Genomic DNA, 72,089 nt, shown 5'->3' with positions numbered 1-72,089 from the left:
GAGGTATACCTGAGCCTTCTATTTGCTTCTGCCTTTTCCCTAAAATGCAGTCTTATATGTTCTTGCTTGTCGCTTAGTATTTTGATTTTAAACCTGAGGGTCTGCTTAGAACTTCCTTAATAGGATATAAGTCCTAAACTCCTCCGGGACCGATAAGAAGAGACGGGTAACAGCATGCAATAGCAGTCGAGACCAACCCTCACTTTAATTACCTCTACGGGGCGGGAAAGTTAGATATGGATATGATGATCGGTGCACTAATACCACGTGTAGCCCCTCTTCGAGGAGTGTCATACCGGGTATTGCATTGATGTGATCCATATTACAAACAAACCTAGGACGTCCCTTTATATTCAAGCATGCTTAGTTTGTAACTCTTTTCAAAAGTCTTGTTTTTCATTAATCGTTTTCAAACACTTGTGTATTTAAACCTAAATCCCCTACTATGCGAGCCTTACTTGTCTACTTACTAATTGCGCAAGTTCACAAAAACTGTCTGGCCGGGAACCACACTAGTGAATCCTGAGGGGTGCCTAACACCTTCCCCTTAGGATAATTTCTAGCCCTTACCCTATCTCCGGTTACCAAAACGTAGCTGCAAATGAACCCTATAGGTGACCTAACGCACCTTAAAAATTGTTAGGTGGCGACTCTCCAAAATTGCAAGAAAACCTTCCCAAAAGGAAAGAGTTGTCCCAACCAAAATGTCATGAACCCGATTCTACGAGGAAAAGGGGGCACGACATCGGGTCTCTTCATAATTTGAAGAGATACCGATGGAATGAACCAAGATAGCAAAAAGTACAGATTCATTAACCTTCAATTAATGAGCATGAATAATTGGAAACGTTACAGAATCTTCATGGGATAGTTACGATTGACAATTGTAACATTTCATTAATACCATTAATTTCTCATTATGACTCGATTATAAGAGGGAAAAAATGTTGTACTTAGAAAGGGCTATAAAAGGGAGAGAAATAATATTTGTATGGACATACTGATTATTATTGGAATATACTTATTTACATTGCTTTACATTGATTACTCTGCTACTTCTCATTCTAATTTTCCTTTCTCATTGCAGAAATATTTTTTTATTTGATTATCAGTAGCCTGAGTTCTTCTAAAATAAGCTTTGACCGAAATTCCTATTTTCTAGTTAAACAACCTCCACTTAGCTTTTAACAAGCTCATAATTTGATTCAAGTGCTCAAGAGGTGTGAAAGGTTCAAACTGATAGTCAATTCAAACAAAGGGGTCAGACTTGTAGTGTGGTTGCCAAAGAATTAGGATTACAAGCTCAAAGGGCTAACTAGGATACACACAATTAGGCAGGTCACAGACATATAATTGGCTCAACAAAGAGATGTCTATATCACTTTCTAGACTGAACAAGACTATCATTTCGCTTTGCAAAACACAAGGCAAGTTTTAGACATCAAATGTCATGCACAGAATATCAATAGAATCTCACACAAACCATGGCACATAACTCATTTAGGACCGGATCTATCCTGACTTTTTAATCAAAGCAGTTAAGCAACATTAAAATCAAATAATTTAAGGCAATTATCCAAGAGTCAGGAACTGAGTCTAGGCGTCACGACTATGGCAATCACTACTCTCAAGGCACAATAAAGTTAAGAGCAGTTATTTCCATTTAACACCAGAGCACAAGATTCTTTATTCCTACAAAAAAAAACTAACTACACTCAGTTCAAGCAAAACCCTTAGAAAAGAACCATGGCATAAAGAAAAATTAACGAGGAATTACTACACTACCTAAGAAAGTAAAACAAAGATGAAAGACAATTTTTTTTTCTTCGATTTGATCCCTCAAGAAGACAGTCGAGAAAATCCATTGTTGGGACAAGTCAATTTTTTTTTCAAATAGAGGAACCTCTCTATTCTCTTATATATTTACCACGATGAAGTACACAAGGAACATAAATTTATCCACCTGAACCAGCACATCTTTCACGTTCCTTCAGGTATGATTGTGGTCTGATGCGCCAGCTGCAAAGACAAAGGTATAGATCTGATTTCTCCAATATCTCCCTCCAATTTCCTGAAAATAGACATAGCCATAAGATTAATAGAAACACCTGAATCATACACAAAATTTTCAAAGTTAGTACTTCCTAAAGAGCAAGGTGTAGTAAAACTCCCTAGATCTCCACACTTTTGATGGAGTTTATTTTGCAGAATAGCACTACAATGCTCTGTAAGCTTGACTATCGATGTCTCTTCCACTTTACACTTGTTGGACAATATCTCCTTCATAAACTTAGCATATGCCGGCAGTTGTGAGAGTACCTTTGTGAAAGGTAGTTTAACATTCACCTGCTTGAGCACTTCTAGAAAATGCCCAAATTTTTTGTCCAGCTTCTCTCTTCTTTGCTTCTGGGGAAAAGGTAAAGCATGCATGTATTTGCTTTCCTCAGTCTCCTCATTCATTGAATTCTCATCCTTCTTCTTCTTCTGAGCTCTAGTCCTCCCCTTCTTCTTCAGAACATCATCTAGATCTACCATCACTTCATCTTCTTGATTGTCGTTATTTTTTTGATCCTCCATAATCTCCACTTGTCTTTCAATCAACTCACCCTTTTGTTTGCTATGGGGTCCTTCAATAATTGCCCACTTCTCAAGGACACCGCATTTATTATTTCTTTTGGATTCTTTTCGGTATCAGCATGGAGAGTTCCTAGAACCCTCCTGGATAATAAATTAGAAAGTTGGCCCACTTATTTTTTCAAGTTTCAAATGGTTGTGCCCTGTTCTCGGATATATGTTCCATGAGTTTCAAGCCTCTCATATGTCTTAATAATAAATTCCTTCATCATATCTTTTATGCTAGACTGATTGGACTGTGGAGGTTGGTATTGTTGCCTCTGTTGATTTTGAAATCTTGGAACTCCTTGTCCCTAGGGTCTCGAATTATTTTGCTGTCATGAGTTCAGACTACCACATGATGAACTCCAAGAAAAACTTGGGTGCCTCTGTCCCATGGAGTTTAAATTATTGCCATTTGTGTAGTTGCCTCTGTCAAGGCTTCCCATAGCATTAACCACTTTATCTATAGTTGAGGACTGATACTCATGCGTTGGATGACTATTCCACAAAAGTCACAAATCGATGATTGCTGGCTCTAGACCTTGGCTAAGGTCAACCTTCTTATCTCTTTGGCCATGGTGTCTAGCTGGGCTTGCATTGATACATTAGAGTCTACCTGGTGAACCCCAACTGAGTTTCTTCTATTATTACTCTCAGCAGGCCATTGGTTAGCATCTTCAGAGAGCTCATCAAGAACTGCAACTATATCCTCATGAGTCTTCTTTTTGTTAAAGGACCTCCAACTGCAGTACTCAGTGTTCGTCGTGAGGAAGGTATCAGTCCATCCCAAAAGTCCTGAAGTTGCATCTACAACTTGATTCCATTATGTTGACACTTTCTCACTATCTCCTTGAATCTTTCCCAAGCCTCGACCATTTCAATGTCCTTCTGGAAGAAGTTGTGGATTTCCCTTATGAATTTTATTGTTTTTGCAGTTGAGAAGTACTTGTCAAGGAACTTTTTAGTCATATCTTCCCATGTTTTGATCAAACCAGTAAGTAAGCTTCGAGGCCAGTGTTTTGTGTCATCTTTTAGTGAAAAGGGAATATCCTTAAGTGAGTGTTAGGGTCTTTATACGCCTTCTCCCTAAAGACACAATTATTCCGAATGGTTTGAAGCAAACCTTGCTTCAACTCAAAACTATTTGCTGCTATAGGTGGAGGTCTGACACTTGACATTCCCTGATTGTAGACTGGTATAGCATAATCACCTAATGTTCTTCCATGCATGGGAATCATATTTTCGAACTGGTCTTCGACCAGGGGTCGATTTAGATTTAATATTTGTTAGTCTCATCAGTAGCTCTAAGGGTTACTTCAGCTACTAACCCTGTGGCTTGTTCTCTAGGTTATGCTGCCTCTCTAGCAGCTAAATCTACCCCATCATCACCGTTCTTGGCCACGTATTTTTGGGTTGAAGGTTGCCCCAAGAATTTTCCGGTGATTTCTTTCTCTTTCCTCAATTGTTGCATATGCTTTTACACCTATGGATCGTATGGAATCACTTATTTTGACAAAGATCGAGTCAAGCACCAGAAAAGTTAAATATATTTCCCTGTACACAAGAGAAAATTCGTGAAGAATAAAATAAAATTGGTTCCTGAATTAGCACCAAGAATTAATTTGATTGTCAATCCCCAGCAACGACGCCAAAATTTGACGAGCGCAAAACACAACACGAAATTAATGATCACTAGCTAAAGATAGTATAATTTAATTACCGTCTCCACGGGGATTATATTTAAACAATGTTCAAGTAATTTCCAGCTTAACACTATTCAAGATGATTAAAACTTTGTTTGGGATGATTAATTACCAAAGTTAACTATGAACTAAAATAATTAACAATTGATCACAAAAAGACAAGAGTCGAGCAACACCGAAATATCAATGGGAGAAACAAGGGTCGTGACTAGATAGGTGTAAGATAGTTATTTGGGATCCAATTCTAGTTCAATTCACTCTAATGTTCTAATGATTCTCACAATTTCACTTGATGATTAGTTCAAACGTGTAGTCAAGACTCCTCTCTCGATTAAATCTTAACTCTACGAGGTGAACTAATATAAGCACTGTGAAAATATGCAAGCATGCGTTAATGGTTTAGTCTTCAGGAGAACGTCTCTCGAATATTCTCCTAACTTGATTTAATCAACAATTCAACAAGTTCATTCGACTACTTAAAAGAATCATTGAATTAAATCAAATAAAATAATGCAAAGATAATCGCGAAACTATTCCTCTTTCAATTAAATAAACTGATGAAAAAAGTTGCAAACAATTCAAAGCTCCATATATGAATTCAAGCAAAGAAATAGAGTTAAAATCTACAAATATCAATCAAAATATTTCTGTCAAACTCTAAGGTAAACTACTATAAAATCATGGAGAAAATCATTACAAATAAAGTTGAATAATAAGAAAACATGAATTCAATCCAAACTCAGGTGTTGAGTTGAGGAAAGAATGATGAATCCTTGCGCTTTGAGTCTCCAATGCTCTTCCAATCTTCCGTAGGTCAAAAGTCCTCTAAAAATCATATTTTTGATGTATTTATACCATGTAAGAATGGACCCAGACGAAGCTATCCTTTCCTAACCGAAGTGGGACAACACTAAGAAAATTATACAAGCGTGATGCGCCTCGCGCCGCCCCACGCATCACGCCAGTAGGAAAGTTCAGAGAGCAAGGTTTTTTTCACTCGGCAGAAAATTTGCACTAGCACCTTTTGCACCGCGGCGCGCCCCGTGGTGCGGTAGTGTATTTTTTCCAAAGTAATTTTTTTCTCAATTTTTAACACCTAGACATGGTCCTCGAGCCCGAACACGTTCCCGACTTAATTCTTTTGGCTTCTACTCGAACTTCATAGCTCCAAATCATCCATTTTAGCTTCAAACTTGTTTCTTCACTCGAAATCACATCCTACACAACATAAAATACGTAACAAGTATAAAATACTAACAATTAAGCTCAAATACAATCAAAGTGTAGTAACTAGAGTGTAAAATGTAGCTAAAACACGAGTTCCTAGCCTACCATCAAATCATGATATTTTCATTGGGTAAACATCAACATCATTGGACTGAGCTAAAAGAAAATGGATATTGAAATGCATTACTAGGTTGATTAATTATCGTTTTTTGATAATCCACACTGATCATTCAAAGAAATTTGTACGTTATTTATTTAATGATTCGCTTAAATAATAGTATTAGATTTTTATACAAAATCGTATATTACATGACTTGTGATACAAAACCGAGAGACTAGTATATATTAAAACCCGAAAAAACAAAAGAAATGCCAAATTTTTATAACTCCGATAAAGTGATTTCAGAGAGGAATTTAGTCGAACACAAAAATTACAGCTTTCAATTTTTGACATTTGTTTTCTACAATGGAGATTGTGATGGATATATTATCGCAAATATTTAGCGGTCGGTAAGGAGTGTAATAGTAAGAAAAACTTACATGGGAGATGAGAGAGCAAATCGGCAGGCAGACTGGGTGAGCACCTCTAACCTCTTAAACTGAAGACGGTTCCACTTCAATGCTAAAATGTGAAGTCCATCTGAACGACTCATATTTTACCTTTATTTCCTTCTCTAAACCTACTCTCATCTATTTTGCTTAACTTGGGTGAAAAGCTAGGATTCTCCCTTTACTTTTAATAATATCTTGAAATTAGCCTTTGTTGTACTTGAGAAAGATGTAAAACTCAAACAAATACTATTATTTTTTACAAGTGATAATAGCAATTTTGATTTCTCACTTAGTGAAAAATTCTACTTTGGATTTTGTGATATATGACTAAGCATATTTAGCCTTTAATTTATTAAAATGCGTGTTTCTGTTCCCTTTTGTATAAAATATATATTGTGAGCACGTGATTTTTGCCTCATACGAATTACTCCAAAATAATTTCCAAAATTAGGTCTTTTCATTAATTATGTGTTATTTTTAGAAAATATTGTGCGATTTTCCTGTTGTTTGCATAGATCTGTGTGCATGTTTAATTTTATTAATGCATTAAAAATACAAAAAATATAGCATTTGCATTTAGAATTGGATTTTTATATTTTTGGAATTAATTAATAATTAGTTATTTTACAAAAATGAAAATTCACAAAAATAACATATTATTTGTATTTTGGTCAAATTGTGTGATTTTCTTTTAATTTAGTGTTTAAATATTTTGTGATCGTATTATTTAAAGTTAATTACTATTTTTAAGCTAATTTAGGTCCTTTGTTTTTAATTAGGATTTGTATTTCAAATTTTGAAAAAAGGAAGAAAAGAAAAGGGAAAAGAATTCTTGGACCAATCTAATCTAATCCTCAAGCCCAAATCAAACACACCTAATACCCAAACAAAATCGGCCCAAACCCATGCCACACCCGGTCCAAACCTTCAGGTCTCACAGGATGATGAAACGACGTAGTATAGGAGCCAAACTACGTCGTTTTGTGGACAATCAATCTTAGTCATTCAATCCACATCGATCCAATGGCTCAAAACACACCCCTATATCCATTGATTTAACCCGACCCATTTCCCAACCCGGTCTCACCCGTTATTTCACCCAAAAGACACTGTTTCCTTCAACAGAATTAATCCGAGTCGTTGATCTCATCAGATCAAACGGCCAGGTTTTAATCTCATCCCTGGTATATATTCCTAAACCTTACCCCGCCCCCCTATAGCCAAACCCACCTCATCGTCCCCAAACTCAGAAGCGGACACCCCCTCCCAAACCCTAGCTGCCCTGAAACCCCCTCGCTTGAAAGCTGGCGGCAACAATGCCGGTGACCACCAAAATAACACCTTATACCCCCTTAACCACCCTCTCCACAAATCCCTTGACTGTATTGCTCGAATCAAACTCCAGCTTCTCGAATCTTCAATCGAAGATTCGAGCAAACTTGAAACCCACCCCAACCAGTCCCAAACTCACACCAAGGCACCCCCGACCCCCCTCGTTATGGATCTGTTGACCGTTGTCCTCGAATCATCCCCGACTTCTTCGAATCTTCGATCGAAGCTCAGGACTCAAAACCCTAGTTCATCTAATAAACCCCAAACTCACACCAGCTATCCACCTGACCTCCCTCGTGCCTAAAACACCGTTGGTTTGGTTCGAATCTGGCTAAAAATATTCGAACCCCAAATCGAAGCAAACAGAACCGTAGAAAAACCAAAACTGGTTTCCGTCCGAATTATTAGAGGTTTTGGGTGTTTAACTGACCTTAGTCGAAGTGTTCTCAGTAGAGAACACTCGATTAAGTTCCGTTTGACCTCAAAAGAAGTTCAAATTCGAGTCGATTCAAGTCCGTCTATAAGGTATTATTCCTTTTTCTTTATTTCTATTTTTTCTAATGTTTTAAGTGTCTGTTTATGTGTTTAGTATTGTTAAACTAATTTTTTCAGTTTTATCGATTATTCTTCCCTTCTCTATCAGACCTTTTATTTGGTCGAGTTTGTTTCTGTTCTTTTTTGTGAATAATTATAGGATGTGTAATTGATTCGGATAAGTTCGTCGATTAGTTGTTAAAACCTTTGTTCTTGTCAATGCCGATTGAAATTGCCTGATTATTTATTTTTAGACTGATTGTTGACAATTGTTGTAGGTAATCAGTTAATTAGTACTCGTCAATTAAATCGTTCTTGTTTGTAAATCAATAAGTTCGTCAAATGGATGTTGTGTATGTTGATCTCTAGGCAATTAGTTTCAGGGCATTGTCAATATGCTAACAATGCTCCTGCATTCATGTTGATTTTAGTTCGATTTTCAATTTCAGTTTAAATGGTTCTGCTGAGTTCTGTGTGTGTTAATATGGTTTTTTATTCAAGTTCAGTCTGTTAGTTCCAGTTTGAATTCAGCCTTTGTCAGTTAGTTATCAGAAATTTGGTATGCTGGATCGATCATAGCTATTGTAGTTCCCTGTTTGGCACAATCTGTGCGGATAGAATGGTTGTTTGATTTATCTTAGGAATTGGTTGTTAGCTGTTAGGCAGATTAGTTTAGATAATTGTTAAGTTTGGGCAGTTTGGTCTAGGGCAGTAATATTAAGGGATTTTCAGGGGTGATTTGGGAATAAAACAGTTAGGATGATACTTTATTGTTAGTGCTTTGTCAATGGGGTATTAATTAATGAACTAATGGGGAACAAAGGGAATTGGGAGTGCTGATAATTAAAAAAAAGATGGCCTTAGTGGGATTAAAAGTTGAAAAATCATATTTTTAGTGCAAAAATCTGTTTTTAAATATAATGAGGGGGGCCGGGCAGTAAGGGAAAAGGAGGAAGTCAATTTGTATAAAAGGGGGTGTTAGGAACAGAAAGATAAAAGAAAAGAAGAGGGAGGAGATTCTGGAAAAAAAAAAAGAAAAAAAAACAGATTTTAGAGAGAGAGGAGAGGACTGAAGATTGGAAAAATTGAGAAATTGAAAAAATATAACTACTGTTTTGACTGCTTGGTTAAGATCTGAAATAGCTAGAATTTTCTTCCTTTTTCCTTCTGCTATATACTTGGAGAAGTATAAAACTGCTGGTTATTTTTTTGCTGCACTACTGTCGTAACTTCTGAAGGTTGTTGCTGCTGTTGGTTACTGCTGAACCCTCATTTTTCTGCTTCCTTCTTTTATTTCCAGGTACACTTTATTCCACCCACTGTAAAACCTTCTGTGATATGAGAATCTGAAGCATGTTGGCCATTTAATATCATTAGAAGAATTTAATTCTGTCTTTATTTCAAGTTTTAGTTTGAACAGTTTGTGTTTGAATGTTGGCCAGTGATAATGCTTCTAGAGGCAGAGTTTGGTTTAAAATAGATATGGGATTTGATTTTGGTCGAATATTCTGTAATCTAAAACCAGTGTTGTGTGAATGAACATGGTCATAATGTTGAAATCTGTTTTAAAAGTCAGGACAACATGTTTGCTTAATTAAGACAGTAATGGAGTTCTGTATATAATTTTTGGTAATCATTTGCTCAATTAGATATTGAATGATCAAATATCACTAGATATGGTAGTTTCTGCATAGGAACAGCGTGATTAGTTGTGTTGTTGCGAAATTAAAATGGCTAAATTCCATTCCCTTTTGTTAATCATTGAAATTGGAGTATAATCCCGCTTTCATAATCAAACCATTATTAGGTTTGATTCGTTTGGCTTTTAAGTTTGAATGGAAATCTGAAGTATGTTGAATTACGATCCTCCAGTTCTACTGCAATGGGTTTATCGTAATTTCGAAATTTGGTTGAAATATGTTTGTTTAAGCTACTTCGATGGCTATTCTCTTTAAGGGTTTTAGATATAAACTAGTAATCATTTTAAGCCAGCAATAATCGACGGATTTGGATTGTTCTCTTTGTACGTAAGAATTGAATACATACAATTTGCCTCCTCTGTATTTATTTAATCATCTATTGATATTCATAATTTTTTCTACAATACCATGTAGCGTCTATCTTTAGTTAAAAAAAGTTGTTTGAAAAATGTGAATTTCGTTAAATTGAATCCCTTTGCTTTACTAATCGATGGGTTGCTTGGTTAACGTTTACTTTGGTTAGGTCATTTGTTATCTTAGGAAGATACAAAATTGGTTTGAGATTAAAACAAATATGATCTATTGGTTCGAGCCATTTCGTATAGGCATTGGTAAGGCAATCAAGTCATAAAGCTAGCATGTTTTTCCCATTTAGCAAAAATAATCACTCATGAACATCCTTAGTTCGTTTTGGCTGAGTAAAACAACTCGAGGTGTCATGTTGGATAATATCGCAAAAACTCATGGCCCCCCATTTAATTAGTTTTAACTCTTTAGAAATTGAGATTTGCTATTTTGTTGAAATAATCTATGGCCCTCAGATAACTAATACTAACTCTTTTATAATCGTGATACGCCGCGCCAAATAAAAATGACAAATGTGTGGCTCTCATATATACATTTCTCTAAAAAATACTTAAAATTTGAAGCGTGTCATTTAGCTAATTTTCAGGGCTCTCGCAAGGTTAATAACGCGTTAGTTGCTTTAGGCACGTTTAATATACCGTCATGGTTGTGGACACGTTTGCGTGACATGATTACATTTCTAAAGACAATTCAGAGTATGTTGTAAGCACGTGATTTTTGCCCTATATGATAATTACTCCCAAAAAATTCAAAAATAAAATGATTTTTCTTTGGTGTGCAATTTTGTGATATTTTGTGATATTTTGAATAATTATTTGTATTTGTTTGTGCGTGTTTATTTGCTAAATTAATAAAAAAATACAAAATATGTCGCATTTTGCATGTAGGATTTAATTCTACAATTGTTAGTAATTAAATTTGTTTTACAAAAATTAAAAATTACAAAAATAGGCATCGTTTGCATTTTTAGCATTTAATGTCCAAATATACAATTTTATGCTTAATTAATACTTAATTGTGCGTTAATTGTTATTGGGAGTTAATTTGCGCTTTTATAACTTAATTTAGTTCTTAATAATAGTTTAAGTATTTTTATAATTTAGTTTTAGAAAAATAAAAGAAGAAAAGAGAGCAAAAATATAAAGAAAGTCGGAATTGGGCCTCTTCTTCTTCGATTTCAAGCCACAGGCCCAAAAAATGGTCCAATCTTCCCTACGACCCAGTCCATTTCGAACTGGGTCGACCCAGTCCATAACCCAAAAGACCCAAACCCCTTTGTCTTACATTTTACAAAACAAAACAAAACAAAAAGAAGATAAAAACCCTAAAAAATTTCTAAGCAATCCGCCACCCCCCCTCATATCATCTTCTTCTTCTCCAAGCTTCACTTAGCTCTAACCATGGCTGCCCAACGTCGACCACCAGCCTTCACCTCACGACCAGCTCCTCCGCCGCTGCTTCGTCTTCTTCTCCGCCGGAAAACCCTCGACCAACGGAGGAGAAAACCCATCGCGGCTTGCTTCATATTTTTCCTCGACGAACTGCTGCTCACGCAGCTGCTATGGTTTCAGTTTTCTTCGTCGCCTCCAGCTGTTGTTTCTTCGTTGTTCAACTTCAAGTCCCCGAGCTGCTGCGTTCCATCTTCTTCTGCCTTCTACTACGTCCAACCATGGACGAGCTTCGACGTCGACCATGTCGTCGTCCATTGTTGTCCACGACGTGCTGCTGCTCGCTGCTCCGGCTTGCTTCTGCTTCTCGTCGTGTTCAGTTGCCCCCGACGCTACCGCTGCTCCTCCTTCCTCCGCCGCTGCTTCTGCTTCTCGACGTCGTGCTGCTGCTCGTCGCGGCAATAGCTGCAAGCTTTGGTCGAGGCTCGGATAGATTTGTTTACAATCAAAGTTCGTCGTTGATTCATCTCCGGTACACAACTGAAAAGCTGGTTATTGTAATCCGAAATATGAAGCATGAATACATATGAAGAATGAAAATTTGAAGTTTTAATTTCGTTTTTTTTTTGTTCCTTTTGTTGATTGTATTTAAGTTATTTCATGAATTACTAAATAATAACTGGAATAAGAAAATAATATCATAAGTTAGTCTGCAATAAATCAGTTCGGCAAAACAGGTTAATTCACTAGTTATGAAGGTTTCAAGATTATAGATTGATCATGAACAAGTAGCTAAATTTATCTAAGACACGAATTTAAATTAAACATCGTAAATTAGGCATTAAGGCATGACTTAAGCTTAAGCAAGATTAGAAGAACGTTTAAGTCTAATAAACTTTCTAATAAGCTTTATTAAATATGGTTAAATCTAGTTTCAAATGATTGTGAATAATTAATCTCAATAATATTTTTTTAAAATAACAATGCTGAGTTTTAATCTAGCTATATTTGTTTATCTTGAATATTAGTTGTTGAACTTTTATTTTATTTATAATTTTCAAAATTAAGAATAAAATTCCTTTTTCATCAATATTTGTATTAATCAAGCAATTAGCGTGTCATGTTTTCTTAATAATAATAATAAAACGTAATTAATTAGGATTTTCTTTCTTTATTTTAGAGACTAATTTTTATAGAAAAATGTAGTCGCTTTAAGATTTGTCCATTTAAAATAAATGAGATGAGCCTCGCTTAATGAAATGTATAGATTGCGGGGCCCTCAATAAATGTACAGTTAATTGCTTAGAATTAGGGTGGAGCCGTTTTAGCAAATTTCACGGCCCTACCCAAAATAATGACACGCTAGTCGCTCTAGGCGCGTATTTAATAATGTTATTTCCTTAAATACGGGTGTGCATTTATGTAACCCAAATCTAAATCTCAACGGAGTCGAAATGTGTCGATAACCACGGGTGCATTGATTGCGACGTGATTTGAAATACGTTTTCACAATGTTGCAATTTTTCATAAAATAATAACAATAAATAAAAAGAGTAATAAAAGCGGCTAAAGGATAAAATTTGCACATAAGTTTATAATACGTATTATATCAGATAATCAAGCCGAATATAACAGTTAAGCGACCGTGCTAGAACCACGGAACTCAGGAATGCCTAACACCTTCTCCCGGGTTAATAGAATTCCTTATCCGGATTTCTGGTGCACAGACTGTAATACAGAGTCATTCTTTTCCTCGATTCGGGATTAAAATTGGTGACTTGGGACACCCTAAATCTCCCAAGTGGCGACTCTGAAATAAATAAATAAATCTCGTTTCGACTGTCCTTTAATTGGAAAAAACTCCCTACGCTCCCTCGCGGGCGCGGAAAAAGGAGGTGCGACAGCTCTGGCGACTCTGCTGGGGATTTTGTATTAACCCAGAACCACTGGTTCAGGGTTCAAGAATTCGAGCTTAAAATAACTGTTATAGTTGGCTTTATTTATTATCTGATATATGCCTAATGTGCTAAATGATGCTTTTACCGCTTTAATATTATTTGAATTGTGTATATAAAACTGCTAGAAACCCTTCTTCTTTCTGAGTCTTCTGAATTTATGGTGTACACGTGCGCGTGGCTCACCTTTCTGTTAGAAGTCATACCAAATAAGACGAAGTTGGGACAAGTAACTAGGCCGGGCAGACTTTCGTGCTCCCGGTACGTTGCCCCCATTTCGGCTCAAGCTGTCCACTTGGGTAAGCCAGGGCTAGAACAATATGCCTCTGGTTTTTTCACTTAGAATAACTCAGCTTCATGCCGGATCCCTAGTAGGAACGTTTGTTTGCATCACGTGCATTTGACTTTGGAGGCTCAACACAGGGGTTGGGTCTGTCTAGGACAAGTGTACCAAAAATGAAAATGACCATCCTGATGCATCTTACTTGCTCCTACTTGCGCATTTATTTGATTCGGACTTGTGTGTTGACTGACTTTTGAATATCAAGAACAATATTTTGAAATGAAAAAAAAATAAGTGGTTAGGGAATTGATTGTTTATTTTGAAAATAAAAACCCAATGCTCGAATACCGTCAAAACTCTTGCAGAAAATTTGAGAAAATGAAAAAAAAATATTTTATTAGTTTGTTTTACTAAAAAGCAAAGGGAATAAAAAAATAAAAAAAAAAGGGTCGTTATTCTGTCTTTTTTTTTTTTTAAAGAAAAAGTATATAAAAAATATATATATATAAAAAGGAAAATAGTTTGTCTTCCCCTGAAAAATGACAATGAAAAAAGAGCCTTACTTTTAAAATAGTTTTTTATGTGTTTATGAAAATGCTAAAATGAAAATGAAAAAGAAAAGTCGTGCTTTGAAAGTGGTTTTGTTATTCATTACAGAAAAAAAAATTCTGTTTTAAAATAGTTCGGTTAATTTGCCCGAACTACGCGGGTTTGATTCTCACCGGATGTGAGATACTTAGGCAACCCTCATCGGGTCCAACCCCACCTTTTGCTAAAATAGCCAAAAACAAAAAAAAAACATGTCAAGATTTTTAATTTTGTCATAAATAAGTCGGGTGATGTTCAACCTCCCATTTTGCAAAAAAAAAAAAGCAAATTATATATATATACATATATGCATGTGTGTGTAAAATTTATTTTCATCATAAAGAAGTGGGGTGATGTTGTTTTTGCCAAGACATAGCCGAATGTTCCCGAAAGGGACGCCGGAAGGCTGACTTTGCATAAACAGCCACTTTTTGGGTCATGTTTAAGATTTGGTCCAGTTGACCCACACAGCTTTAAAAATCTTCGTCCCCGAGACGTTGAAAGGCCGTGTTTGCAATGTTGAGTTTTCTATTTTTGAAAAATGATAAAAAGAGTCATAAATAAGTCAGGGTGGTGCTGTTTTTGTCAAAAATAGCCGAATGTTCCCGAAAGGGACGCTGGAAGGCTGACTTCGCATAAACAGCCACTTTTTGGGTCATGTGTAGAATTTTGGTCCAGTCGACCCACACGGCCTTAAAAATCTTCATCCCCGAGGCGCTGAAGGGCCGTGTTTGCAACACCAGGTTTTTATTGTAATTTGAAAAAAAAAACAAAGAGTCAGCGGTCAGGTGAATACCGTTTGAGCTTTTGGTCAAAATAAGCCGAGCTAGCTTCGACAGTGTCTTAAACCGTTCTTGCCGAAATAGCCTTAGAGTATCTTTCAGTTGTTTAAAGGCTATTTTCGTAAAAGAATTGACAAGTTTGTAAAGTGTCATAAAATAATCCTCTCCGGCCTCAAAATTTGGAAGGGGCCACATTTGCAAAAAATAACCGTTCGGTTGCATTTGTCAAACGGAGAAAGGAAGCTGGCCGTTTGTTTTTGGAGTTTGTAAATCTTTTAATTAGAATATGTGGGTTGTTTGATTTTCGAGTTTGTAGGTCATCTTCAAACCTTTGAAACCCAGTTTATTTTAATATGAAAATTGAAAAAAAAATGATTAGTATTGTTTATCTTTTATTGGTCCGAACTACGCATGGTCTGATTCATACGGGGTCATGATACGTAGGCAATCTCCATAAGATTCGACCACAACAAAAAATGAAAACAAAAATCGAAAAAATCAAAAAAATGAAAAAAATGTTGTTAATAATGAGGACCGACTGAGTCCATTCTAACCTGTTTGTTTCGCAAAGAAAGTTAAGGTGGTTGGTTTGTGGTAAGCTGGACAATGACACCCGGAATCCTTTACTTGCACCTCATGATACACACTCTGCGGGGAACAGGCCTGATAACAGAAGCACTTGAATCCTATTGGGAATTTGTTGACGGAGGTTGATGATATTAAAGCTGGCAATGGTCTGGACAATACTGATGCGAAGCTCAGTGGCTAAGATGCCAATTTTGATAAAGTGGGAGGACGCTCCGTTCCTTGGTTAACAAGAATGAAGCATTTGGTGGCTTATTTTGTTGTCATTTCTGTTGTCCGGATTATTAAGGTTGTAATTTGGATTTTGTCCTGTGTCAAACCTTCTTATCTTTCCATTTTTGTCATAGCAGTTTGTTTAAATTTTGTCCAGTTTGTGTTAGGATTTTATTCTGGTTGTTTTGTTTGTTTTATTATTCAAACCATTTCGTCGGTAGTCTAATACAAAGCCGGTCTTTTATTAGTTCCAGTCGTCTTTTTGTTTAGTCCTTTTATCATTTCGTTCAGTGCCGATTCTAGGGACATGACATGCGCACCCAGTTTGGGCCTAATCTTAAAAGTTAATCATAAAACCCCGGAAAGGCGATCAGACCATTTAAAGAAAATAAGGACGGTTTGAGATTATTCAGAGCTCGAGTCATGTGGAACTGGGGCAAGTTAAACACAAAGAAAACCGTTAAAAGCAAGATTCGCCAAATTGGCATGATGATGAGAGTGTCGCCCAACGGTGCTTTAGAAATGACAAAGGAAAAATAAAATGTTTAATAGAATTGTCAAGTCCAGCACCATCGGAAGAGACTATAAATCTATTGTATAATTGTGTTGTTTGCACTTGGCATGTTTTGAAGACTGGAATGACGAAGACATTTTGTTCTGCTACCCAAACACTTTATCCTTTGTTAGCCCTTTGAGCCTTGTTTGTTTTCTTTCATACCCCTCGTTTGGAATCAGTAGCAACGACTAGAAGATGCGAACATGGAAGATAAAAAAAAAGAGAATAGCAAAAAAAACAAAAAAAAAACGAGAAAAAAAAGAAAAGAAAAGAAAAGAAAAGAAAAATGATAACAAAAAGAAAAAAAAGGAAAGTCAAATGAAAAAAGAGGAATTGGGAACTACGTTTGACCTGATTCCTCAAAGAGGATACGTAGGCGCTTCACGGCTCGGTCATAGGGTGCGTAGTGCGCATAATGTGCGTAATATGCATAGTGTAACAAAAAAAAATTAAAAAATATATATAATAAATAAATAATCCCCAAGCAAGAAACTGGGGCAAGGGTTGCGCTTGTTGTAAACAAATATGATTTCGAAGGTTGTAATTTTGAACCCCAAATTTATTTTGTTTTTTGAGCCTTTAATACCCTTTATTTCTAGCCTATCCAAAACCCACCTTACGGTCCAAAGAAAGACCTTCTGACCAGTCTGCAAAAGATGCCAAGTCAGACAAATGAGAGTCTTACCGGCGAACATAACATTCTGTTCCACAGCAGAAAGGACTCTAATCTCCAGCAGAGAGAGTCATACCGGCAACACTCCAAATCCCCAGCTGGAAAGTGATACAAATGAGAGAGTCTTATCGGTGAAAATCTTTACGGACACCATAAGGCGACGCAAGCTAAGAGAAAAACCAAAATGAGAGATGCTTGATAGTGAAAACCCTTCGGGCACTACAAGTCGAATAAGATTGGGAATCAGATGGGGGATAGTCAAGGGAAGATCTCGAAAGACGATTGATGACGAAGGATAGGCCACATATGCATGTCATGACCATTAGAGTCTGTGTTTTCGTTTGATAGGTTTTTATTTATAGTTTCTTTTGTTAAAGATTCATTTTTTCCTTTGTCTTTTATTCTGTTCCCTTTTATCTTTTCCTTTCATAGAAATTTTCCCAGTAGAGTCTGTTTGGTCAGAACCAGTGGGAAATGACTTCAAAATAGGCCATCAGCTTTCCAAGATAAAATCTGACTAGTACATACAAATGGTATAGTCAGCAAGGAACAAGCGCAAGGCCAGTGTAAAAAAAAGATATCTCCAGCAAAAGGAGATTGACAAAAGGATTGACGAGTGTCAAGAGGGATATCCTTACCGAAATCAAAGGTTATCAAAACCTCAAGGCCAAGGCCCGTGGACAAATAAGGAGAGCAATAAGCATGATTTGGGAAATTCATGCGAGACTAAAAGGTTGGGAAAATACAAGTTTCCGAGCCATGACACGAAAGAAGAGGGATATCCCCAGCAGAAAAGGATTATCCCCAGCAAATAATATCATCCCCAACAAGTTTTGGAACACAGAGCAAGGAAGGAGAAAAGGAAAAGGCCATCCCAGAAGGAGTATCACAACCAACCACCGCATTTCAAACTAACAAATTTTGTTTTGAAACAGGTAAAAGAAATGGCATTGATGACAGAAATGCATGCCATAAGGGAGACTGTAAAACTGGGGCAGAAAATTTTCCTTTCATTTGGAAAATTTTCTGGAAGTCAGGTACCCATTTGAGGAAGAATAAAAAATAACACCAGTCTCAAGGGAAGTGGTCTTTGAACCAGTGTTGCCCCATTATAATAAGTTTCCAATGGAGGAAATTGATCCCCAGCAGACAGAACAAAGGGATGACATTTGTGCTCAGAAAAACAAAAGCCATTATCATCCCTAGGAGCTTCCAGAAGAATGAAGCATCGATTTGAAGGGATAAAATTCCCCAGCAACGTTATCCTCAACGACGTTATCCCAAGAAGATAACACTTTTATCCCCAGCATTGTTGAGAGAAAATAAATTCTGAAAAAAAAAGAGAAAAAAAATTGAATTTGAAGGAGGGGAAGAAAGAAAACTACCGCAGTGGTATTATCCCCAGCAAGCAAGAACAAAGCAGCACGAAGGAAGGAGAAAAGAAAAGAAGGAATTACGAAGGTAAGTTTCTCAAATCATTGATCTTTACATTTTTCTCCTAGGATAAAAAGTCCTAGTCTGATGAATTTCCCTCCCAATACAATCTTGGTCCGATGAAATTTTCTCCCAAGATAAGATATCAAATCTTAGTCGGATGAATCTTTCTCCTAAGATCACAACAAAATGGACCTAGTCTGACGATTTATCTCCTAGAGTCAAAATCTTGGTCTGATGAAATTTTTCTCCCAAGATAAAATCTTAGTCGGATGAATCTTTCTCCTAAGATCACAACAAAATGGACCTAGTCTGACGATTTATCTCCTAGAGTCAAAATCTTGGTCTGATGAAATTTTTCTCCCAAGATAAAATCTTAGTCGGATGAATCTTTCTCCTAAGATCACAACAAAATGGACCTAGTCTGACGATTTATCTCCTAGAGTCAAAATCTTGGTCTGATGAAATTTTTCTCCCAAGATAAAATCTTAGTCGGATGAATCTTTCTCCTAAGATCACAACAAATGGACCTAGTCTGACGATTTATCTCCTAGAGTCAAAATCTTGGTCTGATGAAATTGTTCTCCCAAGATAAAATCTTAGTCGGATGAATCTTTCTCCTAAGATCACAACAAAATGGACCTAGTCTGACGATTTATCTCCTAGAGTCACAATCTTGGTCCGATGAAATTTTTCTCCCAAGATAAGATATCAAATCTTAGTCCGATGAATCTTTCTCCTAAGATAAGATATCAAATCCTAGTCTGATGAATTTTCTCCTAGGATAATTTAAAAAAAAAAAGAAGTTTGAATTGAAAAAAAAATGGTTGAAATCAGGAGCCCCCCTGAAGAATAGAATGACGATTTATCGGTTGAAGTCAGGAGCCCGCCTGAAGAGAGGAATGGATATATATTTTCAAAGTTGTTGTTGAAGTCAGGAGCCCGCCTGAAGAGAGGAAAGGCGTTTTTAAAAGTTGTTGAAATCTTGCCAACCTAAAGAAAGGAATGGCGATGTATTGGTTGAAGTCAGGAGCCCGCCTGAAGAGAGGAATGGCGATTATTTTCAAAGTTGTTGTTGAAGTCAGGAGCCCGCTTGAAGAGAGGAAAGGCGTTTTTAAAAGTTGTTGAAATCTTGCCAACCTAAAGAAAGGAATGGCGATGTATTGGTTGAAGTCAGGAGCCCGCCTGAAGAGAGGAATGGCGATTATTTTCAAAGTTGTTGTTGAAGTCAGGAGCCCGCCTGAAGAGAGGAAAGGCGTTTTTTTTAAAAGTTGTTGAAATATTTGTCAACCTAAAGAAAGGAATGGCGATGTATTGGTTGAAGTCAGGAGCCCGCCTGAAGAGAGGAATGGCGATTATATTCAAAGTTGTTGTTGAAGTCAGGAGCCCGCCTGAAGAGAGGAATGGCGTTTATTTCTAAAGTTGTTATTGATGTTGGGAGCCCGCCCAGATAACAGAGGCATACATATCAGTCTTTACATTTCAGTTGTTGAAGTTGGGAGCCCGCCCATAGAACAGAGGCATATATTTCAGTATTTATATTTCAAGCGTCAAAGTTGGGAGCCCGCCCAGAAGAGAGGAATGGCGTTTATTTCTAAAGTTGTTATTGATATTGGGAGCCCGCCCAGATAACAGAGGCATACATTTCAGTCTTTATATTTCAAGCGTCGAAGTTGGGAGCCCGCCCAGACAACAGAGGCATACATTGCAGTCTTTACATTTCAAGCATTGAACTTGGGAGCCCGCCCAGATAACAGAGGCATACATTTCAAGTCTTTAATTTTCAAGTATTGAAGTGGGGAGCCCACCCAAATAACAGAGGCATACATTTCAAGATCAAGTCAGAGGACAATAAAACAGAGGGTTACAATAGGAATCCCCAGCAGGAAACAATAAAATTCCCCGGCACCGGGAAACAGAAGGTTGCAACAAGAGGTCACAGTACAAACTCAAGTACATGTGTCAAAAGAAGAAAAGCACCGGAAGAAATGCAAGCAGACAAGAAAGCAAGGCAACAAGAAAAATTGCAGTATAGCTTAACTTCTTGTTTTCTTTTAAGCACGGTGTAACAAGGAGATCGGTAAGCAGTAGTAATAGCATGCAACAACAGTAACAGTGCAATCCAACGGTAGTCCCAGCTACCAAAATTTCCCGAACTACATTGACCTGATTCCTGTTTAGCCCAGGATATGTAGGAAACCTTTGAAGCAAAGGTTCGGTCAAATTTTTTTCAAAAAATGCTTCAACGGAGTACTCGGATGGGCAAAAATCGCTCGCTTTATCTTTGCACGAAAACCCTTCGTGTCTTCGGGCAAAGAAGGGCAGCTGTAAGCACGTGATTTTTGCTCTATATGAGAATTACTCCCAAAAAATTCAAAAATAAAATGATTTTTCTTTGGTGTGCAATTTTGTGATATTTTGTGATATTTTGAATAATTATTTGTATTTGTCTGTGCGTGTTTATTTGCTAAATTCATAAAAAATACAAAATATATCGCATTTTGCATGTAGGATTTAATTCTACAATTGTTAGGAATTAAATTTGTTTTACAAAAATTAAAAATTACAAAAATAAGCATCGTTTGCATTTTTAGCATTTAATGTCCAAATATACAATTTTATGCTTAATTAATACTTAATTGTGCGTTAATTGTTATTGGGAGTTAATTTGCGCTTTAATAACTTAATTTAGTTCTTAATAATAGTTTAAGTATTTTTATAATTTAGTTTTAGAAAAATAAAAGAAGAAAAGAGAGCAAAAATATAAAGAAAGTCGGAATTGGGCCTCTTCTTCTTCGATTTCAAGCCACAGGCCCAAAAACCAAAAAATGGCCCAATCTTCCCTACGACCCAGTCCATTTCGAACTGGGTCGACCCAGTCCATAACCCAAAAGACCCAAACCCCTTTGTCTTACATTTTACAAAACAAAACAAAACAAAAAGAAGACAAAAACCCTAAAAAATTTCTAAACAATCTGCCACCCCCCTCATATCATCTTCTTCTTCTCCAATCTTCACTTAGCTCTAACCATGGCTGCCCAACGTCGACCACCAGCCTTCACCTCACGACCAGCTCCTCCGCCGCTGCTTCGTCTTCTTCTCCGCCGGAAAACCCTTGACCAACGGAGGAGAAAACCCATCGCGGCTTGCTTCATATTTTTCCTCGACGAACTGCTGCTTACGCAGCTGCTATGGTTTTAGTTTTCTTCGTCGCCTCCAGCTGCTGTTGCTTCGTTGTTCAACTTCAAGTCCCCGATCTGTTGCGTTCCATCTTCTTCTGCCTTCTACTACGTCCAACCATGGACGAGCTTCGACGTCGACCATGTCGTCGTCCATTGCTGTCCGCGACGTGGTGCTGCTCGCTGCTCCGGCTTGCTTCTGCTTCTTGTCGTGTTCAGCTGCCCCCGACGCTGCTGCTGCTCCTCCTTCCTCCGCCGCTGCTTCTGCTTCTCGACGTCGTGCTGCTGCTCGTCGCGGCAGTAGCTGCGGGCTGCTTCTACTTCTTCTTCGTCTTCGTCGTCCTTCGTTCGAGCTTTGGTCGAGGCTCGGATAGATTTGTTTACAATCAAAGTTCGTCGTTGATTCATCTCCTGTACACAACTGAAAAGCTGGTTATTGTAATCCGAAATATGAAGCATGAATACATATGAAGAATGAAAATTTGAAGTTTTAATTTCGTTTTTTTTGTTCCTTTTGTTGATTGTATTTAAGCTATTTCATGAATTACTAAATAATAACTGGAATAAGAAAATAATATCATAAGTTAGTCTGCAATAAATCAGTTCGGCAAAACAGGTTAATTCACTAGTTATGAAGGTTTCAAGATTATAGGTTGATCATGAACAAGTAGCTAAATTTAGCTAAGACACGAATTTAAATTAAACATCGTAAATTAGGCATTAAGGCATGACTTAAGCTTAAGAAAGATTAGAAGAACATTTAAGTCTAATAAACTTTCTAATAAGCTTTAGTAAATATGGTTAAATCTAGTTTCAAATGATTGTGAATAATTAATCTCAATAATATTTTTTTAAAATAACAATGCTGAGTTTTAATCTAGCTATATTTGTTTATCTTGAATATTAGTTGTTGAACTTTTATTTTATTTATAATTTTCAAAATTAAGAATAAAATTCCTTTTTCATCAATATTTGTATTAATCAAGCAATTAGCGTGTCATGTTTTCTTAATAATAATAATAAAACGTAATTAATTAGGATTTTCTTTCTTTATTTTAGAGACTAATTTTTATAGAAAAATGTAGTCGCTTTAAGATTTGTCCATTTAAAATAAATGAGATGAGCCTCGCTTAATGAAATGTATAGATTGCGGGGCCCTCAATAAATGTACAGTTAATTGCTTAGAATTAGGGTGGAGCCGTTTTAGCAAATTTCACGGCCCTACCCAAAATAATGACACGCTAGTCGCTCTAGGCGCGTATTAAATAATGTTATTTCCTTAAATACGGGTGTGCATTTATGTAACCCAAATCTAAATCTCAACGGAGTCGAAATGTGTCGATAACCATGGGTGCATTGATTGCGACGTGATTTGAAATACGTTTTCACAATGTTGCAATTTTTCGTAAAATAATAACAATAAATAAAAAGAGTAATAAAAGCGGCTAAAGGATAAAATTTGCACATAAGTTTATAATACGTATTATATCAGATAATCAAGCCGAATATAACAGTTAAGCGACCGTGCTAGAACCACGGAACTCGGGAATGCCTAACACCTTCTCCCGGGTTAACAGAATTCCTTATCCGGATTTCTGGTGCGCAGACTGTAATACAGAGTCATTCTTTTCCTCGATTCGGGATTAAAATTGGTGACTTGGGACACCCTAAATCTCCCAAGTGGCGACTCTGAAATAAATAAATAAATCCCGTTTCGACTGTCCTTTAATTGGAAAAAACTCCCTACGCTCCCTCGCGGGCGCGGAAAAAGGAGGTGCGACATATGCGTTCGCGCAACTTCGAGCAAATCTTCTTAATAAAAAGAGGGTTTTCGGAGGTTATTAAATTAATTTATCTCATATAGTCCGAGGTGCGCAACTCACTATTTAATCATACAAGAGTGACAAATGTTCGTAGTTTTGTTTTAAGCACGCACAACTTCGGCCAAATTCATTTTTTTAAATATAAAATAAAAATATATTATTAATTTCATTTGTGTACACGTACGCGTGACATGATTCTTTACATAAAAAAAATGAATATATGTACGCGTGATTCGTTTCAATACAATTCTAAAAAAACAGTTTAAAACTATGCAATAAGTTCAAAAAAATATATATAGTAAATCAAGATAATTAGGCCAAGTATAAATTGTTAAGCGACCGTGCTAGAACCACGGAATTCGGGAGTGCCTAACACCTTCTCCCGGATTAATAGAATTCCTTACTCGAATTTCTGGTTCACAGAATGTTAAACGGAGTCATATTTTCCTCGATTCGGGATTAAAACCGGTGACTTGGGACGCCATAAAATTCCCAAGTGGCGACTCTGAAATTAATAAAGAACCCCGTTTCGGTTGTCCTTTGATTGGAAAAACTCTCTATACATATGCCCTTCTCCGGGATGTTGTGTAAAAAGGAGGTGTGACAGCTCTGGCGACTCTGCTGGGGATACGAACCCAGAATCTCTGGTTCAGGGTTCAAGAATTCAAGCTTATAATAACTGTTATAGTTGGCCTTATTTATTATTTGATTTTTACATGTTTATGCTTAATGTGCTAAATGTTGCTTTTTACCGCTTTAATATTATCTGAATTGTGTATATAAAACTGCTACGAAACCCTTCTTCTTTCTGAGTTTTCTGAATTTATGGTGCACACGTGCGCGTGGCCCACCTTTCTGTTAGAAGTCATACCAAATAGAACGAAGTTGGGACAAGTAACTAGGCCGGGTAGACTTTCGTGCTCCCGGTACATTGCCCCCACTTCGGCTCAAGTTGTCCGTTTGGGTAAGCCAGGTCTAGAACAGTATGCCTCAGGTTTTTCACTTAGAATAACTCAGCCTCATACTGGATCCCTAGTAGGAACGTTTGTTTGCATCATGTGCATTTGACCTTGGAGACTTAACACAGGGGTTGGGTCTGTCTAGGACAGGTGCACCCGAAATAAAAAGACCATCCTGATGCATCTTACTTACTACTTGGCATTCATTTGCCTCAGATTTGCATGTTGACCAGCTTATTGGAAAAGGATAGAAAATCATTGTGAGAACCGAGAAAGAAAATGGGCTGTTTTAGAAAATTTCCAAAATAGTTTAAAATTTTGAAAAGGAAAGGAAATGTCTTTTTTTTTTAAAAAAAACAAAAAAAATGGTTTTATTCTTACGAACTGCAAAAAAAAAAATTGTTCAGCAAAAAATTTTTTTTTATGAATGTTTGTTTTCAAAATGAGTCTTGATTTTGTTAAAATCAATCACAGATACAAAATGAGCACCATCCAAAACCCACCATTCGCAAATGTAGATAAGTTTCTATTTCGGCTTCAGATATGGTGGCATGAGTTAGGAGGAGATGGTCAGAAATGGGTCATTAAGTATTTGGGAGCTCTCACAGATATTATGAAAGTTAAACCACGCGATGATTAGATTTCGGCGTTAGTGACTTTTTGGGACCCTGTTCACAATGTCTTTCGCTTCTCTGATTTCGAGCTTACTCCCACATTAGAAGAGATAGCTGGATATTCCGGTTTTGACGGAGATTTGAGAAACCAGAATCTTATATTCCCAAAGGCTCCCTTAGTGCATCGATTCTTTGGTCTTCTGAACATTAGTAATCAAATCAGAAAAAGCAACGTTGTCAAAGGGTGTTGTTCTTTCAACTTCCTGTATTCAAGGTTCGGAAAGCCGGATGGATTTGAAATTCATGAAAAGGGCCTTACTAACAAACAAAACAAGGACACCTGGCAGATTTACCGTCGCTTTGCTTTCATGGTGGCTTTTCTAGGAATCATGGTTTTCCCAAACAAAGAGCGGACAATTGATATTCGCATAGCGAGAGTCGTACAAGTCCTCACTACCAAGGAACGTCACACCCTTGCCCCGATCATTCTCTCAGACATTTATTGGGCGTTGACTTTATGTAAATCAGGGGCAAAAGTCTTCGAAGGGTGCAAAGTTTTGTTGCAAATGTGGTTGACTGAACATCTCCGACATCACCCCAAGTTCATGCAGTATGGTCCAAGCAAGGACAATTTCATCGAGAGTTATGAAGAAAGAATAAAAGATTATAAATCTCCAGAAGGGGTGGAAGCCTGGATATCCCATTTAAGATCTTTAATGGCAAGTCAAATTGAGTGGACCTTGGGATGGCTCCCGGTAAGAGAGGTGATACACATGACAACCTTGAATAGTTATTTGCTGCTGTTGGGTTTGAGAAGCGTCCAGCCGTATGCGCCACAGAGAGTTCTAAGATAGCTAGGGAGATACCAAGTGGTGCCTGATGATGAGGATTTGAGTATGCAAGTGATCGAGCTACACCCCAAAGCCACTCTCCCCGAGGCTTTGATTCAGCAGATTTGGAATGGTTGTCGATACTTGAAAGATGATACTCAAGTTCCAGATCCTGCGAAAGGCGAGATAAATCCAGGATATGCTAGGTGGTTTGAGAAAAGATCCCGCGTGGATGATGCACCAGAACTTGATCTTAGAAGGCCCATAAAAAGACCACATGTTCAAACCTTTGATGATAAAATCCAAGAACGATTGGCTTGGGGTGAAAAGGAAAAGGGATACAAAGCAACTATTCATGTCTTAGAAGAAAGTCTGAGGAACCTCAATTTGGAGAAAGACTTACAAGCACAAGAAGTAGAAGGTAAAAAGAAGAGTCTGATTAGCGAAAATAAAAATCTCCGCGCTCAATTTCAACAGATGAAGAAAGCCTCTGAAGCACCAGTGAGAAGTTGGAAAGATCAGAAAATCATTGCCAATCTGATGGAAAAAATGCAAGATTATGACTCCATCTTGACAAAGACTGAAAAGGCGTTAGGCAAGGCTAAGGAAAAAATCATATAATTAAATGAGGAGGCCAAATCTAATAAGGAACGCCAAGTAATGAGATTCGAAGAAGACATGGCTCAATTCAAGAAAGAGAATGACAGTTGGATACATTCAGAAGCTCAACTTCGTGCACAATTGGAAGAAATGAGAAGGTACAATAGAGAACATCAGCACGCAGATATTGATAGAGAAAGAGCACAGGCAAGACTCGATCAGGCCAGACTTCAAGCTCAATTGGAGTCAGCTTTAGATCGCGAAGACCACATAAGAGATATAGCCACCACTCGCCAACAGCAATTGCAAAACCAAGACCAAAGTCTCCAAGATTTCATAGCACAAATCCATAATTTGGCAGTTTACACTTCTCAAAGTTATGTGAATTGCCAAGGGATGGATTATGAAAGGTTTCTAGAGCATGCACCTACTTTTGTCCGTCATCTAGCAATGGAATTAGAAAGAATGTACCGTAAACTAGGAGGTCAGCCGGGTCAAGCCCCACCGTGAACAGATGTTCCAATGATTGAAAACAAAAAGTGGGGAGTGGAGCATATTCATAGCTGTTAGGAGCTTTTTATATAATAAGTCATGTTTTAGTTTGAGTCCGTGTCAAGTCTTTTAAACCATTTTCTTAAAATGTTTTCCAAATGTAATGTCATTTCCGTCTTTGTATTGTTTCGTTGGTTAAAGAATAAATAAGAGTATTAATAATTGCCTTCGCCAGAACTACGCACGGTCTGATTCATGCGGGGACATGATACGTAGGCAATCTCTATAAGATTCGACCACAACCAAGAAAGAATAAAATGAAAAAGGAGGGAAATAAAGATAGGAGTGAGTGACAATAAAAAGAAAGATCAAGAAAAGCTGGGATGATACAAGCAACCGAGCAAATACATGATAGAAAATGGTTAATTGCCTAGGAACATTGCATCTCAACGTGTAATTGTATATGTGTTAAACTCTCAAAAATAACAAGTTTGCTCATTTCCAGAATTCAAGCAGTTAGTTTATATAGAGTATACTGGCACATTATAATTATCAAACCAGATCAAAAGGACCAATACCCAAAATCATGTCTATCCCGGATGTCGACACAGGTGTTGAGATAGAGGAGCTGGATGTCGGTAAAATGAAAGAGGAGATGCTTAAACTTAAGCAACAGATAGTCGAGATGTATCGGGCTTGGTCTACAGGACAATCACCCCCAGCTTACCCTGCTAACCCTGCTTCCACCCCACCACCAGCTCAAACTCAGGATCATCCTACCACTGATCTATCCCCGAGTTTTCCCATTTACCAGCACTACCGAGGCACCACTTCTCATGCACCACAATCTCCACCCCCTAAACCAATTCCATACCCTCCTCCACCAGTAACTCCTGTCTTTGTAGCACCTCCTCCAGCTACACTCCAAAAATCTCCTAGTGAGCCTATATTCCAGGCCCAGGACAACCAATACTACTCCTCGGAGCCCACTTTCAAAACTTCAGAAATCCATTCATATACTCCCCGCTTTGACCTCCCGACAGAAATGGATAAGCCGGTCAAAAATACCGAACAGGAAGAGATGTTCAGGAAAGTTAAAAGCTTAGAACAATCGTTCCGAGACATGCAGGGGTTAGGAGGGCAGGTCAGTGTGGCCTACAAGGACATATGTCTGTTCCCAAATTTGCAATTACCAGCTGGTTTCAAGATGCCCAAGTTCGATCTATACAACAGGCACGGTGATCCAGTAGCCCACTTGAGGGGTTTTTGCATCAAGATGAGGGGAGCTGGAGGAAAAGACGAATTATTAATGGCTTACTTCAGTCAGAGTTTGAGCGGATCAGCTTTGGAATGGTATACCCACCAAGACCATGGGAGGTGGTATACATGGGATGATCTGGCGCAAGCATTTGCTTGTCACTTCCAATACAATCTTGAGATCATTCCAGATCGACTATCCTTGACTAAATTTGAGAAAAAGCACAGTGAAAGCTTTAGAGAATATGGTTTCCGGTGGAGGGAACAAGCAACAAGGGTGGATCCCCCAATGAAGGAAAGTGAGATGGTAGATTACTTCCTACAGGCTTTGGAACCTACTTACTATAGCCATTTGGTCTCAGCGGTAGGAAAGTCATTCAACGTAGTAGTGAAGATGGGAGGTATGGTGGAAGAAGGCCTCAAGTCGAATAAAATCATGAGCTATTCAGTTATCAAAGTGACTACTCAGGCTATTCAAGGCGGCGTAGGAGGGATTGGAAAGAAGAAAAGAGAGGAAGCGGCAATGATTGATTCAGGAACTTGGTCCGGATCCAGAGGTTCACCTCACTACTATAATCAACCTCGACCCCACCAACAAACTTATTACCACAATTTACCCCAACACTACTATCACCCATCAGAACCTCATTTTTCCGTCCACCATGCACAAGCATACAACCAACCACCTGCCCACGCTCAATGGCGTGCTCCTGTCCTACCAAATACTTATCCCTATCGGCGAACCTACCAAAATGCTCCCGGACCAAGTTTCAGGCCTAGCCAAGCACTCAAGGGTGAAAGGTTGCAGAAAAAGAAAGCCTTTACTCCGCTGGGAGAATCCTACACTAGTCTGTTCCACAGGCTAAATCATCTAGATATGCTAAGGCCAATACAATCCAAACTGCCAAATCCTCCTCCAAAGAATCTGGACTACACTGTTAGCTGTGAGTATTGTTCTGGTACCCCAGGTCACGATACAGAAAAGTGCTGGCACTTAAAAAATGCAATACAAGAGCTGATTGATACCAATAAAATTGAAGTTCAAGCTTCCGAAGCACCCAATATCAACAGAAATCCGATGCCAGCCCATCAAGAGGCAAATATGATTGAAATAGTGCATGCAGAAGGGGAACCCAAGAAGCCATCACAAACCGTCATGATGATTCGATCTAATGAAGCCAAGACAGATGAACAATTAGTAGAGGAGAAGTCGGTGCTCAAGTAGAGCAAAAACAGTGTTGAGCCATCTGTGGCAGTCGAGGAGGGATCTTCGAGCAAAATTGCAACGAAACGGGAAGGGGCAAATGTGATTGTACCAGGAGTGTCTAGCAAACCCATCATAGTCGTGGAAGGAGCTTGCGTAGATCGGGTTGTTATCAAGCCAGTAACCCAGTTACCAGTAATCAATAGCAAGGCTATTCCATGGAACTACAAACGGGTAATGGTAATGTACAAAGGAAAAGAAGTCAAGGAAGAAATCTGTGAAGTACAGGGTTTGACTCACTCGGGAAGGTGTTCTACTCCCGAGGAATTAAGAAGAGCTAAGAATAATCCAACACCAATGAAGAAAGCCGTGACTGAAGAAGAAGCAGAAGAATTCTTGAGGAAGATGAAGTTGCATGACTATTCTATCGTGGAACAATTAAGAAAGACGCCCGCTCAAATTTCACTATTGTCATTACTGATCCATTCGGACGAGCACCGTCAAGATCTAATGAAGATATTGAATGAGGCACACATTTCCGATAAGATCTCCGTGAATCATTTGGAAAAAATAGCCAACAAAATCTTTGAGGCAAACAGAGTCACATTTTCTGATGATGAATTGCCTGTAGAAGGTACTGAGCACAACAGAGCTCTTTACCTCACATTAAAATGTGAAAACTCTATAGTAACCCGGGTATTGGTTGACAACGGGTCAAGTGCAAACATCTGCCCTCTATCTACTCTAAGCAAGTTGAAAATAAAAGAGGAGAGGATCCATAAGAATAGTATTTGCGTGCGGTGATTTGACGGTGGAAGTAGAGATTCAGTTGGGGACATAGTGCTGGAGCTGACAATAGGGCCAGTTGAATTCACAATGGAGTTTCAGGTGTTGGATATAGCTGTTTCCTATAATTTACTGTTGGGTCGATCATGGATCCATGCTGCTAAAGCAGTCCCATCAACACTACACCAGGTAGTCAAGTTTGAATGGGATAGACAAGAGATAGTTGTGCATGGGGAAGACAGCTTATGTGCTCACAGAAATGCCATTGCACCGGTCATGGAAATAAAAAATGACCAGGGACCATGGGTTTACCAGGTTTCTGACACAATGTTGGTAGAGAAAATTCCGGAAGGGAAATACATTCCAAATCCAAAGATAACCGCTGCATCAGTCATGGTAGCCTATGGGATGTTGAAGAATGGTTTTGTACTTGTTAAAGGTTTGGGCTCATCTTTGCAAGGCATCATACAACCAGTATCTCTTCCCGAGAACTTAGGAACATTTGGTTTGGGATTTATACCCACTGTCACAGACGTGAGAAAGGATAGAAAGCTAAAACAGAAGGCATGGGTCCTTCCAAAGCCAGTCCTACATCTTTCAAAATCTTTTGTCAAGTCCGATACCAGAAATCGCCCAATAACAACAATGCCTAAATCTATGATTAATCCTGACGAGGAATTAATTGAAAGATTTGAAAAGTTGTTTGACGATGTGAACATGGTGGAAAGTGGTGAAGGTCCTAGCAACGTAGAAGTTCAATTCGTTGGGCCAAAGACAAAGCTTAATAATTGGAAAGCCACTCCTCTCCCCATTCGAAAGGAGTCTTGGTAGTCTATTTTGATTTTCCTTCAGTTTGTTTGGGTTATTCCAGGGTTGTAATCCAGTTTTTTATCTTACAGTCTGTTTGAAGTGTGCAAACCTTGTTATCTTTCATCATTCAATGAAATACAGTTTCCCTTTCATTATCATTCCTTATAAGTTTTCTTTTTTCTTCTCTTTTCTGTACAGTCCTTTTTACGCTGGCTCTAGTGATATGGCATGCATAAGGAATCCTCAACCCAGTCTTAAAAATCAATCTGATTCCGAAATAATATTCAAGAAGTAGATTGTGATTACGAATCAGAATATGATGAGGATGAGGCCTTCGAAGAGATTAGTAAAGAGTTAATTCACTTTGAAGAAAAACCCAAACCTAACCTGAGTGATATAGAAGCCGTCAATCTAGGAGACACAAATAATATCCGAGAGACTAAAATAAGTGTCCACCTCGAGCCAAAGATCCGGGAAGAGTTAATTAAAGCACTCATCGAATTCAAAGATGTTTTTGCATGGTCATATGATGACACGCCGGGTCTGAGCACTGATTTAGTGGTCCACAAATTGCCCATTGATCCAATGGTTCCTCCCGTCAAGCAAAAGCTGAGAAAATTCAAAACTGATATGAGTATGAAAATTAAAGAAGAAATTACCAAACAGTTGGATGCAAAGGTCATTCGGGTCACTCAATACCCTGTTTGGTTGGCTAATGTCGTTCCGGTGCCGAAGAAAGACGGCAAGATCAGAGTATGTGTCGATTACCGCAATCTCAACAAAGCAAGTCCAAAGGATAACTTCTCATTACCCAATATCCATATTTTGATCGATAATTGTGCCAAGCATGAGATAGGATCTTTTGTGGATTGCTATGCCGGGTACCATCAGATTCTAATGGATGAAGAAGATACAGAAAAGACGGCATTCATTACACCATAGGGAACTTATTGCTACCGGGTAATGCCATTTGGTTTAAAGAACGCCGGAGCAACTTACATGAGAGCAATGACTGCGGTGTTTCATGATATGATACATAAGGAGATTGAGGTATACGTGGATGATGTGATCATAAAGTCAAAGCATCAGGCCGACCATGTTAGGGATTTGAGGAAATTCTTCCTGAGACTTCGCAGGTACAATCTCAAGCTTAACCCTACCAAGTGCGCATTTGGTGTTCCATCCGGAAAGCTGTTGGGATTCATTGTCAGTCGGCGAGGCATCGAGTTGGACCTACCAAAGATCAAGGCCATCCAAGAATTGCCACCTCCGAGGAACAAGACTGAAGTAATGAGTCTGATAGGGAGGTTGAACTACATCAGCAGGTTTGTTGCTCAGCTCACGACAACTTGTGAGCCCATTTTTAAATTGTTGAAGAAGGATGTTGCGGTCAAATGGACTAATGAGTGTCAAGAAGCGTTTGATAAGATAAAAGGATATTTGTCAAACCCACCCGTGCTGGTCCCGCCAGAACTAGGAAGACCTTTGATTCTTTACTTAACAGTTTTGGAAAATTCATTTGGTTGTGTACTGGGGCAACATGACATCACCGGCAAAAAGGAACAGGCCATCTATTATCTTAGCAAGAAGTTCACAGCTTTTGAGGTTAAGTACACTCATCTGGAAAGGACATGTTGCGCCCTAACTTGGGTAGCTCAGAAATTGAAACATTATTTGTCATCCTACACTACTTACCTCATTTCGCATCTGGATCCGTTGAAATATATTTTTCAAAAGCCTATGCCGACAGGGAGACTTGCAAAGTGGCAAATATTGCTCACAGAATTTGACATCATCTATGTGACTCGGACTACAATGAAAGCCTAAGCATTGGCCGATCATTTAGCCGAAAACCCGGTCGACGAAGATTACGAGCCATTGAGAACTTATTTTCCCGATGAAGAAGTGATGCATATCGGTGAAATGGAGCAAATTGAAAAACCAGGCTGGAAAATTTTCTTTGATGGGGCTACCAACATGAAAGGAGTCGGGATAGGAGCTGTGATTATTTCTGAAACCGGGCATCACTATCATGTTACGGCTCAGTTTCGGTTTTATTGCACCAACAATATGGCTGAGTATGAAGCTTGTATTTTGGGGTTAAGGCTAGCTGCAGACATGGATATCCAGGAAATCTTGGTCTTGGGAGACTCGGATCTTCTGGTACATCAAATTCAAGGAGAATGGGAAACGCGAGACTTGAAGCCTATACCATACCGACAATGTTTACATGATCTTTGTCAACGGTTTCGATCAGTGGAGTTCAGGCATATTCCAAGGATCCATAATGAGGTCGCCGATGCATTGGCTACCCTGGCATCAATGTTGCACCATCCGGACAAAGCTTATGTGGATCCACTGCATATTCAAGTCCACGATCAGCACGCTTACTACAACATGATTGAAGAAGAACTTGATGGTGAACCATGGTTCCACGACATCAAGGAGTATATCAGAATGGGGATATATCCAGCACAAGCCACAGGGGATCAAAAGAGAACCATTAGATGGTTGGCAAATGGATTCTTCTTAAGTGGAGGAGTTTTGTATAAAAGAACACCAGACCTTGGATTATTAAGATGCATAGATGCTAGACAAGCTACGGCTGTCATGTCTGAAATACATTCAGGAGTCTACGGACCCCACATGAGCGGATATGTGTTGGCAAAGAAAATTCTCCGAGCAGGCAACTATTGGCTTACCATGGAGCGAGATTGTATCAGTTTTGTGCGCAAATGTCATTAGTGCCAGATACACAGAGATTTGATTCATTCTCCGCCATCGGAATTGCACACAATGTCGGCACCATGGCCCTTCGTCGCTTGGGGCATGGATATTATTGGACCAATTGAGCCGGCATCATCCAACGGGTATAGGTTCATTTTGGTAGCCATTGATTATTTTACCAAGTGGGTTGAGGCCAAAACATTCAAATCGGTGACCAAGAAAGCCGTGGTCGATTTTGTTCACTCAAATATCATCTGTCGATTCAGAATCCCAAAGGTGATCATCACAGATAACGGTGCTAATCTTAACAGTAACTTAATGTAAGAGGTATGTCAACAATTTAAGATTATACATCGCAATTCTACCCCATATCGGCCCAAGGCAAATGGAGCAGTCGAGGCAGCCAACAAAAACATAAAGAAGATACTTCGGAAAATGGTAGAAGGTTCAAGACAATGGCAAGAAAAATTACCATTTGCGTTGTTGGGATATCGCACTACTGTTTGCACTTCGGTAGGAGCAACTCCTTATTTGTAGGTATATGGCACTGAAGCGGTAATTCCTGCAGAAGTTGAAATCCCTTTCCTTTCGGATTGTCGCTGAAGCTAAGATTGATGATGATGAATGGGTAAAAACCTGTTTGGAGTAGTTGAACTTGATTGATGAAAAACGATTGGCAGCAGTATGTCATGGCCAGTTATATCAAAGAAGAATAGCAAGAGCATACAACAAAAGGGTGCGTCCCCGAAAGTTTGAAGTGGGTCAGCAAGTGCTGAAACGTATTCTTCCACATCAGGTTAAAGCAAAAGGCAAGTTTGCCCCGAATTGGCAAGGGTCGTTCATCGTGACCAGAGTATTGTCCAATGGCGCCTATGTTTAATAGATATTGAAGGAAAATGCATAGACATGGCTATCAATTCTGATGCAGTAAAGAGATATTATGCATGATTTTTCTTTGGTATAATTATTGATTGTTTGTATTTGGCATTGTTTCGAAGATTGGAATGACGAAGGCAATTTATTCTGCTATCTAAACAATGTACCCTTTGTTCTCCTTTTTTTTAGCCACATTTGTTTCTTTCATACCCCTCTTTTGGAATCAATAACAAAAAGAAAAGAAAAATAAAGAAAAAGAGAAAAAGGAAAAAATATATAAACAAGGAAATTAAGTGTGAACTACGTTTGACATGATTCCTCAAAGAGGATACGTAGGCGCCTCACGGCTCGGTCATAGGGTGCATAGGGTGCATAATATGCATAATGTGCATAGTGTAACATAGTAAAATAAAATATCAAAAGACTCCCCAAGCAAGAAACTGGGGCAGGAATTGTACTGGTAATAAGAAAAATGATTCCAAGAGTTGTAACTTTAAACCCATATCAAATTGTTTTGAGCCTTTGATACCCTTTCTTTCCAACCATATCCAAAAGACCTTTCGATCAATCTTAGAGAAATGCCGAGTCAAGCAAATAGAGGTGATTCATATCAGAATAACACTCTGGTCTAAACAGGAAAAAGCAATGAAAATGAGAGAGTCTTATCGGTGAAAACCTTCGCGGGCACCATAAGGCAACAAGGAATTAAGGAACAAACAGATGAGAGAGGTTTGTCGGTGAAAACCCTTCAGGGCACTGCAAGTCGAACAAGGTCTGTAAGTTGGCGGAAAGTAAAATTGGGTTGTGGAAATCTTGGAGAACAAAGTAAAACAATTGGAAAGGAGATTGGTTAAATAGACTGGGCTGATTAATCCAAAATGCATACCATGATCATTGGTGCCAGTGACTCCACTCAGATAAGTTCCTTGTTCATATCTCCAACAGTCATCCAAATTTGGATTTTCTTCTCTATTTTTAATTCTCAAAATCGTCGCATTTCATTGCTGTTAATTTTTACTCCTCTAAAGCTATTCCAAAGTTAGCCTGGTTCCAACAAATAAGAAGGAATGTCAAGGTATACTACCAAGATTCAAAATTGCACAACGTAAAATACGGCCAGGATATGCGGGGGGTAATATGATGAAAAAATAAGACATAAGTGTGAGCAAAAGTTAAATCGGTGAAATAGTTCAGTAATGTCATGAGAGACACATGGTTACGATTGAAAGGGTCAGAAGTGAAAACAACAGTTGGGGATCCTGCGGTTAAGGATCAATCATGAGGTCAAAACAGTCCTTTCGACCGATTCAAGGCAGTCTGATGAAGCAAAGCAAGGCAAAGAGAAAACCCTCCCCAGCAAAAATGCCACGACTAACCACCACGTTTAAACTAACAAGATTTTCTTTGATTTGAAAACAGGGGGCAAAGACAACATTTGTTTCAGGAAGCACCCGGTGAGGGAAGCAAGTACCATGCAGGTTTGATCGTATAAATTTTCAGGACCCTCCTGGAAAATGGGACATAGGTTAAACCTTAAAACAAGCATAAGTAAATAAATGTAGGACAAATAAGCACCAAAGGGAATGTAGGTTGGCATAAAAGTTTGCGTAAAAATTTTTCAGGACCCTCCTGGATAATGGGACATAGTTTAAAATTGGTTTAGATAACAAAATTTAGTAGAAGTCATGCATTTAAAAGACATAGCTTGTATTTAAAATTGTTGTTTAGTTAAAGAGTTATCAGGACCTCCTGGATAATGGGACGCAACTTTCAAATTTTAGTAATATTTGATAATATGATTTAGTAGCTGTCCCCAACTACCAAACTGGGGCATAAATTTTTCTTTGCTTTTTGTCTATTTTGTTGCAATCAGGCATCCACCTGGAGAACAAGGAAGAACAATTGAAGTATCAGCAATCAGGCATCCACCTGGAGAACAAGGAAGAACAGTGGAAGTATCATCAATCAGGCGTCCACCTGGAGAACAAGGAAGAACAATTGAAGTATCAGCAATCAGGCGTCCACCTGGAGAACAAGGAAGAACAGTTGAAGTATCAGCAATCAGGCGCCCACCTGGAGAACAAGGAAGAACAGTTAAAGTATCAGCAATCAGGCGTCCACCTAGAAAACAAAGAAGAACAGTTGAAGTATCAGCAATCAGGCGTCCACCTGGAGAACAAGGACGAACAGTTAAAGTATCAGCAATCAGAAGCCCACCTGGAGAACAAGGGAATACAATTCAAATTTTAAGTAATCAGGAGCCCGCCTGAAGAGAGGAATGGAGAATTATTTTTCAAAAATGTTGTCGAGGTCAGGATCCCCCCTGAAGAATGGAATGGCGATTAATTTTCGAAGTTGTTGAAATCTCGCCCGCCCGAAGAGAGGAATGGCAATTTATTTTCAAAAGATGTTGTCGAGGTCAGGAGCCCCCCTGAAGAATAGAATGGCGATTTATTTTTGACATTGCTGGTTGAAGTCAGGAGCCCACCCATATAATAGAGGAATACACTTAGAGTCAATAAAGCAGAGGAATCCGACCAGAATCCCCAGCGGGAAACAACAAGAATCCCAAACAGAGGAAGGAAGTACAAGACTCGATGAAAAACAATGCGAAAAGAAATAAGCAGTTCGAGATCGGTAGTCAAAGGAGAATACAAGACAAATCGGAAGCAAAAAGATACCAAAGGAGTCACCAAGACATCAAAGCAACAAGAGACACAAGAGCATAACCTAGATAAGATTTTGTAATTCATATGCCATGGTCTAGAATAGCTTTTTGTTTTTCTTTAAGCAGGGTGTAATAAGGAGGTCAGCAAGCAGTAAAAGCAGCATGCAACAGCAGTAACATTGCAGTCCCATGGTAGTCCCAGCTACCAAAACTTCCCGAACTACATTGACCCGATTCTTTTATAGCCAAGGATATGTAGGAAACCTTTGAAGTAGAGGTTCGGTCAAATATTTCAAAAAATGCTTCCCACAGAGTATTCAAACAGGCAAAAATCGCTCGTATTCACTCACTTTATCTTTGCACGAAAACTCTTCGTGTTTCTGGACAAAGAGTGGCAGCTGTGAGCACGTGATTTTTGCCTCATACGAATTACTCCAAAATAATCCCCAAAATTAGGTCTTTTCTTTAATTATGTGTTATTTTTAGGAAATATTGTGCGATTTTTCTGTTGTTTGCATAGATCTGTGTGCATGTTTAATTTTATTAATGCATTAAAAATACAAAAAATATAGCATTTGCATTTAGAATTGGATTTTTATATTTTTGGAATTAATTAATAATTAGTTGTTTTACAAAAAATGAAAATTCACAAAAAATAACATATTATTTGTATTTGGGTCAAATTGTGTGATTTTCTTTTAATTTAGTGTTTAAATATTTTGTGATAGGTATTATTTAAAGTTAATTACTATTTTTAAGCTAATTTAGGTCCTTTGTTTTTAATTAGGATTTTTATTTCAAATTTTGAAAAAAGGAAGAAAAGGAAAGGGAAAAGAATTCTTGGACCAATCTAATCTAATCCTCAAGCCCAAATCAAACACACCTAATACCCAAACAAAATCGGCTCAAACCCATGCCACACCCGGTCCAAACCTTCAGGTCTCATAGGATGATGAAACGACGTAGTATAGGAGCCAAACTACGTCGTTTTGTGGACAATCAATCTTAGCCATTCAATCCGCATCGATCCAATGGCTCAAAACACACCCCTATATCCATTGATTTAACCCGACCCATTTCCCAACCCGGTCTCACCCGTTATTGCACCCAAACGACACTGTTTCCTTCAACAAAATTAATCTGAGCCGTTGATCTCATCAGATCAAACGGCCAAGTTTTAATCTCACCCCTGGTATATATTTCTAAACCTTACCTCGCCCCCCTGCCCCCCATAGCCAAACCCACCTCATCGTCCCCAAACTCAGAAGCGGACACCCCATCTCAAACCCTAGCCGCCCTGAAACCCCCTCGCTTGAAAGCCGGCGGCAACAACGCCGGTGACCACCAAAATAACACCCTATACCCCCCTAACCACCCTCTCCACAAATCCTTTAACTGTATTGCTCGAATCAGACTCCAGCTTCTCGAATCTTCAATCGAAGATTCGAGCAAACTTGAAACCCACCCCAACCAGTCCCAAACTCACACCAAGGCACCCCCGACCCCCCTCGTTATGGATCTGTTGACCGTTGTCCTTGAATCATCCCCAACTTCTTCGAATCTTTGATCGAAGCTCAGGACTCAAAACCCTAGTTCATCTAATGAACCCCAAACTCATACCAGCTATCCACCTGACCTCCCTCGTGCCTAAAACACCGTTGGTTTGGTTCGAATCTGGCTAAAAACATTTGAACCCCAAATCGAAGCAAACAGAACCCTAGAAAAACCAAAATTGGTTTTCGTCCGAATTATTAGAGGTTTTGGGTGTTTAACTGACCTTAGTCGAAGTGTTCTCAGTAGAGAACACTCGATTAAGGTCCGTTTGACCTCAAAAGAAGTTCAAATTCGAGTCTATTCAAGTCCGTCTATAAGGTATTATTCATTTTTCTTTATTTCTATTTTTTCTAATGTTTTAAGTGTCTGTTTATGTGTTTAGTATTGTTAAACTAATTTTTTCAGTTTTATCGATTATTCTTCCCTTCTCCATCAGACCTTTTATTTGGTCGAATTTGTTTCTGTTCTTTGTTGTGAATAATTATAGGTTGTGTAATCGATTCAGATAAGTTCATCGATTAGTTGTTAAAACCTCTGTTCTTGTCAATGCCGATTGAAATTGCCTGATTATTTATTTTTAGACTGATTGTTGACAATTGTTGTAGGTAATCAGTTAATTAGTACTCGTCAATTAAATCGTTCTTGTTTGTAAATCAATAAGTTCGTCAAATGGATGTTGTGTATGCTGATCTCTAGGCAATTAATTTCAGGGCATTGTCAATATGCTAACAATGCTCCTGCATTCATGTTGATTTTAGTTCGATTTTCAATTTCAGTTTAAATGGTTCTGCTGAGTTTTGTGTAGTGTTAATATGGTTTTTTATTCAAGTTCAGTATGTTAGTTCCAGTTTGAATTCAGCCTTTGCCAGTTAGTTATTAGAAATTTGGTATGTTGGATCGATCATAGCTATTGCAATTCCCTGTTTGGCACAATCTGTGAGGATAGAATGGTTGTTTGATTTATCTTAGGAATTGGTTGTTATCTGTTAGGCAGATTAGTTTAGATAATTGTTAAGTTTGGGCAGTTTGGTCTAGGGCAGTAATATTAAGAGATTTTCAGGGGTGATTTGGGAATAAAATAGTTAGGATGATACTTTATTGTTAGTGCTTTGTCAATGGGGTATTAATTAATGCACTAATGGGGAACAAAGGGAATTGGGAGTGCTGATAATTAAAAAAATGATGGCCTTAGTGGGATTAAAAGTTGAAAATCAGATTTTTAGTGCAAAAATCTGTTTTTAAATATAATGAGGGGGGACGGACAGTAAGGGAAAAGGAGGGAGTCAATTTGTATAAAAGGGGGTGTTAGGAACAGAAAGATAAAAGAAAAGAAGAGGGAGGAGATTCTGGAAAAAAAAGAAGAAAAAAAACAGATTTGAGAGAGAGAGGAGAGGACTGAAGATTGGAAAAATTGAGAAATTGAAAAAATATAACTACTGTTTTGACTGCTTGGTTAAGATCTGAAATAGCTAGAATTTTCTTCCTTTTTCCTTCTGCTATATACTTGGAGAAGTATAAAACTGCTGGTTATTTTTTTGTTGCACTACTGTCGTAACTTCTGAAGGTTGTTGCTGCTATTGGTTACTGCTGAACCCTCATTTTTCTGCTTCCTTCTTTTATTTCCAGGTACACTTTATTCCACTCACTGTAAAACCTTCTGTGATATGAGAATCTGAAGCATGTTGGTCATTTAATATCATTAGAAGAATTTAATTCTGTCTTTATTTCAAGTTTTAGTTTGAACAGTTTGCGTTTGAATGTTGGCCAGTGATAATGCTTCTAGAGGCAGAGTTTGGTTTAAAATAAAAATGACAAATGTGTGGCTCTCATATATACATTTCTCTCAAAAATACTTAAAATTTGAAGCGTGTCATTTAGCTAATTTTCAGGGCTCTCGCAAGGTTAATAACGCGTTAGTTGCTTTAGGCACGTTTAATATACCGTCATGGTTGTGGACACGTTCGCGTGACATGATTACATTTCTAAAGACAATTCGGAGTATGCGTTCGCGCAACTTAGAGCAAATCTTCTTAATAAAAAGGGGGTTTTCGGAGGTTATTAAATTAATTTATCTCATATAGTCCGAGGTGCGCAACTCACTATTTAATCATACAAGAGTGACAAATGTTCGTAGTTTTGTTTTAAGCACGCACAACTTCGGCCAAATTCTTTTTTTTTTTAAATATAAAATAAAAATATATTATTAATTTCATTTGTGTACACGTACGCGTGACATGATTCTTTACATAAAAAAATGAATATACGTACGCGTGATTCGTTTCAAGACAATTCTAAAAAAACAGTCTAACTAAAAGCGTAATCAAAGTTTAAAACTATGCAATAAGTTCAAAAAAATATATATAGTAAATCAAGATAATTAGGCCAAGTATAAATTGTTAAGCGACCGTGCTAGAACCACGGAATTCGGGAGTGCCTAACACCTTCTCCCGGATTAATAGAATTCCTTACTCGAATTTCTGGTTCGCAGAATGTTAAACGGAGTCATATTTTCCTCGATTCGGGATTAAAAACCGCTTGGAACGCCATAAAATTCCCAAGTGGTGACTCTGAAATTAATAAAGAATCCCGTTTCGGTTGTCCTTTGATTGGAAAAACTCTATACATATGCCCTTCTCCGGGATGTTGTGTAAAAAGGAGGTGTGACATATATTATAGTTACACTCTTTTTAGAACTATATTACCCTCAAATATAAAGTAACAATACAAGTTTAACATAACACATAATTAATCAAATGCCGAATAGTACACAACTCATAAAATTCTGAAAATTCAAAAGCAGTGAGATAAAAAATACACATTTCAATAAATTGAAAGTCATATATACTTTATGAGATATTACAGGGATTAAAAGTAGAATCTGTCGATATCTGAGGGATTAATAGTGCAAATTTCCCTTTTCAAAAATTGCGTTTGTAAATTCAGTTTTTACAAACTTTAACAGTGACTTCTGGCGATTGTTCCGGAGCAAGAAGGCAAGCTTCACAAATTTTGTTTTTCTCCCGCCTTGCATTCAAAATTCCCACACTCTTTCGCATTCGTCAGTCTCTTTACTCACGCACACAATACAGCAAATTTATGTACTTCTCCACCTCTCACCTCCACCACTTACCACCGACGCCACCACCAGAACCACCGTTAACATGCGTCCAAGGCCATAGCTCAACTTTGATTATTCCAACGGATGAAGGCGGATCCATTTGCCTGCTCTGCTTGTCCAATCTCATTTCTAATCCGAGATCGCCGACTGTTCACGTTTCCTACGCTCTCTCCCAGTTATCTATTGCTCTTTCGCAACCGAGTTTTCGCCAATCATTCTTCACATTCCACTCTCATTTCCTCATCTCTCCTCTCGTCGGCGTTCTATCTTCCTTCGATGATGAATCCATCGCCAAGCAAACTACGGATTTGATTATTCATCAGTTGTGTGAAGCTCCGGACTGCAATGTGCACGCAGAGTTTGTGACTCGGCTCGTGGATCGTCTTTCTAGTGGCTCTCTGGCTTGGAGTCAGAGACAGTTATACACGGTAACATGTCATCTATCCTAATTCTTAAATTTTTCGATTCAATGAACTTGTAGTTTAGGATGAAGTTGTAGAAAGGATAATTACCACGATACAGTACAATATTTGGTTTTCCATAGTGTGCTTCAGCATTTGCATCTCTATGTGGTGACGGACTGTGATTAGTAAAGCTTTCGGTTACTTCAAAATGACTTTGTAGATCAACTTATTAAGATTTCTACTAAGACCGCGTTTGGCTGTATTACAATAAGATCTCACTTCAATGAAGATCAAGTAAAGCTTTAATGAAGGGTTAGCTTTAGAACGGTGATTCTGGAACTGCTGTCAATTTCAGTGACTGCGGCTAACAGCAGAAGTTTAAGCTTAGATACAGTATTATGTTTGCAGATTTAATTGAAAAGTTACAGTCAGGATGACTCCAGAGAGAATTGGTTTTAGCCAGAGCAGCTTGTAGAAAGCTAGACCTGTTAGGTAATTACTCTTAGGTTGAATTTTGATGTTCACGTCTATGAAGTCTGTCATGAAAGAAACTATATAAGAGATGGTATGAAATAAAGAGGAAAACACGGGGATGATTCTGAGCTTGTTAAACTTTGAGCTGTGTTTAATGGCACCAAAAGCTTGTTTTCCTCCTGATATTCGCAATTTTTTCGGAGTAGATTCACAGTATATTCGGTGCCTATCAGATGCCAACCTCTATGTGTAAATTTCTCATTCTATAGACATACTTGTTGGATGTAATTTGATTTCCTCATTGAGAAGCTAGAATGAACAAGAAAGAAGAAGAAATTATACCTTTTAGTGTTCCAATATTAAAATTATTTCCCTGGTATCTGTCAAATTATACATGTTGGACCTTTGTGAGGCAAACGATCAGCCTTCATTTGTAAAGCACTTTTGCAATTTCTATTTTGCAATAATATATTTTCCTCTTATATGTGTAATCGAAGATTATTCTTGTTTTTACAGCTTCACTGCTTAGGTCTTCTCTTGGATTGTCAAAATGACCAGTCCTATGCTTGTTTCGAAGAAAGGGATGCCCTCATTTTCAATCTCGTCAGCGGTCTTCAATTGTCCAGGTGACTCTTGAAACCAAGACAGTGGCCATCTCCTTTTGCCTTGAACAGAATGTTGAGTTTTCAATTTCTTCTTGACTACAGTGAAGACATTCAAGGGGAAATCCTATTCGTCCTATACAAATTATTCCTTCTCAATGTGTCTCAAGATGGTGAATATCCTCCCAGTTTATTTGGCCATTTCTCGAAGCTCTTTCATTTAGCATTGGAAGTTCTCATGAAAGCTCAAAGTGATGTTGTTCGCTTGAATTGTATAGGTATGCCAGTTCGTTCTTTCTACTTCTTGAACTTAGATTTTCTGAAATTTATTTGCTGCTGACTTGACTAGCAAAGTTCTATGCTCTCTTCACCAGAACTCTGATAATCTCCTCTTCAGGCTTCCAAACCCCCTTCTCCCCGCACCACCAAAAGAGAAGGAAACACAACAGAACAGCCAGCAGCTGCTGGGGTTAGGGTTTCAGTAGGACAATCTCATTTCTCACATTTTTCAAACCAGTGTTACTGTTTGTCTATGCAGCATTCTTAACAGTAATGATACAGAGAGGATTCTTTCAAACTGCTTCTATGACTGAAGCAACGAGCTGGAGTTCTTATGATATTGACCACTTGATGGAAACAAATGAGCAGATATCAGATGGGCCTCTAGTTATCTTGTTTGCAGAGGCAGTCAAAGGCCCGCTGCTTTCTTCTGATAATCAAGTTCAAATAGCAGCTCTAGATTTACTTTACCTCTATTTGACGGGGAAAAATGTCTTGGAAAATGAAATCCAAGTTTTTGTGGAAGAGAACATTGCAGATTATGCATTTGAAGTGCTGAGATTGTCAGGTAAGAAGATAAGCAATAGACAGTGCATGAGCAGCTAGATTTATTTCGTTTGAAGAAATGAAGATAAAAGAGGGTATTTCAATCACGCTCTATTTTCATGTACCCTTTTCTTCACTACTAAACTATCTGGAAAACAACCAATTCTCTGACGATTACAGCATTTTCCTACAAAACTAATTAACAAATTATGTTGGACTCAACGTTTGTTGTCCATATGGTTCAACAATATTTTTTGCATCTAAGTTCTCTAACAGCAATGAGACAGATAACATTCTGAGTATTTTAGGTCAGATTACACGCAATTAGTATTGTCTGTAATGACTAATGAAGTAATTTATAAATTTTCAGGATGCAAAGATCCAATAATTAAATCTTGTATTCAGCTTCTTGATCTTTTAGCAACTGCTGAGCAAGCATTTAGACAGAGACTTAGAATCGGATTCATGGCCCTGATTTCAGTTCTGCATCATGTTGCTGAAATTCCTTTTCACCCTGTACAGACCGAGACACTCAGGCTTATTTGGAACTCTATTGAGAACTGCCCTGGGGTGGTATCCAAGTCTCATGTGGAAGAAATAAGCCTTTCTTTGACGGAGATGCTCAAGAAAAATCTTGATGGAGAAATAGGCATGCTTCCAGAGACATTCACTGTGGCCTGTTCAATACTTGTTGCACTTATGAAATGTTCATCTTCCTATGAGATTTCAAGTTTCTTACTGTCAATTCAGGAGGCATCAAGAAATTGCATCTTAACTTGTTTAATTAATTATCGCAAATACCCAGGTCAGTTTTGTAACTCTCTTCACCTACTGAAAGAGGCATATGCATATAGTTGCGGGACGACGCCCACAAGCTCTATCAACACAGAACTTAGAAGAAGCATTATAGATGTATGTAAAACACATATATTACCTTGGTTTATGAGATCCCTCCATGAGATAGAAGATGAGGATATTGCAGTTGCAATTCTTGAAAACTTCTATTCCATATTGCTACAAGAGTCAGATATTGAAACCAAAATATTTGCAAATGTTCTGTTCACGTCATCCTGGTTCAGTTTTGCATATGGATGTTTAGGTTTTTTGCCTTCAGAAAAGATGAAAATGAAGGTTTATCTTATTTTTAGTGTGATGACCGATATCATCCTTGGGGATGATACTGGGCGAAGCATTAGGGATGCTGCTCCATATCTTCCATCTGACCCTGTAGATTTGCTTTTACTTCTGGGCCATAAAAGCTCCCAAAATCTTGAATTGTCTTCTCGGCAACTGGCAGTTCTGCTGTTACTGTACATCAGCTCACTGTATGACGATAGGTAAATTGTTTCTTTCTACATTTTCCCTGCTTATGTGATTAGTCCTCAGTTGATCATTTCAACCCTTTGCCAGGCTTGCAGATGATAAGCTTGTGTTAGCTTCACTGGAGCAGTACATTCTACTTAACAGTAGCGAAAACACGCATGGAGCTTCTGTTTTGGGAATTCTTATAAATCTATATGCACTCTACAGGGGTCTAGCTAAGGTGAGCTACCAAATCCCCTATAGTCCAGAGGCTGAAAAGATTGTGTTCCACCTGCTTTCTGAAAAGGACTGGGATTTGCTATCTACAAGAATCCATGTAACAGCTTTGAAATGGTTGTTCCATCAAGAGAAAATATGCAACGTGCTGTCTGCCCAGATGTTGAAATTCTGCAGAAGCAAATTTTCCGAAGTAACCCAGATAAATATACATGGTGAAGCCAATCAGAAGATAGATGTGTATGTTGTGGCAGAACTTGTAGCTTCGGGGGATAACTTTTTAGCTATGCTCATGGTGTTCCTATTGGGAGAGGTTGGAGAACAATACTCCGAGTATGACATTGTTTCATTGGTGAATACCATAATACATATAATTGAAATCTCACCCAGTGCTTCAGATCAGTTCTGCATGCATGGGATAGCTGGTGCAATTAAGAACCTGTACTGTAAGTTTGGTCATTCTTCATCCCCAGATACTTTCATGGCCACCTCTGAACTAGTATTCTGCATTTTTCAAGCAGTACACTCTGAATCCCTCTCCGATGATGAACCCTGGGTTGCAATTGTGGTGAAAGTATAGTACTCACTCTTTTAAATACTGTTTGCTTCCAGTTCCTCTTTACTAAATGGACCTTTGCCTTGATTTCAGATTATCGACTACCTGATCCCCTCAGTAGCTGCAGATGGATGGACTCCAGCAACTCTTATATCACTTGGCATTCTTTCTATGGTTTTGCACCACTCAGCAAATCAAGTGATGGTTGAAGCTTCAAAAACCATACTCCTTAGTACTCCTTTGTTATCATTGGTTAATACCACAATCGCCAATGCCTGTTCCAAGGTACCTTCTCTAGTTGACCAAGACAAAGGAATGAGATCAGGAGAAGTTCTTGTTTTTGTGCTTTCACTGCTTTTCTTCTCTTTGAAAAGGTAGATCCGTTCCTTTAACACAGTTCCTATCCTTTTTTTTTTGGAGTTCCGTAACTAACAGCTTTATTTTACTAGTCTGCATGTTATTTTACCGGGGATTATGGACTGCCAATATCTGCTGGATCCTACCAGCATTCCTCAACCCTGGCCCCATATTAGTATACACTGCCACGATTTGTGCAAGTTATTGCATTTCGGATCTATCCCTATTAAGTTGCTTTCCTCGCAATACATGCTGGAGTTATTCAGCCGGATAGAAGATGAGAGGAGTAGAAAACCGGACACGCTAAAATTCAGAACTCATTATTTGTTGTCTGTAATGGCTGTTTTAGAAGGCCAAATATTCTCAAGTGACATAACAGTCGCAATGAACTGTTCCCTCTGTTTGTCTATAATTATCCGGTGGCAAGATGCGGAAACGGAAGTATCAGCTATACAAAGGAGCAACTGGAGTCGCTTTATAGTAGAAGAGCTAGTGATGTCTTTGGCAGCACCATCTTTGGCTTCAAAATCTTTCCATGCTCCATTACAAGCCTACAGTTCATATTGCAGTTGCACTGCTGAGAAGGATGGAAATTCCTCAATGGATGGCTTCAATCTTTGATGAATCTTGCATATCTGCCATTACTAGAAACATTACAAACTGTAATTTGAGTGCTGAGCTGGTGCTTCTCTTAAGGGAGTTGCTTAAACATGGTTTTCTAAATGATGAACAAATTGCTGCTCTAAATAAAGTATTTCAGGTAAAGGATTCTTTATCTCCGAAAGTTCATTAGTTCCCATTGTGATCTGGCATCTTGAAGATCACTTCTTTTTTACTGAAAAAGAATGAAAAATGAAAAGAAAAAAGCAGTTGTTCTCTTTAAGGATCTGATTGAAGAAATAATGGAATTCCATATTATGTTTACCTGGCAGGAATGTAAAAAATGTATCTACACAGACAAACTTCAACATTATGGGGCAGAGGAGAAGACACTGAACGTAGCAGCTGCTTCAGATTACTTAGGTAAAGTTTGTCAGTTTCTCATTAGGCTCATGACAACTCAACCATCTAATAGTGTGCAGTCTATAAGATCTCAAAGTGGGAAAAGGGAATTGTTAGAAGAAATAGACTTATTTTCGAAATGTCTAATGAGGGATGATTGAGACTAAAAGATCTTTAGAGCAATTCGTTTTGGACAGGACAAATCTGTTTTGTCAGAATTACAGTCAATTAAGCCAGGATGGATTTTGCCAACGGATCGATTGCATTTGTTGTTATTGACTTCTTGCCCCATTAAACTTAGGTTTTGGCAGAGTATCACATACGTTCTTTACCAAGAACAATTCAGATTTTTTCCTGTTTTGTCACTCATAAACTTGAAGGACAAAGGTATCGCCTACTATAATCCCTATACCTGTCATCGGAAAGAGTCTTCCGTACAATTGGCCAAATGAAAAGGTGCAGTGTGAAATTTTTATCTGCGTTTCTTCCAAAGATAATAATGAAAAATACCTCCTCTGTTTCCATTAATTTGACAACTTTTTTCTTTTCCAACGCCTTCAATTGTGTGACATCATTTTATTTCTATTCAACTTTTACAAATTACAAATTTGATTTTTTAAATTGTCCTTCTTATCCAATGCAATTTTCAAGATTTTATGTTGATATTCTACAAACCAATGCGCAGCAATTCTACTTATTGTACATCAGCAAGTTCTACAGATCATTTCTACTCTTTATTTTTACAAATCAAAAAGAGAGACAAAGAAAGTGGAAAGAAAAGCTAACAATTGACCTCCCCTAATCAAATGGTAGCAGAGGGATTGGGGCAAATGCACAAATAGTCATTCGCAGATATGCTATTTAAAAATTAGTCTGTGCTTATTTTGTACTGAAATTTTTTTGTCCCGAAAAAATAAACTAAAAAACTGAAATAGTAGTGGTTAACTCCTAAATAGCAATCCTTTAGAGTGGCTACCTGGTGTCATTTCTACCTTTTTCTTTCTTACCTGAGAAAACTTGGGCTCGGTAGGCCGTCGTGGCAAAGCCCTCATAGGTCAACTGTGTAGCGGAAGTCAAATTAAGCCCAAGATCGTCGGCCCATGCAATCCTCCAATGCTCGACTGGTAATCTGGAAACATCAACTAATCAAGCAAGCAAAACAAGTCCTTAAACCTTAATAAATGTTAGTTTTCTGGAAATGCACTTACAAAAAGCTAAATAATTGATGGGACCATTACTGTCTAGTTTCTCCCGCGGAAGTAATAGTTATAGTTCCTCCCATCTCAACACTAATACTCCTTGGCATCATTGCATGAAAAAGATAGCCCACCAATAATGTAACTTAACTTAATACACCTTTGACTACGTAAAAATTGCATACCCATTTTTTTAAAAAGTTTTAATTTGTATTCATCTCCTTTCTCCTCCTTCTTCTCCTTCTCAAAGTTATATTCGCCCTAAATCCGATAGGCCACTTAACATTGTGTAAAATCCTCCTCAAAATTATATTCGCCCTCAATCCGATAGGCCACTTAACATTGTGCGGTTTACACAGACTTTTCGAGTGGTCGTTGTTCAATGCCATTTCTTAATGCTCTTTTATTGCTATTCTTCTTCTGAATCTTGATTATGTTAATAATATATTTCATCTTCATGTACCTCTAAATCTCAGAAATTTAAACCCCATGTTTGCTAATATTTGGTGGTTCTGGTAATTTATTCTAAAGATCTTTGCTTTCATTACACGTAGGAATGTAAAAACAAAAATGACTGTTTTGTTTCCTTGCAGAAGATTTTGAGATGGGATTCATAAGCACAATATTGGGATTCTTCGGATTTGGAATGGGGATCGTGATAGGGCTAGTGATCGGAGCTGAAGTTCGCCAGGTACAAAACAAAAATTTCAGCTCTAGAGCTGAAGTTTGCCAGTTACAAAACAAAAACTTCAGCTTTAGAGCTGAAGTTCGCCAGTTACAAAACAAAACTTTCGCCGGTTATAAAAACAAAAACTTCAGCTCTAGAACTAAAACTTCAACTCTAGAGCTTAAGTTCGCCAGTTACAAAACAAAAACTTCAGCAATTACAAACAAAAACTTCACCAAATAGAGAACAAAACTTCAGCTACTATGCTTAAGTTCAACAATTACAAACAAAAACTTCAGCACACTTGGTTCAGCACATTTGCTACTTCAGTCCTGTCTACTAGAATGCTGAAGTTTTGCGTGATTGTCTTTGCTATTTCAGCCCCGTATGTTGAAGTTAAGTGGGTATGCTTGCAATTTTTTTTTGCAAAACGGACACAAGTTAAAACGTGATCCAAAAAGCATGTATAGATGCAAATGTCCCTTTGACTACTCAAGGCAAACACATACTATACTGAGTATCCTAACTTGTACATACACGAAGGCTAGAGAAAATGATCAAGAGATACAGATATCGAATGGAGGACCCCCACTCCCTCGCCCTCAAACTTGGGGTCCACTACGGTCCTTAGGAAAAGCTTTTTACTTGTGCTTGGAAGATAGTGAAGAATGCAGTTTTGGAGTAATAGATGTGTCAGATTGTCTTCTATTTGAGTTACTAGTATATGTTATTTCAAATGAATAGTAAGTACAGTGATAATCTACTTTCATAAAACCAAAGGGGATGAATCATGTATGGAATGAGAACATGATAACAGGGCAGAGGATTTGCAAGAGGGGTGTGAGGAGGTTATCTTGTTAAATCATGGAAAGTAACACCCACCTTCTGTCCCCTTTCTCCTTTTTATTCTCACTCTGCCCCCCCTACCGTACAAATAGAAAAGCACAACTCCAGTTAAATCATTACCTAATTTTAATAAACTCATGATTTCAGTTTTTTTTATTCCTTGTTAAGATATGTTTCTAATTTTACTTCAATCAAGATAATTAGTAGGAGTATATTATTTCGAGACTCTGTTCATTTCATGTGCTTATTGCTAATTTTCTCTTGTCAATTGAGCACCAAAAAGACCTTCAAATCCCTAAAATACTGACCCCATATACATATTGCGCTACAAAAAGTGAGAAATCATCCACATTCCTCTTTCGATATATAATTTTCCTTTTTTCTTCCTTTTTCGTTCCAGTTCTTCCTAGTTTACTACGCTGCAAGCAAGCCTGCAACTCGTGTTTGTGGGGATAAGGTTGTTTTTCATGCTTAACCATATGGTCCATATCTTTTCTTTCTTTTGCCACTATCTATTTTATCACCTAAAATTGTAACTCTGACCCCTTTGAATTCCACACGTGAACTCTGCTAAAATATAAACATATAATACTATAATTTTGGAGAAAGTATATATTTTGTGCTAGTTATTAATACTTCATTAGTGTAATATTTCTTGTTATATTATATATAGTTCTCCTATGAGATTTTGCAGTATAGTGATGAATGGGCTGCCATTATGACTAATAGATTTTGTTTCTTTTAGCCAACTTTTTGAGCTCGCATAATGATAAACGATCTTGACACATCCTGTAAAAGTTGGGAAAAAGTTTCACAAAGAAATCTTGAGGAGGACAAAACATATATAAGTAACCCCATTTCAACTCAAGACCCTGTTATGATTTTAGTGAAGATTCATAAAGGTGCTTACGGCCAATCAAGAAGGCTATAGTTTCTAACTAATTTATCATGTTACAACCATTGAAACAGTACTTGTTAGCTATTTTTTTTTTAAAAAAAAAAGAGCCAAATGGAGACAATTATTTGGTATCTTTCAAGAGATTTGGTGTTTTCTCAAGTCCTAACGACTTTCAGTGGAAAATTTGCTGTCATACTTTTGCTATATTATTGATTGTTAGACTATTAGCTAGTAGCAAGTTCATTGATGGGGACTCTTGACCTTATTACGATATCACTTGCCTATCTAAATTTTAGGTGAGTAAATAGCGATAAATATAGTGCTGGAGCAAAGCCATAAAATTATTAGAGTTCGTTTTCATGCCAAGGATATCGTTTTCGTGAAATTTTGACGTGGCAAGAAGGCAGTTGTTTTAGCAAGTATTAGTTCATGAAACGCATTGAATTGATTGAATTACATGTCAACAAGAAGTATTTAATGAGATTATAGTGAAAACATATATGAGTTTGAACAAATTCCACGATATTTTGGTTCGTTGGTCAATCATGTTATCGTGTTCAATGCACGTAGATTGTCGAATAATTATGAACTTATTGTAAAACGTTTTACCCATAATCCAAATGGGTTATTCTATCATTAGGTTCAATTATGTTATGATAGTACTGTTATTATCTTGAACAAGCTAGTTATACGATATTATACGTACAATGTTGTCGATATATCTCCGTCATCCAAAAGGAAAATCAACACATTACGAAATGGTTCATAAGAAGTCTATACTTTTATATAGAGTTACATTAAGTGTTCTATGTATCTCGCAATAAAGACTTACTTCCTACGGTTCATTTAGTTGATTTTTAGTTGTTTTCACGAATATATTAAGAAATTTACCTTTTTGCATTAATTAACAATGAAGTTGACCATATTAATCTTTATTATCTTTAATTTGTTTATTAAAAAAAAGAAGTTAGTTCCTTTTTGATATCTTAAAAAATCAAATATTATGAATTACATAAAAAAGGGCAAAATCAATTAAAATGGACCCAAAAAAGTATTTTTTATCTAGGAAAGACATGCACTTGCCGAATGATTTATTACCTCAAGTGACAAACGGAACTAAGCTAAATAATGTAGGAGTTATTTATAATTTTGTAATTGACCTGAATTTTAAATGTTAAGTTTGACCGCTTGAGGATAGTAAAGGAATCAAAAGGTAATATACCAAGCCTCTTATATGTGATGGCCCAAAGGTCATCTTTTGTTTTAAAATTTGATTTTGTGTTTCGGGGCCTTGAAAATTTCATTTTTTTTTCTCGATTTACATGCGCAGTCCGGACGTGCTTCCAGAAAGTCTTATATGAAAATTTGAGAAAAATATTGAGTTTCTCTATTAAAATTGACTTAAGTTGACTTCGGTCAACATTTTGAGTAAACGGACCCGGACTTATAATTTGACAGTCCCGGAGGATCCGTAGTAAAATATGAGACTTGGGCGTATGCCCGGAATTAAATTCCGAGGTCCCTAGCCCGAGAAATGAATAATAGTTTATGAAAATTGAATAGTGTATGAATTTGTTGGTATCGAGCCCGTATTTTGGTTCCGGAACCCGATACATGTCCGTTATAATATTTAAACCTTATCTGTGAATTTTGGTAAAAAACGGGGGTGATTTGATGTGATTCGGACCTTTGATTGAGAAAATAGGAAGATTGAAACTATCTTGAAATTTTCATGTGTTTTGGTGTTGAATTCATAGTTCTAGGCATTATATTGGCGATTTGATCGTACAAGCAAGTTCGTATGATGTATTAAGACTTGTGTGCATGGTTGTCTTGGAGCTTCGAGGGCTCGAGTGAGTTTTGGATAGGCTACGGAATGATTTTGGACTTAGAAAAGTATTGTCGGTATGCTTCAGATGTTGCAGGCCCCTGATCTCGCAATTGCGAGTCCTGCAGGGTCCGCTTTTGCGAGCCTTTCTTCGCAAATACTGGGAGGTTGGGCCAGCAGTGTTCGCAAATGCGAAGTAGTCAGGGATGAGGGACCATCGCAAATGCGACCAAAGGTTCGCATTTGCGACGGTAGCAGAAATGCGGCAAGTTCGCATTTGCGATGCCTTTCTCGCATTTGCGAGCTTCGCAATTGCGAAGCTCAGGTCGCAAATGCAACATCTGCAACTGTGAAAAAGGGACTTAACGGGATTTTTGATTCATTTCTCAAATTTTCAAACCCTAAGCTTCAAGAGGCGATGTTCTAAAGACCAATTCTTCCCCAAATCATAGGTAAATGATTCTTAACTAATTTCTTTCAATATACCTCATCTTTTTACAAGATTTCATCACAAAATCTAGGATTTTTCATGGTGAAATTGAGTGTTCTTGGGTAGAATTTAGGAATTTCAAAATTTGGGGATTTAGACCTCAAATTGAGGTCGGATTCCAAAACTAATTGTATATACGGCCTCGGGGGTGAATGGGTAATTGGATTTTGGTCCAAATTTTGAGTTTGGATCAAGCGGGCCCGGGGTTGATTTTTGACTTAACAACAACAACAACAACAACAACAACAACAACAACAACAACAACAACAACAACAACAACAACAACAACAACCCAGTATAATCCCACAAGTGGGGTCTGGGGAGGGTAATATGTACGCAGACCTTACCCCTACCCCGAAGGGTAGAGAGGCTGTTTCCAGGAGACCCTCGGCTCAAAAAAGCAATAGGAGTTGATATATTAGTACCATAAAAATGCGTAATAAAAATAACAACAATATATAAGAGATACGAAATATGAAATACAAGATACGAAATACGAAATACGAAATAGATGGCTGGTATAGTACAACTAGAAGGTAAAGCCCTGCATTAATAGACGACCACTGACATTCCTAGTCTAACTCCTAACTAGATAGTCTCTCTCACTTGTGCTGTAGAAATATTCACACTCTCCCCTAACCTACAACCTTAATGCTCGACCTCCATAATTCCCTATCAAGGGCCATGTCCTCAGTAATCCTAAGTCGCGCCATGTCCTGTCTGATCACCTCTCCCCAATACTTCTTAGGTCTCCCTCTACCTCTCCGCGTGCCCACTACAGCCAGTCGCTCACACCTCCTCACCGGTGCATCAGTGCTCCTCCTCTGAATGTGCCCAAACCATCTGAGTCTTACTTCCCGCATCTTGTCCTCCATGGGGGCCACACTGTTGTTGCCTTATTTGCAACTTGTTTAGTTGTTGAGTACGATGTATAGGTGAGGTGGCGAGTATCTATACATTATTGTTGGGTCATAGGATGCGATTGAATCTTATACTTGTGACTATTGTGTTTCTTTATACGTATTATTCATGCTTTAGTTGGTTAATTCTCCATGCTAAACCAGTTTTATTATATTCTTCCTGTTTTGGATATTGGTTGGGTATTGACTCAAGTTGAGATTCATATTGTGAAGTTAACTGTTGAAACGAGATTGGTTATTGTTGATTCCCTTGCTGGGATGTTATTGTTTCTATTGTTTGGATGAGGAAGAGTGTAAAACACGAACGGTGATGTCGTGCACGATATTATGAGTGAGTGTTAATGCACGAAGGGTGATGTCATGCCATAATCTATGAGTGTTAAAGCACGAACGGTGATGCCGTGCCATATTCTGTGAGTGTTAATGCACGAAGGGTGATGCCGTGCCATATTCTGTGAGTGTTAATGCACGAAGCGTGATGCCGTGTCGTTTCTGTTATTTCTTATGGCGAGGACAAAAGTAAAAGCACGAAGGGTGATGCCGTGCATATGTTGTTGGGTTATTATTTTTGTTGGTTCAAAGCATGATATTTACCTTGTCTCTTAACTGTATTGTTCCAGAGCTTGATATTTCCCCCTCAGCATGACTTTCCCCTTCCCGCTATTATCTGTTAAATTTCTATTATTTTTATTTTTATTTTCTCATATATGATTTAACTGCACATGTTTATATGGTTGTCATGTCCTAGCCTTGTCACTACGTCGCCAAGGTTAGGCTCGACACTTACCAGTACATGGGGTCGCTTGTAATGATACTATACTCTGCACTTTCTGTGCATATTTCGGTGCCGGACCTCGTGAGTAGAGTTTAGGTTGCTGCCTTCAGTCCACAAAAGACCCAAGGTAGATCTGCCGGTGTTCGCAGACCCTGAGTCCTCTTCCCTCTATCTTAGTTCTTGTTTTCTTTCATTCCAAAAAGCAGATGTATCTTTCTTTAAACCAGTATTTGTAGAAATTCTTAGACGTTCGTGGATTGGGTAATCGTATTTTAGAGTTTTGAACTGTTATAAAATTTCCGCACTTCATATATGTTTAGTTTAAATTAATATTAATTACTATTTTGGTTAATGGTTAATGTGTTAGAGCTGTATTTGTTAGCTTGCCTAGTATTCTATGAGTTAGGCGTATCACGATTTCAATGGTAGGAAATTCGGACGGTGACACTTGTAATACAAGTAAAAGCTGCATATTCAAAATTGAAAATTGAATATCATCAAGAAACCCAAGTCCATATTTTACAGTTGGAGCTTAGAAGTGATTTGGGTAAAATGAATTAGATTGGTCATTGTAATTTACAAAATCTCCATATTTTTAGCTGAGACAACACTACAATCATTCGTAACTTTAGGTTTAATGTTCTTGGAATTAACATCCTGGGCTTATTACCCTAATCACTTATTCGAAAAAGCAATAGAAAAAGCTCCTTTTTAATTTTACTGTTGTAACGAATTATTCTCAATTCCGCCGAAAGATCCACCTTCTTCTTTTCACCTTTTTCACTAATTCTCTTTTCAACCATTGAAGAGAACAACTAAAAAGAAGAAGTGACTTTTAATATACTACTTACTACAGTAAAAAAACAACAAACAAATGGAATTATCCTAAAGAAGAAAAAAGAAATAACGTGGATTTTTTTTCATTCAACAATTAATGAACTAAACACTAGAAAATAATTCTAGCATGAAAAGCACTTTTCAAGGTTTTTTTCTTATAAAAAATAACTTTCATTATATCAAGCACACTTAATATAAATTGTATAATTAAGTTAATATTTAACAACTCATAAGGAACATTTTAAAAAATTTCTGATGCTTGAAAGTAGGGGTGTACATAGGTCGAGTTGTTCGGATTTTTCAATTATCAAACTAAACCAATGATGTCGGATTTTTAAATATATAAACCAAACCAATAAAGTCGGGTTTTTCAATTTCGTTTTTTCTCGGGTTTTCTGATTTCTTTTTCCAGGTTTTCGGTTTTTTTTTTCCGGTAAAGTCTTCATAGCAAAAAATATGTAACTTGTGCTCCAAATATATTTCTTTAGTCCTAATAAGATACAACTATATAATATATTTTTCAAGAAAAAAACACAATAATATCAGATAAGTCATAGCATTATACTAAAATATTCAATAACAAAGATAATAAAATTTTATAAAGCAAATATTGCTAATTAATAAGCTATAGTAAAAATTAATATAATCTAAAAATACTATATAGGTCATGCTAAAATAAGTATAGCTAATAAGTACTATTAATTACATAACTAAACACTAAAGAAAAAAATAAATTAAGTTATACATTTTCATTATAAGCAATATAAAACTAAAAATTAGATATCCAACACTATCATCAATCCTAGACTGTAACCCGTGGTTGGAAGAGTACATGTCTCGTGATTTTAACCTCTTCAGCAATCATCCAATTTTTGCCGACTGCAATGGCAAGGTACATTATTCTTGTTCTGACTTCTGAGAGTACTTTTTTCTTTTACTATTAAGTCATAAGGATAATAGTGAGTACTAATAACTGCACCAAAGCAATAATGATAAATTATTGTACCAAAACCCTAATGATAAATGCTGAGTATTATTTTATCTAGTATTTAACCAACTACTTAACGTAAATTTAAGTTAGTTGAACAAGTGAATATTGAATATTTAAATTAAAAAGAAAATAGCACCAAACTAACAAGTAGGAAGAATTATCTGGATAGTCAAAATCAGAATGTAAATTTTGGTACATATAATAACATTTCCCCCCATAAATAAGTCAAAAACTATAGCGCTATAATGTTTCATATTATATTGTCATCAACAAAATAGTAGTAGGATTTTTATACTTATTTTTCTATATGGAGGGACTAAGGTGGAAATTTCCTCAAGTATCAACAAAATTCGAATAGGGGATCTGATGCAAATTGGAACCAAATATAGGGAGAATGTGTCGGTGTCATTTGTTCCTTTCCAATTTGTCACTTCTTTTTGTGCACCCCAATATTCCTCTAATTCTTTTTCTGAATTAGATGGTACAAATTCCTCAATCATATTAGTCAAAATTCAATTATTCTTTAAAAAATTTAGTTTGCTGAACTTGATTCTGAAGTATTTTCAAGGACAAACCCGTCATTTTAAAAAAGAACTGAAACAATGTACAGACGTAGATAAAATAAATTTAACCAGAAAACTAGGTGCATTCACCTTTAAAATATGGATGACAAGAATAGGAGAAAAATAGTAAATTAACCGAGAGAGAGGGTGGGCACAAAAATTCCCTTGGTGTAGTATTTTACTACTTACTTATTTGAAGTGTCAATCCCTGGGAGCGAATGTATGTCGACTCAATTCGGAAAGACCAATAAACAACATTAATAAATGTGTGCCTGATCGAGAGATTCTTCGAATTTTTTTAATTCTTGCATCTCTTTTTGAAACAGAAAGAGAGAGAAGGGTAAAAAGAAGCGGTGTTTAAAGTTGGGGGGTCAATTTTCACTTTTCAGTCTATTTTTATCTTTACATTTTTGCTTTGAGTCTGCAGACCTCCCTTTCCTTCTAACTTTTGGCAACAAATACCATGTGTTGGTAGTTTTTTTTTTCCTCTCCGTGTAACCTCTGTTTTTGCCCTTGAAAATGATGAAATGAAAGTGGGGTCTGTGATTTTATTGACCTTAATACATCATACCAACTTGAAGTTGCTTATGGTAGTTTCTTTCTTACAGTGTCAAAGCAAAACACTGTGTTACAGTTTCATTCATTTGCATTTCTTTTTTATATTCATTTAACAGTAAGATATAGTAGTAAAAGTGAGTGGATTTTGTGGGAACATATATACATGTGGGTTGTTGTTCCAATCTTGTCAAAGCTTGCGTGGTTCATATATGAGTGATTGAGCTTTTTGGGTACTTTAAAAATTAAATCTTTTTCTGCAATCTTGCTTTCTAGGTACTCAAAACAAAAAGCTTGAGTCCTTTTTCTAACCTTTTATTGGTTTCTGAGAGATTTATTATGTGCCATTGTGCAGATTTGGGATTTTGCACCGCTTAGTCTCTCTACTCTCTAGACACTTCACCGAATAGTATACTGTGCTCGCTTTGAGAGAGAGAGAGAGATAGAGAGATGGCAGGAAAGGCAGATGAACCAGCACCACACCCACCAAAAGATCAGCTTCCTAATGTTTCTTACTGCATTACTAGTCCTCCTCCTTGGCGTAAGTATTTAATTCTTTGAATTCTTTGTTTTAGCATTGTAGCATAATCTTATCCATTCTTGCCTGATTTTCCTGAACTCTGTTTTCTGTCCCACAGGCTTTGAATTGCTTCTTTATGTAATGTTTGTTGCTGTTTTGAGAATTTGAGCAGAGCACACATTAATTGCTTTAGTTTCACCTTTTCTATATTTTCTCAAATTCTAGTTGTTAAAGCAGATGACTTTCTTTTTTCATTTAGCCTTATAACATACTATTTAACTGTAATTAGTGGCATTTCTTTATATTCCATATTTCTGAAAGTTACCTTTTGGGGTTTAGGGTGATTAGTATGCTTTATTCTATCCAGTTCTGGTCACACATGAAATGAAATATCCCACTGACTTGGTAAAAAACTATTGTCTTGTTGACTGACATTGGAGTAATGTCTACTCTGTATAGTAACTGCTTCATTTCTTGTTGCTGATCTTGAACAAAAATGTGGCCGAACACTTCTCTATATTTTTTATTTTGTTGCTGATTATTTTCTGAACTGTGGATTGTCGACTATGCTGATTTTGTCTTATTGTTTAATGCAGCTGAGGCTATCCTTCTTGGATTTCAGCATTATCTGGTTATGCTCGGTACCACAGTTATCATTCCTACGGCTCTAGTTCCCCAAATGGGAGGAGGAAATGTGAGGCCTATTGACAGCGGAAAGCTGTTATACTGCTTAAAATGAATTGTTTTATTTCGACTTAAAAAATAGTGTGACAATATTAAACAAAAGATTATCTGCCCTTTCGCAGGAGGAGAAAGCCAAAGTTATTCAGACATTGCTATTTGTTGCTGGGCTGAACACCTTGTTGCAATCTTACTTTGGAACTAGACTACCAGCTGTGATTGGAGCGTCTTATACCTTTGTTGCACCTACAATTTCAATTATCCTTTCAGGACGATGGGAAGACCCAGACCCTGTTTCGGTTAGTGTCTTTAGATGCTAATTTTGTCCTTTGTTTTTTGGATCATGTATTATAGTCAATTGAAAAGAAAATTAGAGAAATTGGTTTTGTGATGCAGTTTTCTCGTAGGTATATCAGTCGGATGACAGTTTAGCTGTTCTTATTCTCTTTATAATATAATATTATAACTTGAGTGCCAAAGACACTAATCTACAAAATCCTTAGTGGCTTTGGAAGCTAGTAATCATATTTCCTCAAAATAATTCATATTAGTGCATGTTCTTTTAATTTTTATAGAAGATGTTTAGGCATAACGTAGACTGATCCACTGCATCTTGGTGATATTCTGTCCTGATATTATGTTACATTTTCTGTTTTTCATCAGAGATTCAAGAAGATAATGCGGGCCACCCAAGGTGCACTTATTGTTGCTTCAACACTTCAGATTGTCCTAGGCTTCAGTGGTCTTTGGCGCAATGTTGTAAGGTTTGTTACCATCACAAGATTTATTTGTGTGCCATTTAGTGTCGACATACGACTGGTTGATGTTATTCCCTATGTATAGACTTCTGATCTAGTTCCTATTATCTCAATGTATGACTGGCTGATGTTATTCCCTTTTCTAGACTTATGAACTAGTTCCGATAACTTAATAAAGCACTCTTTCTACACATGTTATTGTCTTTTTTTGCGATTGAAGATCAAATAATTGCTTAAAGGGTCAGTTTTGGTGGTTTGCACCATGTCATTGCGTCATCATTTTGTGTTACTCCAGTGAAAAGTAGCTCTGATTGGCATTTTATTTCTGTCCATTATTTAGGTTTTTGAGCCCACTTTCAGCTGTTCCTTTAGTTTCTCTTGTTGGCTTCGGGCTCTACGAATTTGGTTTTCCTGGGGTAAGTATTGATGTAGATTAGCCTTTTTTCCTTTTTGGTTGTCTACTTTCTTGTTGCTATATAATGGCTGAAATGTTTTCTGTATCTGACTACCTTCTATGTTTAGGTTGCCAAATGTGTTGAAATTGGGTTGCCACAGCTGGTCCTTTTGGTCATTTTCTCTCAGGTGAGATGCTTTATCGAAAAATCATATTGCTATCACCTTATGCTGCTTTGAATTGTGGAATATAAAATTACAGATCATTTGATTTTGGTGGTCATTGCAGTATTTGGCACATTTGATACGCCCAGGAAAGAATATATTTGATCGGTTTGCTGTTCTTTTCACGGTGGTAATTGTATGGATTTACGCACACCTACTTACGGTGGGTGGGGCTTATAATGGGACGCCACCGAAGACCCAAGCAAGCTGTAGAACGGATCGTGCTGGACTCATTGATGGTGCTCCATGGTGAGTGCTTTTTCTCTTCCTTACGCCTCATCCTTTTCTGCTACATTTAGCGCCTGGTCAGACCTCTGGTAATTCCGTTGGATTTCCGTTTGTGGGTCCAAAAGTAGGATTAAAATGGACTTTTTTTTTTTGATGAAGTTGAACGTTAAAGTGGTAAGTAGCTCTCATGCTACTAATTTGCTAACGTAATTTGAAGTATTTGTAGTATGGAAATAAAGAATCTCTTACTAGGGACTGCGGCGGTGGTGCAAGCTGGGTAGAATAAAAAAGAAGTAGATTGATTAGTTCTAGATATGTTTACTAGCCAACCTATGCCGAGAAGCGGGAGGTCAACTCGGTTGGAAATTTCCTGAGCCCAAGCCCTATCTTGGTTATCATACGAGCTTAGCTCTTGATCAAACAACTAAAGAAATAGGGGTAGCTCAAAAAGTTGAGCTTGAATGCGAAAACTGAAGTCTCTCTGGACCATCTCAATTTCCAACTTCTTTTGTCTGTCGCAGCCTGTAAGCACATATATAGACCAGATAGGACGAAAGCTTAGTCACCTTTGTAGGATAATTAACAAATAAGCTTTCACCAACTAGATTCAAATTTCAAGGATTATAGGGGCATTTGATTCCTTATGCATGAGGAAGACAATAATCAGATATGTATCTGTCAATCAAACCAATGAAAACTTTGTCAATCTTTGTCTAAATCTCTGAATCTCAAATAATTAAACAGAAAATGTCAAAATTTTGACATTCAAAGAAGTTGGAATCATCATTGACTTCATGTTAAAGTTTTGAATGTTTGGGTTCGTGATGATTGATGATGACTCCATATAGATAAACATTGGAATATGATTAATGGCTGCTGTTTGGGATGGTGAGTGACGGATTGTGTGGCAAAGGGAAGAAGCACAAGTATCTGAGTGTGCTTTTGCTAGGGTATTCAAATTGAGCAAGCCGGGGTTAGGTGAGCGTAGCTTTTTTAATAATCAAGCTCGAGAAGGATCTGAAACTTAGCTCATTTAATGCATAAATGAGCTTGCTATCTTTATTGATGAACAGATTGGATCATATACATCTCTATGCTGGGACACAGGATAGTTTACGTGATGTATATGGCAACCACAAACTTCGGCATAATGACACTTCCATATTGATACATGAGATAACCTCATAATGAGCTTATAATTCCGAGATTTTAATAGACTTACAGACTCATGAACTGTCTTCTTGTTGCGCGATTTAAGGTTAATCACCTCATTAGATTCCATCAGCAGGAACTCTAAGAAGTTAAAATGTGACTGGTTCTTTCAATGATGTGAAAACTAACACGCTTGCTATTTTTCTCAAATGACAATAGAGGAAAGATAAAAAGAAATAGGTTGTGGAATTTGTAAGATAAGCCTTTGCACGGGGTGAAATTCCGCAATTTTGTCTCCATCACCATATTAGTCGCAATTGAAATGTGCTTATCCTATTTATTGCTATTAATTTTTACCTTGAGCATAATTGGTAGATATCACATTTGAATTACGATTTAGGAACACTTATGTGCAAGTAATAAGTAACCCAATTAGCTCGTGATTGAGGCGTGGTAGTTACTTTTGTATGTGCAAGTGAATAAGTAAGGATGGGTGTTTGAAGCTCACCTACCTGATTTTCATGTTTAGGAGCAGATACATTGTCTTTTGAAGTCAGCTGTCAGTTTTTCACTGTTGTACTTCTAAAAGCACAAAAAGTTTACTGTTTTCTCCACTTCCACTCCTTCAATGGTGGTATTATTCTTGCAACACATGATGTGCTATTTTTTTGTGCCAAGCTTTCTATTTGTTTAGCACTTTTTCTTGTATGCGCCTTCTATAGTTCACAATGTACTTGTCTATTTCTATTTGGTGCCCTTCAAGTATTGTCAATTCAAAGCAACTTATAATCTGTAGTTGTCGATCATATTCTCTCGCTGGTCTTTGTCCGCAGGATCAGAGTTCCATACCCCTTCCAGTGGGGACCACCTTCATTTGATGCTGGTGAAGCATTTGCTATGATGATGGCTGCATTTGTTGCTCTTGTTGAGGTTAGTTTATCCACCTGGTATAGCAATTGGTTAAAATTGTGAATGCTTTACACTATCTTATTGGAGGTTTTGCGTGTTAGACACCGTTGCTGACTGCTTAGAATAGGCTCAATAACTATTATGAGCCCCTAGTTGTTGGGGCAGATGTCTAAGAGTTGCTTTTCAACCTTAATCTGTTCTGTTCTTTTACGATCCCCTGCTCTATTTTCGCCCATTTTGCTTCCTTTTCAGTTCTGTTGTTTCTTTGCGCTTCTTTTGATTGCTAATTTTTGTGAAGAAAAAGATACCTGGGCTAGACAAGCCTGGAACCGACTCCCTTCTGATGGTCGATTTTGTTTTTTTCAGTCCACTGGTGGTTTTATTGCAATTACGAGATATGCAAGTGCTACTCCCTTGCCACCATCCGTACTCAGCAGAGGTGTAGGTTGGCAGGTAAAAAGGCGTTTTCCTAGAATCATCCCTCCTGCTCCCTTTCCTCCCCGTTCTTTAGCAAAACGGAACATGAATCGTGAATAATATCTTCTAGTTGATGTGGATGTTTACTTGCAATCACATGTGTAGGATCTTTTGGAATGATTTCTGCTCGTCATTTATACCTTTTGATTAAGCTTCAGATTATCCACCAATGTTGTGATGCATCCATCTCCCCAAGTGAAATCTATTTCCTCTCAAATTCAGCTCCATAGAACAATTATTCTGTAATGCCAATTTTAGTCAAATTGGTTGCTGACCTGCAGATTTCAATCTACTTTGGACGTGATGTAAACAACAGATGCCATATCTAGCCGATATCATTTTTTGGGATAAAGATTGGAATACTTCAAAATTCATGCATGGCCATCTGATGACCAATAATACTTTCTTGCTTCCTCTTGTGGTTTCTAGGTTTTCTTCCTGCTTCCTAAAGCGCAACCTGATGCACTAAGCGCACTAAGCTCCTGCTATGTGCGGGGTTCCAGGGAAGAGTCGGACCAAATTGGGTCTATTGTAGGCAACCTTACTTTACTTTTTCTATACCAGACTGTTTTCACAGTTTGAACCCGTAATGTCATGGTCTCATGGCAACAACCTTACCAGTGCGCCAAGTCTCCCTTTCCTCTCTACACTATCTAATCATTTTTCCTATGCCTTGTGTTTACCCTGGAGCATTCTTAATAATCTCAGAAGACTGGGAATCGGGTGTTACAAGCCAAAATTTTATCTAGTTCAAATATTATTGTTTCTTGTGCTTTCTCATTTTTTCTGCAATCTGTACTTTTTACAGTCATGTTGTGAACCTATGCAAGACTTAAACATGCTAGCTAACCGATTAGTAATCGGGAAGTGCAAGAGTTAGAGCTAGTGTTGCTCCCAAACACACACGCAAGTATATGTGGTCGACAAGTAATATAATGATAAGTTGAGTGTCGAACCCACAGAGACTTGTATAAACTACTCACTAAATCACTAACATTGTTATTCAATCCAGTAAAGTCAAAGTCCAATAATATGATTATATTATATTACGATTCAAAATAATAACTAAATTATCAAATAACGAGTTGATTGTTGTGTATTCAGTAGAGACAAGTATTCCAGGGTTGTGATCGATTCACCATTCGTATTGTGTTCTAATTAACTCTCCCTTTCATATAATTCACTCATGGTTGCTAATTAATCGATAAATGCTCTCATAGCCTTCTCTCGAAGTACTGCTCACCTATTCTCAATAGATTAACGCCTATATTCCTATGAAATCAATCTATTAAGAACGCATTAAGATTACGATATTTAATTAAACACGGTGACTAGGTATATTCCTATTCTAACCACAAATCCGCTCCCCCTAAGGGTTAGATCATGCTCTCTTCAATTCTTCTCTAATCTAAACACGGCTTTCCCAAGCATAGCATAGATAGTAAATAGAACTTAACTGCTGGCCAGACAATTAAGCAATTAATCACATAATAGAAGAAACAACTATATATTGGTGAATTATAATTAAGGTCAAGCTAATATCAAACAACAATATTCATGGCTAAATCACAACCCCAGAACAATGGGTGTTTAGCCACTCATGATGTAATCAAACAATTGCATAAGTGTTGAATCAATTGGAAATACTAGAAAAAAATGAAGAAAACTGAGAATTCTCCGCTTCCTCACAATCCCGTGTGTATCTTTCCTCCAAAGTGGCGTCTCTTCCTTCAAAAATAGGTTTAGTCTTACTTTTATACGTGTTGGGTAGGTCTAGGGCCGAAATAACCTTGTCCCGGGCGAAATTGGAGAAAATTCACGTCACTGGCGCCCTGGCTAGCGCCAGGCGCCCACCAGGGCGCTGCCCAATTTGCCAACACTGTTTTCAGCGCCACAGGTGGCGCCAGGCGCTGCCTGTGGCGCCCAAATGGCATTTTTCCCGGTTTTGTTCGTTTTAGCTCAAATCTTACGCGTTTCGTCCCCAATTGCTCTCGAATCATTCCTACAAGTAAAAACACTTCAAATTAATATAATCATAGCATTTAACATCCCAAATTCACGAAACAAAAGTAAAATATGAGGCGATATACATAGAAATATATATACTTTAAGCTAAGCATCAGCTAGAGCTAGAGAAAGGAGTGTTGATTAACTGGATCTGGATAACTGAATGTTTGGACCATGAGAAGAGAAAAGAAAGCCTCTTTTTGTGAGATCATGTATTGGGAAAAAACGAGCTCAATAAGATTCATGAGGATGAACTGTTTTCTTGGTCTTTCCGCGTTGCTCTTTATTATTTTCAAGTTTCAGGTCTTGTTGCTGTCGTTAATTTAACAATCTCTTGCTTGTATCTCAGGGAATTGGCATTTTACTGTCTGGGTTGTTTGGCACTGGTAATGGATCTTCTGTATCTATGTAAGTCCAGAAAAATTCTTCTACCAAGTGATAAACTCTTGTTATAATAGTTGATTGAGATGTCCTTTCCTCTGCGTATATGCAGTGAGAACGCTGGTCTTTTAGCACTGACACGTGTTGGCAGCAGAAGAGTTGTTCAGATATCTGCAGGGTTTATGATTTTCTTCTCAATTCTCGGTAAATCACCTGCTTAAACATTCCCTTTGAGAGGGATCTCACTGATATATTTGATAATTGACTACGCCCCTCCCTTTCCTTTTTCCCTGTGATTGTCTTGACAACACCATCATCTTCAGGAAAATTTGGAGCAGTCTTTGCTTCTATACCAGCACCCATCGTAGGTGCTTTGTATTGCATTTTTTTCGCTTATGTAGGTAAGCATATGGAAGCAAGTTCAGACCAATAATCTTTGATATATGTTATTCAAGAATTAGTGACTTCTTATGTTGTTTATCGTTTGCAGGCGTTGGAGGCTTAAGCTTCCTCCAGTTCTGCAATCTGAATAGTTTCCGCACCAAGTTTATATTAGGTTTCTCCATCTTTCTGGGTTTGTCAGTTCCACAGTACTTCAATGAGTACACAGTTATTGCTGGTTATGGACCTGTTCACACGAGTGGACGATGGGTATGGAAATTGGCATTAGATTCTGAATATCTTAATCATCTTCACTTACTTTCCATAGTCATGTATTAGATCTTGCTGAGAACTTTCTTGTGCTTTGTTGTTGTTGTTCAGTTCAATGACATGGTTAATGTGCCATTCTCATCGGAAGCATTTGTCGCGGGTATCCTGGCTTATTTCTTGGACAACACACTGCACAAAAAGGATAGTCAGGTAAGGAAAGACAGAGGCAAGCCATGGTGGGACAAGTTCAAGTCTTTCAAGACCGACACAAGGAGTGAGGAATTCTATTCCCTTCCATTCAATCTCAACAAGTATTTCCCATCTGTGTGATTTTGGGGTATCATGAAGTTTAAAGGGTCATTACTCAATATCATCACAAGTCTCTGGGCTTTATTGGGAGAGCCATTAAGAGCTTTATTGGGGGAGCATTAGTGCTGCAACACCAATTTGCTTTCATATGTACCTGTAACATGCAAAAGGTATAAATAGTCTGACCATTCGGAAGATGCTTATAACATTTGTTAATTGTTTTCTTTGTTGTAAAGTCATGGTTATATGTACTTGAGTAGTAATGGTGTAGTAGAATAAGCTTGCTGCTTTCAACTTATGCTGATTTCAGCAGCAATAAGCCTCTCTCGGATATGGGATCAAGCAGACTTGTAATGGGTAATACTGATAACGGTGATAGTATCGTAATATCATTTTCACTGGCAAATGTGAACTGAGAGCTATGCATACGTCCATTGAACTGATTAATTAGCCATCTGCTTGTGTGTTTTTTCATAGAAATATAGGGAAAATAGAATTCTCAATATTTGTAGTACAGCTGAGCTTCATGATGACGAGGGTCAACTTAGGAAGATTTCTTCTATTGCCCAAAACGTAATTCTTGCATAATGAAGCCGAAAAAAGGAAAAATGAAGGCAGTTTTATGTAGGTCAATTTTAAATTGATTGTAGTGTGTATCTGCTATTTTCGAAAATGATGGGCCTTGTGGCCTGAAAAAATTGAAGGCGTTAGTAGCAGTCAGCCTTGAAACTGTTGATTTCACATTTAAATGCAGTGCAGAAAAACACTTAATTGAAACCAGTGTGTGCATGGAGTATGGTTACGTTAATTAGCTGTAAAACGAGCACTTAATCGCGATATGGAGAAGTACGTTTGCTTTTATAGTTTTTTTTTTCTTCTTCTCGAAATGACTTGTCCTAATACTTGTAAGCTTGTTACTGAATTAGCATTATCACTAATCACTATATTAGGATGTAGTAAAAAGGGTGAACGAACAAGTCCTTAATATATGACATCATGTAAAAAGTACACGTTAACTGAATACAGTTGGGTTTGGAAAATTAATATCAAAGGATAATACATCTAGGATCTTTTCTTTTTCTTTTTCATCTGAGATCTTGAATTTCTAAATTTTACAGCTTAAATTCAGCCTTCTGGAAATAATTGAAATTTGTAATTTTGTGTAAGAAATGTCAAAGTTGGGCCATGTAGACCGTCGTGCATGACTGATCTTGGGATAAATCCAACTATCCAGGCACTACAGTTTCCATAGTCCACAATCCATATCCTTATATATGCACCACTTGGAACAAAATCAATTAAACTTCAGCAAATCCCTTAGTTTATTTTTTTAATTGAAAAAGAAGAAGAAGCAAATCCCTTAAGTTTGGGAAGGGAATAGATTCAGCCAACATAGCGATGTTGAATGTTGACCATTTACCATTATGGCATTATGCTGCCAAATAGACCAAAAATTAATACTAACACTGCACCCTTTTGTTACGTTAGTATGGGATATTAGACGGCTTTGAATTTAATTTGGCTCACGACCACCTTGAAACTCCTCCAGCAACTAAGCTCCTTTCTATTTCTAAATGGTGGATCTTCTCAAGTATGGATTAATTTCTCGTGATCTAGTCAGTAATTTTTTTCTTGAAAGCTTAATATTTCAATCAATTAACAGTGAATTTCTGTAGACAATCGGAATCAGTTTGAAAATCCAAAGTGATGCCTGACATTGTTTAGTGCGAACACGTAATTGATGTGCCTAGAATGTCAAAATACAAAGGTACTGATCGATATTGGGACCAGCAAAAATTAGTGCTCTTACCCACTAATAGTACTAGAAAAGGAAATCAAGAATTTTGCTCGCCACTGGTTTTTTCTTCGCATTTAATACAATTGAAGAGTGGAAAAAGTTCGATTTTCAATTTCTAACAGAAAGCTCAACGTTTTCGATTAGACTTGTGCTGCTGCAACTATTTTGTGGTTTTTGTTACAACTATTTTATACGCAACTTTAGATGCTGGTGCAAGAGAAATTGAGCAAAAAAATAAAAATAATAATAATAAGTTACATTATTAAAAATAAAAAGAAGAAGAAGACACAGTTCAGTTCTTTCATTAACATGGGCTCATTCTAAATATGAAAATTAGAATCTCATCAGAGGAGTTTTAATATTTGAAGAATGTCCTTTTATCAAATCTTATACTATTCGATGAGAGTTGTAGAAAATCATTTAATATTCCTCGCCTCACAAGATGTTAATTGATTCAGAAGCAGCCTTATGTGAATTATTCCTATTTTCATATTAGAGGGTGTCAACCCTTTATTTAAAGCATTTATTATAGCAGAGAATGAAACCTTTAAAGAGTCAAATTTTGCTGTATCTTGGAAGATAACTGTTGCCATCACAATTAAAGCTAGGAATGACATTCTCTACACTTCAAGCGGAGTGTCACACATCAAAATAATAGTCTTAATTATTTGAATTAATTTGTCCACAAAATTCATCAACTAACCTTGATGGATCTCATGTACCCAAACAAGAAAAGTATAGGAAATTGCATTTATATTAGGGTTATGCGTTTAAATTATATATATACACAACTAGTGTATGAAATTCTTTACACTATCAGGTCACCAAAAGATATTTATAAGTAAGTCTCCTTAAATGTGAGATTTGCAATCTTAAAAAGAAAAGACGTTGGCTATTGGCTACTATAAATGTTAATGTGATGGTCTAAAAATTTCATAATGCATATACAACTTAAACTCTCTATATAATAAAGTAATACACATATATCATCGGTGCAGGGCGGATTCACCTTGGTTCACCGGAAAAGTTTATGAATATGTGTAATTATTAATATGTACAAATAAAATATTAAATAAAAAAAATGGACAGTGTTTTACGCATATATCTCGGTAGCTTTCCTGGCCATGCGCTTCATGTTCCTTGGTCAAGTCTTGGGTTCGAAACTCAACAGCTTCTCATGCCGTGCTAAAGCTGAGTAACTTTTTTTATGCCTTTTCTGCTTAAGAATGTGTCATCGAAGGTGCAACCCTTGACCCCTTTGCGGGTAAGGACAAACTAAATTAGTGGACCACACTAGAGCTTGGGGCGCATTAACAATAATTTTTCGTAGGTTTTATGCTAAGTTGTCTTACTATTTCTTTTTCTTTCTATCTTTATATTGGGCGGCGATGAAATTGGTTCAAACCGATTTGCAAGTCAAATAATGAAAGAGTTTTTAAGTGATTATTTAGTGTTATATATAGAAAGTAATATTTAGTATTATTTCTAGTAAGTATATTCTGAATATATTTCAAAAAAATTAAAATCTGTCGAGGGGGTTGTAGTAACATACTTGATTAATTTTTTTAATAAAATTCGAATTTATTATTTTAATGTGTATTGTTATACTGATATGTATTTTATTTGTTCATTTCTTTAAATATCGACACCGTTTACGAAAAATCCTCTGCATTGGTGGGTATACAAACTCAATATATCCTTGAAGTAGGCCACAGTAACAGCGCCAAATCATGGCTCGGTCCAAGTCAAGTCAACCCAGATTTTTATAGACACATCTATTTCGTGAGCTAAGAAGTTGATATATATATATTTCTAAACATTATTTCATGGCAAATAATAATGGTTTTTTTCTTTTCTTTTATATTCTTTTCATTTGTTGAAAGGCAAATGAGAGGAAACGACTTGAAAGGGAAAAACAGAAATGATTTAATTATATACATCGACTTTGCAGATGAATTTTGCACAATCAGTGCAATTTAACCTCTTGATGAGAATGTTATTTGTCTTATTTTCTACAATACTAGCTCCGCCCATTTTAAGTAGTTACATTTAATCACTTAAAAAGTGATGTCCTAATAGTTTATATAAACTATCCGTGTGCAAAAGTTAAACCGAGACAGAAACAAGAGAACTAAACGCTAATATAGTTCTCTTAATTTTAGCAAAATCTTGATCAATGTTGGAATGTACACTGCCACCATTCTGGTTCAGGCACCCTTTTCACGAAGAGATGAACTTTATTCTACGAGGTTAATGTGCAGACAAATGCTACCTAGTTCCAAACTTAGGTACCATTTCACAAAAATACAACGAAAAAGCTTTATATACTTTTTCTGCACTAGAAACATCAAAAGTGAAAAGTGGAAGAACATTAGGAGACTTTTCTAAATTCTGGAGAAAAATATATAGATGACGCAAAGTCACGATCTAGTATTAAAATATATAATAAGAGATAGTGTAGCCAAATCATAGTGGTGGTACTGGAGGGAGAAACAAAGGGAAAAAGGACCACCATGAATTGTCATTCGTCGGATATGAAGACAGAAAAACCATACAAAGGATTTGGCCCAGGCACTTTGATATTCTTTGTTCTCCCTTTCTTGGTTAATTGGCAAAGGAAACCACTTGATCTGTACCTTCTTGTTTCTTTCCAAATTCCAACCACCAATCATACACTATCTGTTACTTTCTCTTGAGATAGAATGGGGTTGTTAGGTTGGTAGAAAACAATTTAACCCATTATGTTTTTACCCTTCCTATTATCTCTTTGAAGATATTTTTAATTCTGTTTTACATTATGGCCACAAACTGGTCAATTTTAAGTCAGAGACGAGTAGAGAGAGACTATAAACGAGCCCCATGAATAAGTGACGAGCCCCGGCCCGTTACAAAACAAAGCGATCTTATCTCTTTAATAATGATCATACAACTATGTGAATATTATTATATCATTGGTCGATATATAGACTACAGACGTGGAGAGTTCAACAAAACTCACAACCTCTAACTTGGATTATGTGTATCTATGTGTTTGGAAAAGAATGAGCACAATTATATTAAAAGTTAAATTTACTAAAATTTGAATTTGTTATCGCATTACATGGTTGACTACCAGATCCCACTTGTGAGAATATATTGGATATGTTGTTGTTGTATTACATTGTCGACTAATCCATTGAAGAATATTCTTCTTGAGTACGACATGCACAAATATATGGACGCATTAACAGTACTCAAAACTTGTTATCATCGTCTTTGTCAAAAGTCAAGATAGTATATAGCATTACTATA

General features: G+C 37.3%; 2 protein-coding genes across 7 annotated transcripts; both read left to right on the top strand.

The window, feature by feature from the left end:
* Positions 1–41,786: 41,786 nt before the first annotated feature.
* Positions 41,787–48,985, top strand: LOC107822484 (protein PUTATIVE RECOMBINATION INITIATION DEFECT 1-like). Its single transcript, XM_016649034.2, is given in 10 exon segments — positions 41,787–42,412; positions 43,379–43,488; positions 43,570–43,742; positions 44,003–44,311; positions 44,660–45,626; positions 45,700–46,402; positions 46,478–46,758; positions 46,834–47,275; positions 47,277–47,501; positions 47,674–48,985. Coding segments are annotated over 10 exon segments (3,891 nt in total). The 5' UTR covers positions 41,787–41,962; the 3' UTR covers positions 47,905–48,985.
* An 8,967-nt stretch (positions 48,986–57,952) lies between these two features.
* On the top strand, positions 57,953–67,406 carry LOC107822482 (nucleobase-ascorbate transporter 6). 6 transcript variants are annotated; one of them, XM_075256039.1, is made up of 15 exons: positions 57,953–57,974; positions 58,665–58,850; positions 59,426–59,523; positions 59,636–59,809; positions 60,174–60,274; positions 60,609–60,684; positions 60,791–60,850; positions 60,951–61,135; positions 63,100–63,196; positions 63,542–63,628; positions 66,009–66,067; positions 66,153–66,244; positions 66,364–66,441; positions 66,531–66,691; positions 66,803–67,406. In XM_075256039.1, the coding sequence occupies exons 2-15, from the start codon at positions 58,760–58,762 to the stop codon at positions 67,019–67,021; spliced, it is 1,578 nt and encodes a 525-aa protein (XP_075112140.1). In that variant the 5' UTR covers positions 57,953–57,974; positions 58,665–58,759; the 3' UTR covers positions 67,022–67,406. The 6 variants fall into 6 exon arrangements, with proteins under 6 accessions (XP_075112140.1, XP_016504518.1, XP_075112141.1 ...); XM_016649032.2 differs by having other exon boundaries at positions 57,971–58,542; XM_075256040.1 differs by lacking the exon at positions 57,953–57,974 and adding an exon at positions 58,076–58,094.
* Positions 67,407–72,089: the final 4,683 nt, after the last annotated feature.

Source organism: Nicotiana tabacum, chromosome 6, assembly GCF_000715075.1.
Source record: "Nicotiana tabacum cultivar K326 chromosome 6, ASM71507v2, whole genome shotgun sequence".
Lineage (NCBI taxonomy): Eukaryota > Viridiplantae > Streptophyta > Magnoliopsida > Solanales > Solanaceae > Nicotiana > Nicotiana tabacum.
The sequence above is the reverse complement of the archived record's forward strand: the minus strand, read 5'-3'. Positions and strand labels throughout refer to the sequence as shown.

What these genes read in the sequence shown, in the direction of transcription:
- LOC107822482 (XM_075256039.1), top strand. Translation starts at nt 58,760, where the DNA reads ATGGCAGGAAAGGCAGATGAACCAGCACCACACCCACCAAAAGATCAG. An exon ending in CTTTGGCGCAATGTTGTAAG is followed by an intron (nt 60,275 to 60,608) that starts GTTTGTTACCAT and finishes TCCATTATTTAG; the next exon opens with GTTTTTGAGCCCACTTTCAG. An exon ending in CATTTTTTTCGCTTATGTAG is followed by an intron (nt 66,442 to 66,530) that starts GTAAGCATATGG and finishes TATCGTTTGCAG; the next exon opens with GCGTTGGAGGCTTAAGCTTC.